This window comes from Lolium rigidum, chromosome 7, assembly GCF_022539505.1.
Source record: "Lolium rigidum isolate FL_2022 chromosome 7, APGP_CSIRO_Lrig_0.1, whole genome shotgun sequence".
NCBI classification, from domain to species: domain Eukaryota; kingdom Viridiplantae; phylum Streptophyta; class Magnoliopsida; order Poales; family Poaceae; genus Lolium; species Lolium rigidum.
The window spans coordinates 66,961,920-67,019,049 of record NC_061514.1 but is presented as its reverse complement, the minus strand read 5'-3'; the positions used below and the strand labels follow the sequence as shown (position 1 = coordinate 67,019,049).

General features: G+C 44.1%; 2 protein-coding genes and 1 long non-coding RNA gene across 4 annotated transcripts; 2 read left to right on the top strand and 1 right to left on the bottom strand.

Moving 5' to 3' along the window:
- Window positions 1–3,425: 3,425 nt before the first annotated feature.
- On the top strand, window positions 3,426–5,048 carry LOC124671486 (cytochrome P450 86A4-like). Its single transcript, XM_047207854.1, has one exon. It carries the CDS (start codon window positions 3,426–3,428, stop codon window positions 5,046–5,048), a length of 1,623 nt encoding a protein of 540 aa, XP_047063810.1.
- Window positions 5,049–27,208: 22,160 nt separating this feature from the next.
- LOC124678244 lies at window positions 27,209–30,903 on the top strand. 2 transcript variants are annotated; one of them, XR_006994393.1, is made up of 7 exons: window positions 27,209–27,244; window positions 27,356–27,466; window positions 28,276–28,511; window positions 28,619–28,710; window positions 28,944–29,530; window positions 29,639–29,858; window positions 30,424–30,903. It is a non-coding gene; the product is annotated as an uncharacterized LOC124678244 (long non-coding RNA). The 2 variants fall into 2 exon arrangements; XR_006994392.1 differs by having other exon boundaries at window positions 28,944–29,858.
- An 878-nt stretch (window positions 30,904–31,781) lies between these two features.
- LOC124669734 (probable aquaporin PIP1-2) lies at window positions 31,782–33,660 on the bottom strand. The gene is made up of 4 exons (XM_047206293.1): window positions 33,230–33,660; window positions 32,832–33,127; window positions 32,586–32,726; window positions 31,782–32,082 (listed from the first exon to the last, which is right to left on the bottom strand). The coding sequence occupies exons 1-4, from the start codon at window positions 33,561–33,563 to the stop codon at window positions 31,987–31,989; spliced, it is 867 nt and encodes a 288-aa protein (XP_047062249.1). The 5' UTR covers window positions 33,564–33,660; the 3' UTR covers window positions 31,782–31,986.
- Between the last annotated feature and the right edge of the window lie 23,470 nt (window positions 33,661–57,130).

Genomic DNA, 57,130 nt, shown 5'->3' with positions numbered 1-57,130 from the left:
CTACAAAGAAAGTAAACAATGAAATAGCATGATTAGAAGTCATATGAAAGTTGTAACATGAAGAAACAAAAACAATTCAGAAAATAAGAAATTAACTTACTGCAACTTTGCCAATGTAGTCCTTAGTTAGGTTGGGTTCCTTTTTGTAGTCCTTGAAGTGGGAAAGAACTGGTGTGTGGGTTCTTGCATTGTACCCACACTTCGAAGCAAACATTGCCGCCTGCAAAAGCTTCTCAAGCCCGTTCATCCCTTCAGCAATTTCAATGGTCACCTTGTTACCCATTGACTTTGTCCTCCTTTCCAGCCCTTTGCCTTTTCTTATACGCTTGACAGCCACAATCCCATCATACTAGATTTTTTACTTAAGTATCTTTGGAAAATAAAAATCCCCCTAAAGATAATATTTTTGATCTGGTTCATAAATAACGAAGTGTTGTTTCTCTGACTCACATGAGACGGTGCAACATTTGTTTTCTCTCGTGTCATTTTGCTCATATCATTTGGTGCATGGTTTACTTCACATATAGTATTCTACCTCCAACTAATATTACTAATTATATGTTTGGTAAATGGTTAAATAGGGTGAATAAGAAAGACAAAGCTAGGATAGCTCGTATTGGTGTTTCATCTTTTTGTTGGTCCATTTGAACGTGTAGAAATAATATTATTTTTGACAAACAAAAGGGTACTATTTTTTCACAGTTGTTGAGCCATTGGATACAACCATGGGTCCGCCTACTTCCGGATAATCCGTGGAAACCTATGGTTACTGGTTGCAACCGGCTGCTGACAGTCTAGGAGAAGTTTTTGTTTTCAAGCTACCGGATGGCAGCATATTAGTGTAATTCAAAATGGATCTGATCGATTTATGTTCCAATTTTAGTTGATCCTTGAATGTAAAACGTTGGATACTTTAAACTTTACAATAAATTAAACAGTTGTGTGCATCAATCAATGCAGTGGCGGGGCTATGCTCCATTTCGAAGAAAAAAAAAGCTAGGCAGTAACGTTTTAATATATGTATAGCATAACACTCTAACAGGTAGTTGATTTGTGCTAAAGCTAGCTCCAAAGAGGATCATTTTATTTCTTGGAGGCAAACTCAAGTTTGCTGATAGACGAAAATATATGCTTCGGGTCCCTATATAACTGAAAGAAACTAAAAATGCAAGACAGGAGTTCATTACATTTGACTGTGTTTCACACTTATTGTACATCAAAACCAAGTATGTGAAGTTGTTTTCTTCACCTGTACTGCTGCCAGACTTTCTATTGCTACTCCCTCCATCCCAAAGTAGATGACATGGTTAACTTTTTTCCACGGTTCAATGGGAAACTTATTTTGAATATAATTTTAACTTATAATATCTATAAAATTAGTATAAATATATCACAAAACTTATATATTACACCATTATATACTTCTATAACGTCCAATCCATTACTTTGGTATATATAGTGGTTAAACTTGGGCGAAAGATTGTGAAAAGTCAAATGGGCCTTATATTTTCGGAGGGATGATTAAATTGTATGGATGTATGATGAAGCACGTGTCAAAAAATAAGATCGAAAATGGTGGGTTTTTCACATTGTTTCACATACAATGAACTCCCTCCGATCCATAAAAAGTGTCAGAATTTTATTAAGGGAAGAGTACAAATTTGAATTAAGACTCTGACACTTGATGCTATCTTCCAGCAATCTTTTATTCCTTAACCTTTTGACAAGTTCAAATAAAGGGGTTCTTCTCATCCGAAACATTTGAAAAAGCATCTACATCGTTAGAGTTGTAAGTGTAGTTCAGATTTGTAATCCTCTCCCGACCTTCGATGCTGGAGTACAAGGAATTGGCTGGTGGATCAGATTTGTGTCCCCATCACCGCCGGTGTTGAAAGAGGAAATGGGGATTTTTGGTTCGCGTAAATGTAGGAGGTGGCACTGAGCTTTGTTGCAAAAACCATCCAGGATTTTGCAGTCCCACGCCATCTCGTGCCTAGCTCAAATGCGCATGAGGTCTCCGCTTTTCGCATCGTTGGGGCATGGCCATGAAAAAAAATTGCTCATTCGGCAGTTTCCAGTGGGCCTTGCCCAAAGTGCTTTAATCAGCGTGCGATCCAGAACGCATGCCTCGGCCATCTAACTTGGATTTTATTTACAAATACCCTCTTCAAATTCACATCCTCAAAAATAGCCTCTTCCGATATCTATAGCCAAAAACAGCCTGACGAAAGGCACCTCCTGCCAATTGGGTTGGCGAAGTGTTCTTCCCGCTAACCTAGACTGTTGCACATGACTTTCTACCGAATCAACTAGCGAAAAGTCACAGGTGTCAGTCCTACGTTAGTATGCTAAATAGGCACAAAGTCACCTTCTACGGTTCGGTTGAATGTCACGTACTTTCCGCCAACTAGATTGGAGGAAAGCTATCGGAAAGACACATGTCGCTTTTTGCATCTCTCGCCGGGCTATTTTTGACAAGATTTTAGAAATGGTCATTTTTTATGAGGGGAATTTGCAGAGGGTCAAATTTGTAAAAAAAATAAGGAAAAAATATAACCTGCACCGCGTGAGCATGACGTACTTTCGTTTTTGGCATGTGCACACTGCACGTACGTACGGATGTACGTGCACGCCGAATCAAGAGCTGCGTCCTTTGCATGCACGCACTCATGTTTCAGCTAACTCGTGTAAAACTAATCAGGCAAGGTTTACTAAGCCATATGTGAGCAGACTCTACTTGTACACGCTCTCAGCAACAACTCAAATCTGGGGCCGTCGGTGTGCCTGCTCGCGCGCGGGTATTGAATGTGCGCCTCCCGGGCACGCATTGAATAGCTCCTCCCCACGGTTAGCTGAGCGGAGGGCGGCACGCGGCGCGCTCTCACCGCCTAGCGCTGCTTCCATCGATCACCACCGCGCCGCTGGTTCGGTTCGCGGTGGCCCAACGGCAACTGACGGCGATTAATGGTCTGACCCGGACGTTCCCCCGGGCCCTGCGCCTGCGCTGGAGAAGCACCAACCTGCACGCCAGACCTTCATCCGGCCCGCCGGCTATCCCGCGCACACGCAGGTAGAATGGGGTCGACAACCAACCGTACCGTAGCAGCGGCCATGGCTACTTCTGCATCCTCCTTCCTACCAATATTGGCAGCATACCACTTACCGCTGGTGGCATCCCAAGTCGTCGCGAGCGACGGTGGCAAATCAATTCATTCATTTGATTGCCATCCATCGTCTTGTTTGCTCGCCCCGCCACCTTCCTTCCTCCTATATAGCCGAGATCGCACTGCATTTTTGCAGCAGCACTCTCTCATAGTGTCGCATCCTCAGTTCCTCACTGCATGTGAGCTCACTCACTTGTCGCACTCCAGATCGATCGCCTGCTGCAGCTGCCGCCGCTTCGTTCCAGTTTGCTGTGGGGATCGATGGAGTCAGGGACGTGGGCGGTGGTGGTGGCGGCCGTGGCCGCGTACCTAGCCTGGTTCTGGCGGATGTCGCGCGGGCTGAGCGGCCCGCGGGTGTGGCCGGTGGTGGGCAGCCTGCCGGGGCTCCTGCGGCACGCCGAGGACATGCACGAGTGGATCGTCGCCAACCTGCGCCGCACGGGGGGCACCTACCAGACCTGCATTTTCGCCGTGCCCGGCCTGGCGCGCCGCGGCGGGCTGGTCACCGTCACGTGCGACCCCAAGAACCTGGAGCACGTCCTCAAGTCCCGCTTCGACAACTACCCCAAGGGCCCCTTCTGGCACGGCGTCTTCCGCGACCTCCTCGGCGACGGCATCTTCAACTCCGACGGCGACACCTGGGTCGCCCAGCGCAAGACGGCCGCGCTCGAGTTCACCACGCGCACGCTCCGGACGGCCATGTCCCGATGGGTCTCCCGCTCCATCCACCACAGGCTCCTGCCCATCCTCGCCGACGCGGCCGCCGCCAACGTGCACGTCGACCTGCAGGACCTCCTCCTCCGCCTCACCTTCGACAACATCTGCGGCCTCGCATTCGGCAACGACCCCGAGACGCTCGCCCGCGGCCTCCCCGACAACGCCTTCGCCTCCTCCTTCGACCGCGCCACCGAGGCCACGCTCAACCGCTTCATCCTCCCCGAGTGCGTCTGGCGCTGCAAGCGCTGGCTCGGCCTCGGCATGGAGACCACGCTCGCCAGCAGCATGGCGCACGTCGACCGCTACCTCGCCGCCGTCATCAAGGCCCGCAAGCTCGAGCTCGCTGACAACCACAACGACACGACGTCCGCCACGCCGCACGACGACCTCCTCTCGCGCTTCATGCGCAAGGGCACATACTCCGACGACTCCCTGCAGCACGTCGCGCTCAACTTCATCCTCGCCGGCCGCGACACCTCCTCCGTCGCCCTCTCCTGGTTCTTCTGGCTCGTCTCCACCCACCCCGCCGCGGAACGCAGCATCGTGCGCGAGCTCTGCGCCGTCCTGGCGGCGTCCCGCGGCGCCGACGACCCGGCATCGTGGCTCGCGTCCCCGCTCGCCTTCGAGGAGCTCGACCGCCTCGTGTACCTCAAAGCCGCTCTCTCAGAGACCCTCCGCCTATACCCGTCCGTGCCGGAGGACTCCAAGCACGTCGTCGCCGACGACGTCCTCCCCGATGGCACCTTCGTGCCGGCGGGCTCCTCCATCACCTACTCCATCTACTCGGCGGGGCGCATGAAGTCCGTGTGGGGCGAGGACTGCCTCGAGTTCCGCCCGGAGCGCTGGCTGTCGGCCGACGGCGCCAGGTTCGAGCCGCACGACTCCTACAGGTTCGTGGCCTTCAACGCCGGGCCGCGCATATGCCTCGGCAAGGACCTCGCCTACCTGCAGATGAGGAACATCGCCGGGAGCGTGCTCCTCCGCCACCGCCTCGCCGTCGCGCCGGGCCACCGCGTCGAGCAGAAGATGTCGCTCACGCTCTTCATGAAGCACGGGCTCCGGATGGAGGTGCGCCCGCGCGACCTCGCCCCGATCCTCGACGACCTCCACGTTGTCGCCGCCGCCGCCGTTGCCGCGTCGACGCCGGCCATCGCGGCCTGCGCGTAGAAGATCATACTATACTACTGTACTATACCTGGGGCGACATGCCGTGCATGCTGCGCGTACGCTTCGTGCTATATGGGGAAGGGGACAAGCTCGAAATGGCAAGAAAGATGTGTAGATAGATGAGCCCAACACAGCAAGTAATTAGTCGAGGGACTGGCCGCTGAGTTCATTTAAATCATCTAATAATAGCTCGATCGGGAGGGATAAAAGGATCCGTCTAGAAATATCCAAATCAGGTGTTCATTCCGAATAGGTGCAACAGTGGTGCTCCTCTCCGGTACTATAGTTGAAACTGTATGCTCCAAATTCTTCTGGGCGGTTTGTGTTAATGCGCCGCCGATTGTTTGTTATAGAGCTTGTGTGTGCAAAGCTGAAACACATGTACGCGTCAACGGATTGATTGCTTGTTTTCTGGATGAACAGTCCAACATGTGTTATGTCTTGATCGGTGATATATATAGCTACTTGAGTCTCGATATCGATCTGTGATTTAATGCACATCGTTGTTTTCCATCTTGAGATCGTTTAAGGCTCCTGCGAGACCATGGAGAGCAACCTGATGTTAATGTTATGGTGGTTGCACCGTTTTATTTGTTAGGGAGTTGCCCGCGGCTGCAAGTAGTGCTTGGGAAAAGCTGTAAGTGAACACAGGTACACCCACATTTTTTTGAGTTTTTCTTTTTGGTACCTCTCAAAATATATAACATATAAGGATTTGAAAGTTTGCAGGTCACCGAAACATTGCACTCCCTCCGTCCATAAAAAATGTATTAGATTTATTTAAATTTAGATGTATTCATATACTAATTAGTGTCTACAATTTAAACAAATCTAAGATATAATTTTATGGACAGCGGTAGTAACATAATATGGGAACAATAATTCATATTTTTTGTGGTATATAATTTTTTTTCAAATATTTAAAATCCAAAATAAATTGTCGAAATATATATGTTTAGTGTCATAAAATCCTGGACTACTTTTTCCACATTTTATATCAAATGTTTCAATGAACAGCAAAGTTTGAGATTCAAACTTTGTATATGTGAGACATAAAACAAGAAGTACTCCCTCGATCTTAAAATGTAAGGCGTATATGATTAGTCAAAAGTCAAACCCTACTAAGTTTGACTAGAAAAGTATAAATATCAACAATACTGAACATACATAATAATAGAATATACTTTACCGTGAGTCCATTGATATTGATTTAGAATTCTAGATGTTCATTTTTTATAAACTTAGTCAAACTTTAAAAATATTGACTTGTAACTAATCTTACACGCCTTACATTTTTGGGCAGAGGGAGTAGTTGCTTAAGAAAAAAATGTTAACATGGATCTTGGTGCACCTATGAACTGACTACATAGGGGTGTGCAGCTGAGTGTCTGTTCGGAAAATCATCTCTCCGGTATGAAAAGGTGATGCACAAAGATGTTGCTGATTTTTCGTCGGTCCTATGCTCCAAACCTCCAACCTTGTGTTTTTTTGCTGAGTTGCTGCACTTAGCTTTACATGATCAAACTTACATCCATGAATACTCCACACGGTGTTGGTAAGAAGAGCATGATTTGAGAATGATCGGAGAATACAGAATTGAAGTAAAGAAAAAGAACATTCAAGTACTTAAACTCGTTGACTTCTTTATAACCTAGGTAGGACATGACTAGCATATCATGATACCCAATTCACATGCTATGACTATTCAAATGTTTTTCAATTTGGTGGTCCCAAGAGGCCATTAGTATTCAATATATTATTTTAAATACATCATGTACTTTCGTATCGGCCTACAAGATTTCATCACAAAACTATTAGATTGCAAAAAAGGCACATTGTTTTTTCTCATGAAACTCTATAGACAAATCCTAACCTATACATCCCTTTTAATAGCTTGGACAATTTTTAAGACCTCTAGATTCTTTATGTTTCACGAATTAGACTCGTAGACCCAACAAACCTGAAAATACACCTACCAACATCAATGTTGAACGTGACGTTCAAAGGACTCCCAAAAGATGTTAGCACACCAAGAAAATGCCCCCATGTTTCAAGAGGTCATCACCATGCCGAAACATCTCTTTTGTTTTCCCTATAAACATGCTTTGTTTATCAATTTCCAAATCACCCAACATATGGATTCAATGCTAGTAATTTAAATGTTATTGATGAGGGATGACATGCACAAATTAAGGAATCCACCAGACAAAACATGAAAAGTTCCCAAGACCGTTAGGATCCTCAATAGCTTTGGCCACCACACTCCACACATATTTTGTTGTTGAACATTTTAAGAAAGGATGCATGATAGTCTCCTCTTTGTCACAAAACTAACACATTATTTTCCGTAACCAGTTTCTTCTGGTCATATTAACTTTCGTGGCAAGCAATAGCATCATGCTAAATAAGCTAGAGCCACACCTTAATTTTCAACATAATGTTTTCCTTCCACATGTGAAGAGAAGATCTATCGATGTCTTCACTAAAAATATTATCGTACAATGACTGAACAAAAATTGCACATGTTTTGGTCTATTTTCACACTGGTTTGTCATTCTCTGTTCAGGGCCACGAGAAACAACAAATTTTGCAATTCTCTCATACATTATTTTAGCCCCTAGTGATAACATATCCTAAACTTCAGAAGCCATCTTAGATTCGTTGATGTGGCCACCGTCATATTATGTTCATTGCATATCTCAAAAAGTTATGGGGATTTCTATTTTATATGTTAATTCCACACCAAGAATCACCCCCGCAAAAGTTAATTACCTTCTTTCATCTTCCTCCCACAAAGATAAATTTCCTTGATATGCAGACGATCAAAACAAAATGCATAATTATTTTCTTGTTTAACATTATAAATCCTGCATCTCACAAATATTTTCTTGTCACAAAATCGACCTTCTTCACGTTCTAATTTCCATCAAAATTCACACATCAGATTTAGATTAAATTTAGTTAGGTTTTTAATCCCTAGTCCACCTTACTTCTTCATTTCCATATGAACTTCCATTTCATCAATTGATATCTTCTCTTACCAAAACCCACAAGAAATATTTATGGGTTCTCCGTTTTTTGAATATTGGTCTGATGTAAAATGCCCATTGATCTTCTGATAGACAATCACATTTGATAGACATGTATCTATTTTTGCAACTCTTCCTACAAATTGACATAACACTTTGAATCCATCCCCCATTTGTCTTTTCACTTTTTCCTCCAATAGACCCATCTCTCCAATTGTAGTACTTCTAGAATTAACTAGGGTCTCTATATACTTTATTGCCTTTCCCCTTTTGACAGTTGAACAAAGCAGTATACTCATGTTATTTCTCATCATATTCCATAACCCTTCTCAAAATTTACCTTTAAAACATATAGACTAAAAATATATATAACAATTGTTATAGGTTTCTGGCACTCTCCATGTCATCTTTGATAAACAAAGTAGTGTCATCAGCCTAGTGTAACACACCAATACCCATATCTACCATATGATCACCCAACAATCGAATAAGCCATTGTGATGTGTAATTTGGATCATTTTTTGCAAAAAAAAAATAGCATCCACATTAAACAAAGAAAGGAAAATTTTGCAGACATGAAATAGGCCGTGGTCCGTTTGCGGGTGGCAGCGGCCCCAACGGCGCTGATGACCCACAAGTATAGGGGGTGTATCGTAGTATCTTCGATAAGTAAGAATGTCGATCCCAACGAGGAGCAGAAGGTGTTGACAAGCAGTTTCGATGAAGGTTTCACTGTAAATGCTCACGGACAAGTATTCAGGAGGTTTTGATGTAACAGATGAAATAAATACGAGTAAGTAAAATGCGAGAGAAATAATTGCAGCGAGTGGCCCAATCCTTTTTAGCACAAAGGACAAGCCGGTTTGTTTACTTATAATGCCCAAACGTTCTCGAGGACACACGGGATTTTAGTCTAGTGCTTTTGCTACATACGGCTAAATAATCTTCATTGTTATGATAAGTGTTGTGTGGGTGAACCTATGCTAATGTACCGCCCTTCCTAGGACTAAATACATACTTGTGATTATACCCCTTGCAAGCATCCGCAACTACAAGAAAGTAATTAAGAATAAATCTAACCACAGCCTTAAACTCCGAGATCCCGCAATCCCTCCCGCATCGATATACCAACGGGGGTTTAGGTTTCGTCACTCCGGCAACCCCGCAATTAGCAAACGAATACAAGATGCATTCCCCTAGGCCCATAAATGGTGAAGTGTCATGTAGTCGACGTTCACATGACACCACTAGAAGAATAACACCACAACTTAAATATCACACCATTGAATATTACTCAACCATAGTTCACTACTAACATTTAGACTTCACCCATGTCCTCAAGAACTAAACGAACTACTCACGAGACATCATATGGAACATGATCAGAGGTGATATGATGATGAATAACAATCTGAACATGAACTTGGTTCAATGGTTTCACTCAATAGCATCAACAACAAGTATGAATAGATACCGGGAGAGTTTCCCCTATCAAACAATCAAGATCAAACCCAAATTGCTACGGCGGTGACGAGGTGCTGCGGAGGAGATGGCGATGATGATGGTGGAGATGATGATGACGGTGATGGTGATGATGTCCAGCTCGATGACGGTGACGATGGCGTCGATTTCCCCCTCCCGGAGGGAATTTCCCCGGCGGATTCCCGCCCGCCGGAGAGCTCTTTTCTCTCGGTGTTCTCCGCCCCGCGAGGCGGCTGTGACTCTTCGCGAGGTACCCCTTCCGGCTTAGGTTTTCGGGACGAAGGTTTTCGCGAAGAAAAGGAGGCGAAAGGGGTCGTGGGCCCCCTGCACCATAGGCCGGCGCGGCCAGGGCATGGGCCGCGCCGCCCTAGGGTGTGGGCCCACCCAGGCTCCTCCTGGCCCCTCCTTCTGGCTTCCTTCGTCATCTTGAAAAATAGGATTTTTAGTATAATTTCCTTCCAGAGTTGATCTTCCGAAATATTGCGTTCTGACGGTGCTTTTTCCAGCAGAATCCTGGCTCCGGTGTTCAATCCTCCAATAATGATGAATCATGCAAAATAGATGAAATAACATAAGTATTGTGCCCCAATATGAAATATATCAATGAATAACAACAAATTATGATATAAAATAGTGATGCAAATTGGACGTATCACCTCCCCCAAGCTTAGACTTCGCTTGTCCCCAAGCGAAACCGAACTCGATAGACATGACCACATGTTTATGGAGTGAAGAGTCGATAAACAAAATACGGACAAGAAGCATCATATTCATTCTCACAAGACATTATAGTAAACAACTTCTTCATATAACTCAATCTTGAAACAAGTATAAGGTAATCACAAGTAAAGGTGCATAAGGAATCATAATTGGTGATGGCAAACTTTGTTCTTGGTCAGAGAACATTTAACAACTTATATCCATCTATTGAGCAGGTGCTCTCATATTAACAAATGATGGTAATCTTGCATACTCAATCATAATGGTCTCTTCATAATCATTGATAACTTGCAAAGCTATATTCATTCAGATAAAACTTGTACTAAACAAGGAAGAATAAAAGGCATGATGTAGCAAATCACAATATAATGGTTTGATCACAACTACTCAAATGCTTGCTTGAGATGGAGAGAAATAGGTTTACTGACTCAACATAAAGTAAAAGACAGGCCCTTCGCGAGAGGGAAGCGAGGATTAAATCATGTGCTAGAGCTTTTTCAGTTTTGAAATCATATAAAGATAATAAAAGTAACATTTTGAGAGGTGTTTGTTGTTGTCAACGACCGGTAGCGGGTACTCTAACCCCCTTGCCAAACAAACCTCCAAAGAGCGGCTCCCATGAAGGACGTTATCTCTACCAAGCAAGGTAGATCATCCCTCTTCTCTTTTGTTTACACATGTATTTTAGTTTATTTAAGGGTTGACACTCCTCCCAACCTTTGCTTACACAAGCCATGGCTAACCGAATCCTCGGGTGCCTTCCAACAATCTCATACCATGGAGGAGTGTCTATTGCAAAATTAAGTTGCTTACCGATGAATCGGGGCAAAATATGTGAAGAGAATTATTAATGAAAGTTAATTAATTGGGGCTGGGAACCCCGTTGCCGGCTCTTATTGCAAAATTATAGGATAAGTGGATGAAGCCACCAGTCCATTAGTGGAGGCTGCCTAACAAGACTCGAAAGATAAAACACCACATACTTCCTCATGAGCTATAAAACATTGACACAAATAAGAAGTAATAAGTTTTGAATTGTTTAAAGGTAGCACATGAAGTATTTACTTGGAATGGCGAGAAAATACCATGTAATAGGTAGGTATGGTGGACACAAATGACATAGGTTTGGGTTAAGGTTTGGATGCACGAGAAGTATTCCCTCTCAGTGCAGGTCTTTGGCTAGCAAGGTTAATTAGCAAGCATAAGAGTCGAGGGAAACAAACAAATATACATATGATAGAAACAATCATGCATCTTCCTTGTAAGCACAAACAATTTTAACTTCAGAATAATGAGCTATGAGCTAACAAGAAAGACAATGAAACATCTACATGTATTTCTCTTTTCTATTTAAACCTCAAAGCGTTGTTGCTATTGACCAATGCTAAGTTTGCCAAAACCAAATAGATTTATTCAATGCTCCCAAAGTGATACCTATACTAACAACAAGACGAATCATATGGCAGAAAGTGCAAACTAAAATAAGATGTGCAATATGTAAATGATAAGACTTCTCATTGATATTCCATATCGATAACTCGCACCAAGGGATACATAGACAACTAAAGGAGAGATACTTCCAAACGCAACCCATCTCATATGATAACTTCCCTACTCATGATATGACACTACTTGACATTAAAAGTAAAAGATAGTGATAATGTGATACCGCGGCACTCCCCAAGCTTGGAACAAACCAAGGGGATGCCAATACCGATGATGGATTACTCCTTTGGTGATGGTGGTGATGAATCCCTCATGCGCTTCTTACGGATCTCCTTCAGCTTCAGACTTCTCAGCTTGGCAAATCTGCACTAAGTCTCGAAGAGATTCATTGTTATCCGAAGTCGGCGATGGCGAACCTGTGACGGGCATCAAGTAGTATCCCAACATTCTACGGAGTCGGTGATTCTCCTCCTTGAGTATCTCCACTTCTCTTCTTAGAGTCCGGTATTGACCACAAAACTCATCGGTAGTCCGTAGAACTTCTTCCATCTTGGGGAAGGAGTCGAGGCTAAGAGCTGGTGGTAAAGGTCCCTGCAGGTTATGAGAGAAAGAACGTCGGGTATCACTAGATCCCACCAAGATTTGCTTGCTCCCTCCTTCTTGCTGCTCTTGTCTTGATGGCACCTCCTTCACTTCTTCCTCCGAAAGCCTCTTGCCCTTGTTGTTGGGGGCCATGGTGCTTCTAGACTAAAAACAGATCCTGGCAGAAACAGCTCGAAGCAAAACACGTCGAAAACACGATATACGGACCTCCAGGGGTCCGGGGGATTATATAGCAAAAATTTTCTCGGCAAAAGGAAAGTACCAGATCGAACCAGAGTCGGAAAGGGGCGACGGGGCGGCCAAACCATAGGGCGGCGCGGGCCCAGGTCAGGCCGCGCCGGCCTATGGTTCCACGCCCTCGTGCGTCCTTTCCACTCCGTTTCGAACTCGTAATTTCTCATATTTTCCAGAAACAGCAAAAATATAGTTCGGAAAGTAAATTGCGTACTTTTCATTACCAGTACTGTTACCTATTCAAAGTCGAGTTCTGGCGGACCGTCAATTTGCCCTTTGATGAAAGCTTCCGGTGTTTCCACTCGAATAATATCAACATCAACATTATAAGAATCACCCGAGATATAATGCTTGAGTCTTTGTCCATTCACCACTTGCGTAGCATTGCCTTGGAGAGAGCTAATCTTGATTGCTCCTGAGCGATACACCTCCTCGACAACATATGGTCCTTCCCATTTCGAAAGTAATTTCCCTGCAAAGAATCCGAGACGAGACCGATACAATAGGACTTTATCCCCAATATTAAACTCTCTTTTGATGATCCTCCTATCATGCCATTTTTTAACTTTTTCTTTAAAGAGTTTAGCATTTTCATAAGCTTCGCTTCTCCATTCATCTAGAGAACTTAATTGTAACAACCTCTTATCACCAGGCAAGTTTAGGATCTTTATTTAATTCTCTAACAGACCCTATAAGCTTTGTGTTCTAACTCTAAAGGTAAATGACAAGCTTTTCCGTAAACCATTTTATAAGGTGACATTCCCATGGGGTTTTTATAAGCAGTTCTATAAGCCCATAGTGCATCCTTCAATTTACTAGCCCAATTCTTTCTAGATTTATTAACGGTTTTTTGCAAGATAGATTTAATCTCTCTATTTGATAACTCTACTTGACCACTAGTTTGAGGATGATAAGCGGAAGCAATTCTATGATTAATACCATACTTAGCAAGAGTTTTTCTAAAACCTCCATGAATAAAATGAGAACCTCCATCAGTCATAATATATCTAGGTACTCCAAATCTAGGAAAAATAATATCTAAAAGCATCTTTAAAGAGGTCTCACCATCAAGCACTTTTTGTAGGTATGGCTTCCACCCATTTAGTAACATAATCAACAAGCAACAAGTATATGAGTGTTACCTTTTGAAGAGGGAAAAGGTCCCATGAAGTCAAATCCCCAACAATCAAATGGTTCAATAACAAGAGTATAATTCATTGGCATTTCATTACGTCTGGAGATATTACCAACCCTTTGGCATTCATCGCAAGATAAAATAAACTTTCTCGCATCCTTGAAGAGAGTTGGCCAATAAAAACCTGATTGCAAAACCTTTTGCGCGGTTCTTTCTCCGGCGTGATGTCCTCCATAAGCACTACCATGACATTTACTCAATATCTCTTGTTGTTCATATTCGGGGACACATCTTCGCATAATACCATCCACTCCTTCTTTATATAAGTGTGGGTCATCCCGAAATAATGCCTCAAATCATAAAAGAATTTCCTCCTTTGCTGAGCTGAAAAGGTTGGAGGCAAGTACTTGGAAACAATAAAGTTAGCATAATCAGCATACCATGGACTGTCTCGCGAGCTCACCTTTATTACAGCCAATTGTTCATTTGGAAAACTATCATTAACAGGGACAGGATCATAAGCAATATTTTCCAATCTAGACAAATTATCAGCAACAGGATTATCAGCACCTTTCCTATCTACAATATGTAAATCAAATTCTTGCAACAGAAGTACCCATCTAATAAGCCTCGGCTTAGCATCTTTCTTTGTCATAAGGTATCTAATTGCAACATGATCAGTATGAATAGTAACTTTTGAATCAACAATATAAGATCTGAATTTATCACAAGCAAAGACTACATGCCAACAATTCCTTTTCAGTTGTAGCATAATTTCTTTGAGCAAGCATCAAGGGTTTTACTAGCATAATGAATAACATTCAGCTTTTTATCTACTCGCTGTCCAAGAACAAGCACCTACAGACAAAATCACTAGCATCACACATAATTTCAAATGGTAAATTCCGAGTCAGGGGTTCAACTATAGGAGCAGCTTGTTAAGGCTTTCTTAAGAGTTTCAAAAGCTTCCTTACAATCATCATCAAAAACAAATGGTACATCTTTTTGAAGGAGATTAGTAAGAGGCTTTGAAATCTTGGAGAAATCTTTAATAAATCTCCTATAAAACCCAAGCATGACCAAGAACACTACGAATACCTTTAACATCCCTCGGATAGGGCATCTTCTCAATTGCTTCAACTTTAGCTCTATCAACTTCAATACCTCTTTCAGAAATTTTATGTCCCAATACAATTCCTTCATTAACCATAAAATGGCATTTCTCCCAATTAAGAACAAGATTAGTTTCTTCACATCTCCGCAAAACTTTATCAAGATTTCGCAAACAACTATCAAATGAATTCCCATAGACAGAAAAATCATCCATGAATACCTCTACAATACTCTCACAAAAACCATGAAAAATAGCAGACATGCATCTTTGAAAAGTAGCAGGAGCATTACATAAACCAAAAGGCATACGCCTATAAGCATAAGTTCCATAGGGACAAGTAAAAGTGGTTTTCTCTTGATCTTTAGCTTTAACGACAATTTGTGAAAACCTGAATAACCATCAAGAAAACAAAAATGAGTATTTTTAGATAACCTTTCTAGCATTTGATCAATAAATGGTAAAGGGTAATGATCTTTCTTAGTAACTTTATTAACTTTTCGAAAATCAATGCACATTCTATACCCTACAACTACTCTTTGAGGAATGAGCTCATCATTATCATTAGGCACAACAGTCATACCTCCTTTCTTGGGAACGCAATGCACAGGACTAACCCATCTACTATCAGCAATAGGATATATAATACCGAGCTTCAAGAAGTCGTAATACCTCATTCCTTACCACTTCCTTCATCTTCGGAATTAGACGACGTTGAGGTTCAACAACAGGCTTTGCATCATCTTCCATATTAATAGCATGTTGGCAAATAGATGGAGAAATCCCCTTTAAATCATCAAGAGTGTAGCCAATAGCTCCTCGGTGTTTCTTCAATATTCCCAATAACCTTTCTTCTTCAAACTCTGAAAGCTTAGAACTAATGATAACAGGATATATTTTCTTATCATCAATATGAGCATATTTAAGATTATCAGGTAAAGGCTTTAAATCAAAAACAGGATCTTCCTTTGGCGGCGGTGTTGTACCCAAATCTTCCACCGGTAAATCATGCTTGAGAATAGGTTGGCGAAGAAAAATCTCCTCAAGCTCCTCTCTTTCTTTCCTAAAAATTTCACTCTCGCTATCCTCCAGCATGTTGCTCGCAAAGGATTATTAGGAACAAGAACAATAGATGCACACTTGCTCCATTTTAAAATCATTACTAGGCAAATCAGCTTTATAAGGAGTTTTAGTAAATTTAGAGAAGTTAAACTCATAAGATTCACCAGCAAATTTAGTCAAAATTTTCTCTTTCTTGCAATCTATAATAGCTCCACAAGTATTTAGAAAAGGTCTACCAAAAATAATAGGACAATAATCACTAGCATCGGACCCTAGTACCAAAAAGTCAGCAGGATATTTAATCTTACCGCATAAGACTTCCACATCTCGAACAATACCAATTGGTGAAATAGTTTCTCTATTAGCCAGCTGAATAACCACATCAATATCTTCAAGTTCACAAGAATCAATTTCGTGCATAATCTCCGTGTAAAGCTCATACGGAATAGCACTAACACTTGCACCAATATCACATAATCCATAATAGCAATGATCACCAATTTTAACGTGACATCATAGGAACACTAGCTTGTTTGGGTTTATTAGGATGTGAAACAATATTAGAAGCATCTTCACGTGAAAATAATATGACCATCCTCTACATTTTCAGTCACAAGATCTTTAACTATTGCAACAAGCAGGTTCAACTTTTATTTGTTCTTCGAGTTCTACGAGTTTCTTTTCACTTTTATGAACTGCACTATTTATAACAGAGTACTCTTTCATTTTAGCAGGAAAAGGAGTTTTTTCAATATAAGCTTCAGGAATAACGCGATCAGCGAGTTTCAATTACAACACACTTATTAATAGATGAATCAATTTTATCTTTATACGGTTCATGATACTTATCAAAATTCTTCTTTGGCAATTCATAATGAGAGGCAAAAGCTTTATAAAGATTTACAGCGACTTGAGAATCAAGACCATATGTAGCACTCATATTACGAAATTTATCAAGTATCCATAAAAGCTTCAATGCATTTATAATCATAAATTATACCCGATTCTCTACCTTTGTCGTTCTCCCAACCTTCGGTATTTTCTTGGATCCGATCAAGAAGGTCCCTTTTAAACTCTTCTTTGTTGCGTGTAAATGATCCAGAACAAGAAGTATCCAGCAAGGTCTTGTCTTGAAAAGAAAGTCTTGCATAGAAATTATCAATAATAATATTACCAGGAAGCTCATGAATGGGGCATTTGAGCATCAAAGACTTCAATCTCCCCCACGCTTGGGCAATACTCTCTCCATCATGAGGCCAAAAATTATATATGCGATTCCGATCTTTGTGAATTTCACTTGGAGGATAGAACTTAGAATAAAACCGGGCACAATATCATTCCATTCAAGAGAATCCCCATTATCCAAGTAATTTATACCAATGCGCCGCCTACCGGACAGCGATAAGGAGAATAATTTCTTCCTCACTTCATCCACAAGCAATACCCGCACATTTGAATAACCCGCATAATTCATGCAAAAACAAGTAAATGATCACCGGGATGGACAGTTCCATCCCCTTCATAGCGGTTATCCATAACATGTTCAATAATTTTCGTAGGTATTTTATATGGTATTACTTCCTCACCTGGCGCCTCATCCACTACCGTTGCAGTAGTAGTAGATTTCCCAAATAGAAAATGAAGAGAAGATCTCTCCATAATGACTTATAGTAGCAGGCAGAAATAAAATCAGCACAACAGTAAAGGTTTTCCTTACCAATTCCACTTACCAATAGCGCTTCACTCCCCGGCAACGGCGCCGTAAAAATAGTCTTGATGACCCACAAGTATAGGGGGTGTATCGTAGTATCTTCGATAAGTAAGAATGTCGATCCCAACGAGGAGCAGAAGGTGTTGACAAGCAGTTTCGATGAAGGTTTCACTCGTAAATGCTCACGGACAAGTATTCGGGAGGTTTTGATGTAACGGATGAAATAAATACGAGTAAGTAAAATGCGAGAGAAATAATTGCAGCGAGTGGCCCAATCCTTTTTAGCACAAAGGACAAGCCGGTTTGTTTACTTATAATGCCCAAACGTTCTCGAGGACACACGGGATTTTAGTCTAGTGCTTTTGCTACATACGGCTAAATAATCTTCATTGTTATGATAAGTGTTGTGTGGGTGAACCTATGCTAATGTACCGCCCTTCCTAGGACTAAATACATACTTGTGATTATACCCCTTGCAAGCATCCGCAACTACAAGAAAGTAATTAAGAATAAATCTAACCACAGCCTTAAACTCGAGATCCCGCAATCCCTCCTCGCATCGATATACCAACGGGGTTTAGGTTTCTGTCACTCCGGCAACCCCGCAATTAGCAAACGAATACAAGATGCATTCCCCTAGGCCCATAAATGGTGAAGTGTCATGTAGTCGACGTTCACATGACACCACTAGAAGAATAACACCACAACTTAAATATCACACCATTGAATATTACTCAACCATAGTTCACTACTAACATTTAGACTTCACCCATGTCCTCAAGAACTAAACGAACTACTCACGAGACATCATATGGAACATGATCAGAGGTGATATGATGATGAATAACAATCTGAACATGAACTTGGTTCAATGGTTTCACTCAATAGCATCAACAACAAGTATGAATAGATACCGGGAGAGTTTCCCTATCAAACAATCAAGATCAAACCCAAATTGCTACGGCGGTGACGAGGTGCTGCGGAGGAGATGGCGATGATGATGGTGGAGATGATGATGACGGTGATGGTGATGATGTCCAGCTCGATGACGGTGACGATGGCGTCGATTTCCCCTCCCGGAGGGAATTTCCCCGGCGGATTCCCGCCCGCCGGAGAGCTCTTTCTCTCTCGGTGTTCTCCGCCCCGCGAGGCGGCCGTGACTCTTCGCGAGGTACCCCTTCCGGCTTAGGTTTTCGGGACGAAGGTTTTCGCGAAGAAAAGGAGGCGAAAGGGGTCGTGGGCCCCCCAGACCATAGGCCGGCGCGGCCAGGGCATGGGCCGCGCCGCCCTAGGGTGTGGGCCCACCCTGGCTCCTCCTGGCCCCTCCTTCTGGCTTCCTTCGTCATCTTGAAAAATAGGATTTTTAGTATAATTTCCTTCCACAGTTGATCTTCCGAAATATTGCGTTCGACGGTGCTTTTTCCAAGCAGAATCCCGGCTCCGGTGTTCAATCCTCCAATAATGATGAAACATGCAAAATAGATGAAATAACATAAGTATTGTGCCCCAATATGAAATATATCAATGAATAACAGCAAATTATGATATAAAATAGTGATGCAAATTGGACGTATCAGGCGCCCCTAAATGTCTGTGTCATCACACATTTTAGTGTTATTGTTATCTCATTTTACACATTTAGAATGTAAAAAAAGTGAAACACGGAAAGCTAAAATTACATATACAGTTTATTACACAATCATAGCATCCAAATTTATAAAATAAATACAAAGTATCATTTTTACACAAATGACAATAATTGTAATGAAAATTAAAAAAAACACTATATAGAACTAGTTGTTTCCAAGATGATTCCACATATCTCGTTGGACCAAATCTTTCTGTAGGTGGATTCGAGTTGCCTTGTCACGCATCTCATGTTGCATGGCTTGGAAATCTACCAAGCCAGCTAGTGGTCCAGGCTAGGGCGCAACATTTTCACCTTGGGATTCCCGGCCTTGGTCAAACAAGCTTCCATCATGCTCATCTTCAATGATCATGTTATGCATGAACACACAAGCAGTCATAACTTTTCACATGGTCTCATGGCTCCAAGTCCTAGCAGGGTGCCGAACTATAACCCAATGTGACCGTAGCATGCCAAATGCCTGCTTCACATCCTTCCGGCATGCCTCTTGCTCTTTATTAGCAAACTTGTCTCGGCCTCGTTTGCATGCAGACGGATTGTCTTCACAAGTGTGAACCATGCAGGATATATACCATCAGCTAGATAATATCCATTGACATAGAGGTGGCAATTGACCTGAAACTGGACCGATGGAGCATGACCTTCACCAAAATGAGTTAAATACCAGCGATCGCTGAAGTACACCAATGTCATTGTTAGAGCCCTATCATGCCAAAGAATTAGTGCCAAATCCTAAGATCTTGAGACGCAACCACCTCAAGTAAGCCTGTGCACCCTTCTGTATGGCCATGGTACCATTGGCGCAGCCAACACCGGATCGAGCCTGGGCAACCGACCTGGCTCGTTTTTTGCGGAAAATAATCACGATCGTTTTTCCCTGCCCCGCACAAACGGAAGCCCAACGCCCCGACCTAAATCCCCAACTCCATCGCCCTCGCTCGCTCCCGCACGCGCCACCACGCCTCGATCCCGGCCGCCGCCCTCAGCCCGTCGGCCAGTGCGCCCGTTCCCGACCGCCGCCCACGGCCGCCCGTCCCTGACCGCCGCCACGCACGGCCGCCCATCCTCTGCTCGCCCCCCCCCCCCGCCCCTCTCCACGGTGTTGCAGCACTGGGCACTGCGCTCTCCCTCATCTCTGCTTGACCTGGCCGCCGCCTTCGATGGACTCCAGCGACGAGGCTGACCTGTCTGCCTGGATTGAAGAAGAGGAGGCCGCTGAGGCAGCAGAAGAAGAAGCACGCAAGAGGGCACGCATAGAGGTTGAATTTCCCCCATTTTTCTTGAGTTTTGATACGCATATGTCTAGTTTGTTTCTCATAGTTTGTTTTATTTTCATTGTTGTAGGCAAATGTTCCGGAAATCTTTGATCTAGCAAATGTGGTTCCTGATCCCAGAATTCGGAGACCAATTGATTCATATGGTACCCCTAAAATTAGAGATAAAATACGATGGGCATATTTATCGAGAGGTCGTAATCGTTTAGTTAGTCATAGTTTTCCCAAAGATCCGGATAGGCGATCATTTCTAGATGCATGGTATAGCAAGTACGATTGGTTAGAGTATAGTGTGGAGAAGGATGATGCATTTTGTTTCCATTGTTTTCTTTTCAAATCTTCAAACAATGGTAACCACTTTGGATCGGATGTTTTCACAAAGTCGGGGTTTAAAAATTGGAAGAAAGCATCAGAAAATTTCAGGGGCCATGTAGGTGGACCAATGAGCTTTCACAAAAATGCAATAAATAGTTGTGAAGATTTCAGAAATAAAAAGCAAAGTGTTGCATATGCTCTTGTTTGTCATGAAAAAAAATCTCATATTGAATATGAGATTCCTTTGAGGGCTGTTGTGGGTGTTGTCAGATTTCTACTTGACCAAGGTCTAGCTTTTTATGGGCATGATGAGTCTAGCACTTCTTGAACAAGGGCAAATTCCGTGAGATGTTGGATTGGTATGGTGCAAGATGCAAGGATGTAGCTGATGTGATCAATGAGAATGTTCCTGGCAATTGTCAATTAACATCTCCTAATATCCAAAAAGATATAGTGCAATCATGTGCAGAAGAGATTACACATGTCATTATGAGTGAGCTCGGAAATACTTGTTTCTCTCTACTTGTTGACGAGTCTCGTGATGTATCAGTTAAAGAGCAAATGGCTGCGATTTGATGATTTTCTATGTTGAGAAAGAGATATTTGCACAAATTGATGACAAGAAGATTATGCTTCATTTTCATGCCTACATGCCTAACTGTAGAGGTCATCTTCCTCGTGGATTTCGACTTCTCAGCATGGAATCAACTTAATGGTATGATAATATCTCCTCAAAATGTAGCACTTTTGTATGTAGTACTTGTTTTTTAGTCAGTTTGTACTTCTACTCGGTGAAATGTGACAAATGCATCTGTTTGGACCATTTTTTGTTGATTACATGTGATTTTTTGCCCCAAAAAAATTTAGAGCTTATTTGTTCGACCCGGCTCAATTCAAATCTTAGCTCCGCCACTGCATGGTACTAACCTTGCCCCCAAATGGATAGTTTTTTTCCATACCCGGTGAATGCAATCTATACTTTCAAGCATACCAGGAAACCTCTTGCTGCATTGATTGGCAATAGTCTCGTAGTGTCAACAACATTTGGTTGTCTCAAGTACACTTCTGCAAAAATCGCAACCCTGCAGAACCTATACATTGCCTCAAGGCAACCTGACTTGCTTATGCGGATGTACTCGTCCATTAGGTCACCGGATACTCCATACGCTAACATCCTAACGGATGCAGCCCATTCTGGTAAGAAGTGAAGCTAAGTTTACATGTGGTATCCGCCTTCAAATTGAAGTAGTCATCGTAGCACCTCACGCCGTGCATGATCTTCAAAAACAGGTCCCTTGACATCCGAAAATATCAACAAAATCACTGCGCGTTGTAAATGGGGTTGGTCGGATGAAAGTAGTCCCTCCATAGTTGCGCATGTCCCTCCTCTCGGCCGCGCTCAGCTACCGGGAGCCAACCCTTAACCGAGTCCATGTACTTCGGCAAGAGTTGCTCCTGATCATGGATGAGAAGGGCTATGGACATGAGGATCTCGGAGTCATCGTCAGACTCATCGGAGGACGTGTCGATGATATTGTTGTAGAAATACTCGTCCTAAGCTGCCGGCCATGATCTAAAAATGGTACGCCAAACTATGAGGACAAGCGATGATCCATAGTTACTGAAAAAGTGGACGACGAGGCCTACATGTTACCCTGACGACCGACAATGGGTTCGGTCGAATAGGTTGCGGGCAGCGGGGACCACATGGGAGCTAGGCGTAGTGCTCTATGGCGCCGGCTAGGTCACCCGCCAAGTCCAGTGAGGGTGACTGACGAGGGCCACCCTCCATGCGACCGAAACTAGTGGCCGAATCGGCCAGTAAAGGCAGAGGTGGCGAGGTGGAGGGTCATGTCAGGGGGGTGGGAGCTTGGGAAGAGAGCGTGGTGAATGTTTGGCTAGCTAGAGGTCCCAGGGCGAATAAGTAGCCGCGCGCCACGGACTCATGTCCTGTCCACGCTGCCGCAAACACGGTCCAAATTTGGCCAGGTTTGCTCCAGAATGGACGCGCCCGCAGGATACAGTCCGTATGTGGTTGGTCGTTGCGCCTCGTTTTGAGCCACGACGGACCGCGGCAAATAGCTATCTCCCAGATGCGATTGACCGTTGAAGATAGCCTAAGAGCACCAGTAGAGAAAAGAGGTGACCACAGCGGTTATCTGAATGCTACCAAACATTAAATGCTGCACCATCAAGACTATTTGGGCTTGGCTACACATAACCAATCACTGGGAGTTTTTTTTTGTCTTGGTGATGTAATCCAACCTACCAAATAAATCGCTGAAAGTGGCCCAAAACTCGTTCAAGAAAAGCTAACGCCCACGGAGCCTGGGGCCTGGGCTCAGGGAGACCAAAATCGGCCCACGGCGTCAAGCGCGCCCATAGTGTAAATCTGCGGTACCTTCTTTCACTCCAACCAAAAGTTTCTCAAATCCGGTGCACAGACAGAGAGGGGTGCTGTATGCCGACCTGGTCGGCGCGGATCAGGTGCCGCACACCCCCTAGGCGGGTTGTTGGGCCGGCCCAACATTTCCAGTTATTTTTTTGCTATTTCATTTTTTCTGTTTGATTTATCTTTTTACGTTTTTAAAATCTGATTCTTTATAAAACCAATTTTTAAAATCTGGAATTTTTAAATTTAGTTTTTTCTGAAATTTAAATATTTTCAAAATTTGAACATTTTTCGAATTTGAAATATTTTTTAATATTTTTTTTCGAAATTTGAACAATTTTTGAATTTTAACATTTTTTATTTTTTGTTCAAAATTCGAAATTTTCGAATATGAACATTTTTTAAAAATTTGAACATTTTTCACGTTTGAACGGTTTTCAAATTGAACAATTTCAGATTTGAACGGTTTTTAGATTTGAACGGTTTTCAGATTTGAACGGTTTTCAAATTTGAATATTTTTCAGATTTGAACGGTTTTAAAATTTAAATAGTTTTCAGATTTGACATTTTCTCAATTTGAACAGTTTTTAAAAATTAAATTTTTTAATCTGAAAAAATATAAACAAAACCAAAAACAGAAAAAAGAAAAGAAAACAGAATAAGAAACCAGAAAAAAAAGGAAAAACAAACTGCTACAGACTAAACAGACGTAAATGGGCCTGGCCCATACCCGACCAGGGGGTGTGCGGTGGCCGGTAGCCACCGACCTGGTCGATGTATAGGTTTTGCCGACAGAGAGGGGGAGCGCCTATCCACCGCATTTAGCGGGAGCGAAGGTTTGCTTCGCTTAAGGTTCTTTCTCTTGGGCCGTTCCAAGCGTGGCCCAATAAACGTACTGCTTTTTTCTTTCTTTTCGTCCATTCAGTTTAGATTTCAAATCCGAACAAAATTCTTAATGGAACAAAATTCAAAATGGAACAAATTCAAAACTGAACAATCTGTGAACAAAGAATTTTAAAATCAAACAAATTCCAGATTTAAACAAATTTCAGATTTGAACAAATTTTGAATTTGAACAAATTTCGAATTTGAACAAATTTCGAATTTTAACAAATTTCAGATTTGAACAAATTTCGGATTTGAACAAATTTCGAATATGAATTTTTTTTAAATCAGAACAAAAAAATCTGAAAAAATTTCGAAATCAGCAAAACCAGCAAAAACCGGAAAAAACAAACAAGAAACAGCAGATTTGAACAAATTTCAAATTTGAACAAATTTCGAATTTAAACATTTTTTAAATCAGAACAAAAAAAAATCTGAACAAATTTGGAAATCAGCAAAACCAGCAAAAACCGAAAAAAAAAACAAACAAGAAAACAGAAAAACCTGAGAAAACCCAAAACAAAAGAAAACCAAAGGGAAAACTCGTACAGGCTACGCGCTAATGGGCTGGCCCACCCTGTCCGTCGCTTCAGGCGGGAGCGAATCGCTCCCGCTATGAGCGGGAAATAGGGATTGCCGACAGAGAGACAGTCCCGAAGTCCCTCGCAGCCGGAAAATTCCTCCCCTCCCCCACCCCCCCACCACCGAAGCTCGCCGGCCATTTCGGAGCAGCTGGCCTCGGTTCTCCCCCTCCGGTTCCCCCTACCGCTACTGGAGTGGCTCGGACCGGACGCGATTCCTTTTGCTGGTAAGGGAAGCCCTAGCTTTGCTCGTATTTCTCCTGTCTCTGCCCTTTCCGTGAAAAATCTAGAACTGCTCTTAGCTGCCCCCATCCCGTAGATAGGACGGACTATCAAGGCGCGGGTGCATCCGACCATGTGTTTCGGTGCCGATTTTCCGGGAAATGAATATGCTACTTCTGAGATCCCGAATCAATACTGCTAGGAGCAGTTTATTTTCCGAGTCGTTTGCCGGGCTCAACCAAGCCCCGTCCTCCTTGTTCAGTTCCACCCCCTGTAAAAAACAAAATGCTAGACAGAACCTGACTTGGTGATTTATTGTGGTACAGTTTACATGTGATTTTCTCCCAAACAAATCACCCGTTACAGGTTGCTAGATTGTTACTAATCGGTGATATTTTTTATTACACTGTGAAATGTGACCTTGGCAACCTCTTATCTGAATGAAGTTTGAAAACATGATGTGTTCCTCTTCCTGTCATTCAATTAAAGCACACCAGTTTCGCTTCACTGATATTGTCTAGCCTGCCCTACAGCTGCTAACGTGGCGTGTGTTACTGCCAGCTACCGCCGACTCCTCAATCCTGCCCCACGCCCTCTCCCCGCTTAACATTTTCTAGTTGTGCTGCTGGTTTAATAATCACACAAAAGCTACACGGGAATACCCGAATGCAATAAAGCATATTTTATCTTGACACTTTTTTCCATCATGTACCTTTCCTAAGAACTGCTATCGGAGTATCGGGTCATGGTTTACACTGATTTCAACTGAATTCGAGTAGTGCTTTTTATAGTACCGCTAAAAGTTTTGCAGACTTTGAGGCGATCAAAGTGCTAGCTGGAATATTAATTCATCTTGGACTCTTTGGTTTTGCAGTGACTGGACTGTTGTTGTATTCTTGTCAGTCCATCGTGGGAGTCAAGGGTGTTGTATGTCATCACAAGAAAAGCCATGCTTAGAGCATCTCCACCGGCGCTCCCAATAGAGCTCCCAATAGCTCTATTGGGATTCTAGTGAGAGAAAGCGCCCGCACCGGCGCTCCCCAAAGAGCGCCGGCATGTTTTGGAGCCCCATAAAACAGCCGGCACTCCCGAAAGGATCCCTATGTTAAGGGCTTCGATTGGGAGCGTCGGCACCAAATTTCTTCACAAAAGATGCTAGCTGGCCGCCGTATGGGGGGCGCCAGTGTGGGAACAGCATCCCCAAATAGAGGATGTTGTGCCGGCGCCCCCCATACGGTAGTGCCGGTGCCCCTGCCGGCGCATATTTGGGGGACACTGGTGGAGATGCTCTTATGCCCTCATCTTATTGGCAGAATATGGTAATTAATCAGCTTGATAACATTGTGGTGAGTACATAGTCGGTTCGGTACATATACCATATGTCCATTACGCAGATCAAGGTACATTGACTTTACCGAAAAACTACCAGACTCTTTTAAACCCCATTTGAAAACACCATCTTCCTCGGTTATCTGAACCGAGATTAGGCGAGATATAAGGTGCACCCATATGATACATGTATTTGTACTCAAAGTCCTTCTAAAACCTATGTTCAGAAAAGTATGATTTATTACATTGTCCACCATAACATTTTTGTGATAAACTATGCTGTACAACGATGGATATTCCTCAGCTAGCTGCTTATCACCTAACCATGTGTCCTCCAAAACCGTGTAACCATGCCATTACCGACCACAAAGCAGGTTGATGACAAACAATATATATATTTGCAGTATGTATCTGGGGACAGCTTGGTGAACCAGCAATACTTTCTGGGTGGTGGGAGTGTATGTGGAGTGTGTAGATATTTCTAAAAAGAGTGTCTACATGGATATGTTTGTGCGCGTGAATTTTTAAGTCAATCATGCTTATAAAAGTTAAGAAAATACTAGTAGTTGTTTGGAAATTGTGCTAGTTACAAGAGGTTAATAAATTGTGGTAGTTGCAGGCTTACAGCCACACATATGCCAATTTGAATTATAGTGATCAATATGTTATTTATTACACATAAATCAGCAAAAACACATGTTCTCATAACTTTGAGGGTTTTTCAGACATTCACACCCATACAGCCTTCCAAAGAGTTAAACTCAGAACAGCAGCTTTCCGTGCACAGCAGCACAGCCAGCCACAGGCAGCCCAAACAAAAAGGCCCTTAGTCTTTTGGATATCCCGGAACTGATAGGTCACGCATGACCTTCTCTTAGAAGACGATAAATGTATTTTACTCATTACCGTGCTGTATTAATTGCATCTTTTATTCAATTTTTCGGTTCCTTTTCGCAGATCAATGGGCATCAATGCCCTTTCTCATTTAAGGGCAGTCCATATTGGATGGCTCCAGAGGTAATGTTGAAATCTTATGCTCCTACTTTACTTTATATATTTTTCATTTGAGTTTCATGTGTATCTTGTTGTTTTCCTTTAATCATGAATTTACACATAACATACGTGCAGGTTATAAAAAGTTCAAATGGTGGATGCAATCTTGCGGTTGACATTTGAAGTTTAGGATGCACTGTCCTGGGGATGGCTACCTCAAAATCCCCATGGAACAAATATGAAGGGGTCAGTATTCTTACCACAAAGATGCACTTTATATTTGTTTTGCAACACCAGATGGCCCATGTGACATGCTTTAAAACTTCAAGAATACTATTCAAGTCGATTAAGACCAATAGTGCTATCTGGCTTGAGATTGATTTGCTGTTTTTATTTTGGATGTTGACTATCTTGGGTTTCTTGAATTTGACAATGTCCTGGAGGCAAAAAAGAAAAAAATCAGTTTACCTTGATAGAGTGAGCATGCTGCTTGGAGTGATCAGGGACATGCACATTATTTACCAAACTAACCTGTCGCATATAAACTATGAATTACTTGTACTGTGAATAGGTGTAGTATGCTAAGACATTCTCCTGCACATATTTACTGTCTGGTTCTTGCCCACCTTCTGCAGATTTTTTTTTTTTGTGAAATCATATATTTAAAAGGGAAATTTGATGGCTGCAGGTTGCAGACTGCCTCCTTACGGAATATTACCGGTTATCAACAGAAATGGACCAGCTACCCACTTGTAAACACTGATACTGGGAGATAGACCAAGACTTCTATGCAACATAACTATTCCTGTGACCTGTGAGAATTTGACAAATTATGCTTTAAAAAACTAGGCTATTACACTTTTTCCATGCCAGATGAATGGATACAACACCTTTATGTTCTTGAGCCGTTTTATAACTTTACTGTCTCAGCATGGAAACTCAAACTTATTTACTTGCATGTAATTTTATGATGTATTGAGACAAGTCTTGCTCTTTGGGCTGGTAATCAGAAGTGAAGTAATCATCAAATACTTACCCACTTTTCTCTCCTACAGATTGCTGCAATGTTCAAGATTGGAAATAGCAAGGAGCTTGCACCAATACCAGATCACCTCTCAGAGCAGAGCGAGGACTTCATCAGAAAGTGTCTGCAACGTGATCCGTGTCAATGCCCCTCGGTAATTGAGCGTTTGCAACACCCGTTCATACAAATTAGAGTCCCACTTGAGAAATCTATTATTTCTGATTCCTTGGAAATCTAGCTGTTATATCTTGTAGACCGAATTCCAAGGTACTGCCTGAATACTTCTGTTGTAACTTCATTCCATGGATGATCGAGTGCCTTTTTTGTCATTCTCGTGGTGTGCTCACTCTACTAAGCTTCCACTGATGTTTTAGGTGGTTGGGCATACAAGAAATATCTCGTCATTGGGATTGGAGGGTCAGACGATTTAACAGAGAAGGGGCGCAAAATTTTCTTCGAAACATAGGTACAGCATTTCCCTGCTTATTTACTTTAGAAACACACACCGTCAATGTGTCTCAACATATTGGAGCAAGTTAGTAACCGAGAAGTAGAGCATTAGCTATGCAAACTAAAGGTATCTTGGTTAGAACGTTTTGCACCACTGATCACACGGTCCACCAGACCCCCTACTGTTTTCTACTGCCATTGTCTTCAAATGGCTAGGTGGCGGCTAACACCTAGTTGTGAACTATTCAGGCTAAACGGGTGCCTGGCAGGTAACTGGGAGGTTTGCCGCTGCTTTGGCCATTCAGTAGCTGAAACTGTTATGGGAACTATATCTGTTGGCAAGGAGCCAAGGAGCTTGCAAAGTATTTTTGAAATACTGTGCATCAAACTAATCGGACGAAACTCATTGGCCCTTCTGGCACCAGACTTCTTAGGCAGCAGGACTATATGAGCAGAATTCAGTAGCCCCCAGAGGTTAGCATTCAGACTATGGGCCTTGTTGAGAGCAGCCAGTAGATCACCATTCACCGTCTCCCAGCAGGCCTTGAAGAAGCACATCATGTAACCATCCGGACCTGGAGATTTCTCACCGGCATGTCCATAACAGCGTCTTTCAGTTTTGCCTCTGAGAAGGGTTCATCGAGGTGTCCAAGGTCTACCCTAGGCAAATTAATGAAGTCCCAATTCAAGGCTGCCGTTCTGCCAGTGTTGCTGCCCAGACCTGACACAAAGTGATCCAGCAGAATTTTCTCTTTGGCCTGGTGAACCCGCACTGAACCATCAGGACCCCAAAGCTCTGAATTGTGGTTCTTCTGTCTTCGACTGTTGGCTCTAAGGTGAAAAAGCTTGGTGTCTGCGCTGCCTTCTTTAATCCAAGACAGGCAAGAGCGCTGTCTCCACTTGCTCCTGTCCACTGCATTGAGGCCCATCAGTTTTGATTTCAGGGACATCCTAAGAGCCCGTTCTTCGGTCGTCAAGTTTCTGTCTGCTTACGCTAAATGTGGATTGAAGATCACCATACTGGCAAAAGATCTGGGAGGCTTTGGCCATTCAGTAGTTGGAACTGTATCATAGCATGACCGTATGGGAAATATCATTGATTCATTTTGAAGCTAACAGCTGTCACAAGGATGGAATCTTTGCTGTCATCAGAAATAGACAAAGGTATGTGTACCTTGTGATAAACTCACAGTTTTAGTTGATTATCTGCGTTCAATTACATGAAGTCAGGATCATTTGCAGCTTCAATGTTTTTTACACAATCCTGCTAAATTCACAACTGTTTTTATATCACGCTAGCTGCCAAGTGGGCATGGCTCAGAATGATCTTCTGAGCTTGGTGGTGGACTTGCACAAATATAGAATTAGATTATATTATTATTGTGTGAAGGCATAAAACCCCAATTTCATACTATTTAACTTTTTTCTGAGGTGGCAGTTTTACTTATAGTGGCATTTTTACGACCCCTCATTGCTACTATTATGGGGCTTGTTCTAAATTGCTACTCCCTCTGTTGCATAATTCTTGTCGTGGTTTTAGTTGAAAACAAGAATTATGTAACGGAGAGGATTACATAGTAAGAATTGAAATTCAGAACTTTCCACCTGTTAGTAGTGCATACAATAGAATCTATATATGGTGCAGCCGTCACTTTGTGAGCTTGAAATCCACATTTAAACCATTGCTTTCCCAACATGGCACTTGCTATTTTTTCTCTATACATTGCAGACCGTCCATCTCTGTCGGGCAGAACAAATTTGGCGTTGCATATTACAACTGGCGTGCTAACATGTCTCAAAATGATAGAACTGTATACCAAGTTCCTGTACAGACTGATGGACCAAGAGTAGTAGTTCGACGCATGCATGCTCCACTTGCTGTTACATGTAATCTATTCTTTCCTGGTGTACTGATGCCATTGTACAGAAGTAATCTCAAGTGAAAACCAATCTTTTGCACAGAAGAAACATCCGAGCCATTCGGCAGCCCATCTCCTAACAGTACACATCTCATCCCAGGGTTGAAGCTACCAAAGTGCTCTGCAGCAGCAGCTCGGGCCGATGTGCCAACCCATTTACTGTACCAGAGACTCGTAAAATGAATATGGCGCCTGGTTAAACTAGCTCGGTCCGTATTGTGAAACTTCTGGGATGAGGTTGTGAGTGCTGCTCATATTGAATCCCTATATGCTTATCCGCGCTGCTACGGGCAATTGTGTTCCTGCAAATTGCTACGTCCATGCATTATGCGCATGTTTTGGGGCAAGATGGCGGTGCAGAAGCGCCCCTGGTATGAAGCCAAGTAAAGTCTGGCGAGTGGCAAAAGATGGCGGCCTCGGTGTAATGGTTAGCTGTTTGCAGTGTCGTGTGTGCTCGCTATAGCCAGGATTTGGTGAATGCCTAGTCAGCTCAATTTGGCGGCATGCATGCGTCTTCCATCCATTCAGTTGCCGACGCCCTGCTTTCCAAGGTACAGTAACAAACAAGTTGTGGGGATCTACGGTTGTTAGAGATCCCAGATCGCCCCGACAGCGTGAGCCCCTTTCGAGCTGGCGCGGTGGCCACCTGCTGTTTTCACCTATCTGGTCATTTCCCAGCATTCACCGGTTGCCACTTCCATCTTGCATCAACCCATCAACCCTTTGCGGCTACACGGAGCTTCCAGCTAGCCAGCCTAGTACTACACAGCAAACAAACAAGCCAGCACGGGGCGTGCCACGGTGTAGAGCCAGCAGTATCAAGGACCAGAGTGGGCGCCGTCGGACGGACCACGCCCACGCCGCTAGTTGCCAACCGGGGGTGGCTCCAGTCCGTTCCGCTCATCATTGTCCTCTCGGCACCATCTTCTCCTAGCCTGTGACGAAGGAATGGCTATAGCTTCGACCACACCCCTGAGTCCCTGACAGGTCTAGGCTGTATGCATGCCTAGCACACACAGTCTGAACAACGGCTACTTTCAGATTAAAACAAGAGCGCCAAGTTTCTACCGCCGGTACGTGTTCGAACGTAGACATCTCGTTATCTTACGCGGATTGCAGAGAGACAGCAGCTTAGAGCTGAGCTCTGATAAGGCCAGGAGGCACATGGATAAACAACTTAAGTCGATTTGCACAATAACACTTGCAGCAGCATACACAACTGAGTACTGAGATATTACAAGTCTGGGAGTTCAGGTGAAAATGGAGCAGCAGTACATCAAACTTGGAAGAGAAACGGGAATTCCACAGGATAAACAATAGCATTCATGGAAACAGCCGCCGCATCGGAGAGCAGCTTGCTCTTTCGTCGCAGCTTAGGACTTGCTCTTGAATGGGATGGCCCTGATGACCACCTGGTGGTAGACGGCGGCCAGGGCGGCGCCGATGAAGGGGCCTACCCAGAAGATCCACTGCAAAGGAGAAATTTGGAAGGATTTGGTTAGCACTTGCTAGCAGCGCGATGCGAAATTATTTGCTCTATGATGAGAAGGTTTAGCATGCAGCCTAATCAATGGTGTACACTGCTGTCACTATCCTACATTTATATTTTCTGAAGGTCAGTAGTTGCGTGCAACACTGAGGCAGGCAAGTCTTTCGCCATTTCCCTTCGGGCGAGGGTAGACTTTCTATCTTATAAATAACTAACAAATGATAAGCATCACCTACAGCTTCAGCTGCTCAATTATTGTTGTCGCCTGGCTACTGTTATTACATGGACCAGACTTCACAATTTTACGTCAGTTCATCAGATTAAACCTCACTAACAATTTCACATGTACGTGTTGATTAGATGAGTTGCTGAATACTCCAGTATGTACTACTACATGGCTGCAACTAGTACCAGTACTAAAGACAGTTAAATTTTGCAAGTTCAGAGGAACATGGGGGTAGGTTTCAGTTTCAGCTCACTCACGTGGTCTGACCAGGTGTGCTCCCTGTTGTAGATGATGGCAGCGCCGAGGCTCCTGGCCGGGTTGATGCCGGTGCCGGTGATGGGGATAGTGGCGAGGTGGACCAGGAACACTGCGAACCCGATTGGCAGCGGGGCAAGGATCTGTTGTTCCAAAGATTATCAGTATTAACCATAAATAAGGACGGTAAAAAAAAGCATAAAACATGTTGAATCTTTTAACTGCTGTGAACAAGGAGGGGTACTCACCGGAACGTGGGAGTCTCTGGCGTTCCTCTTGGCGTCGGTGGCGGAGAAGACGGTGTAGACGAGGACGAAGGTGCCGACGATCTCAGCGCCGAGGCCGTCGCCCTTGGTGTAGCCGGCGTTCACGGCGTTGGCGCCTCCGCCGGTGCTCATGTACAGCCCCTGCTGGAACCCCTTGACCACGCCGGCGCCGCAGATGGCGCCGAGGCACTGCATCACGATGTAGAACACCGCCCTGGTCAGCGACAGCTTCCTGGCCAGGAACAGCCCGAAGGTCACCGCCGGGTTGATGTGCCCGCCTGCCAACAGGAAACAAAGCATCCATCCGTTAGCTTAGCACACAAAATCCAACCAAGAAGAAAAAAAAAACGAACAGAGGAGGAGGAAGGCAAGAACTGTACCGGAGATGCCGGCGGTGCAGTAGACAAGCGCGAAGATCATGCCGCCGAAAGACCAGGCGATGCCCTGGATGCCGACGGAGGCGCACTTGGACGGGGAGTTGTTGACGCCCATGACGGTGAGGATGGTCACGTAGAGGAAGAGGAAGGTGGCCATGAACTCGGCGATGCCGGCGCGGTAAAAGGACCACGACTTGAGCTCGCCGGGCTCGAACAGCGGCGCCGGCGGGGGCTCCTTGTAATCCTTGTCCTCGGAGCCCTGCGCCGCCGTGCCGATGGGCTGCCTCTCGGAGAACTTGTTCGCCCCCAGGCGGACATCCTCCTCCTTGCCCTCCATTGCTACACGAGCTGCAGGTGTGTGGCTACTGGCTAGCTCCTCGCGCGCCTGAGCTGAAACAGATGGCTTTTGTGTGCTTGTGTGGAGCTCGTGGTGGGAGTGAAGAGTCTTATAGGGGCAAGCGGTGGCGTGAGGATTGGAGGGGCGCAGGCGGTTCTGGAAGGGGTGGAGGACGACGGGTGAGGCGAGGTGACGACGACGGACGACAGCGAGGAGGAGCGGGTTGGTTTGCTGCTGATTTGTCCTGCCGCGCGCGGCAGCGCTGGTGTTTATCCGCTTGTGTTTAACGTTTGGACCAAGCAGTAACACTACACTTACGTTGAGGAAATTTATTAGCGTAACCGCTGCATTAGCATGATCAATCAACAAGTTGCAATTAGTATGCATTTATGAACTGTCTGAGAACATATATGTGGCACCTGGTAAACAAAGTGCTTCTCTTGATCTTCTCGTTTATCACGGTTCAAGCTAAGGATCCCTTTGTTTCCGGTGATGTTTGGCGTCGCTTAAGAATTTTCGTGCAAGGGGAGGACCGTCTATGACAGTGGATTGGATGGGTGATACAATTCCAGAAACTTTGATATAACACTGTATTTTGAAGTGCACAAATCGTTGATGTAACACTTATAAAAGTATCATTCCATAAATACTACATATCTCAGAATAGTACAATAGAAACATGTAATGTCCCAGGTTTAGAGACGATCGAGGGATAGATTTTAGAAAGGGATGTGCATTGCATTGTAATTTACGGGGAAATTTCGCGGTTTTAAAACAAAACTGCATCGAAGGGGGACAGGTTTCTCTCTCGACACCTTACAGGGTTAGGGTTTCGTACTTGTCTAAATTAGGGTTTTGAGAAGAGAGAAGTGATAATTGCATTGAAATCTTAAGTTGCATGATTGAATTACAAGTTAAGTGTTTGAATGAATTCAAACCAAATTTGAATTTGAATTTCAAATTCAAACATCAAATAATCATCACATAATTCAAATTTGAGATAATTTCACAAACAATTACCATTAAGCAATAATATAAGTAATACAACTATTACACTAAGCTCAATAAGGAAAACTTGGGCTTTATTGATCATCACACACATAATACATTGTCTTTACAATATTCAGATTTGAATTATGGAATTACAACAAATTACAAGAATTGAATATTTAGAAAAATAAAAGAAAAGGAAATTACAATTCAATGATCTATCCTAAATACTACAAGATCATCTTCATTTGATCTTGGACTTGATGACCTCCATAGTCATCTTGATCAATTCTTGATCCCTGCACATAAAACAACAAAGAGCACATTATGCCAAGTGGCATTGCCACTTGGCAGGTTAGCAATTAATGGAAATGAAGAGGATATGATCAAGTCTCTGCAGAGCGGATCCATGCCACGAGACGAAACAAGTCCAAGTGCACGGCACTAGCACACACACACAGCCGAGCTGCTCACACGGCAGTGTGCATGCAGCACACCACACACACACGGTGGTGAGTCACAACGAGTGCCGGGCCTTGTTGTCGACCAGAGATGGAGGTGGAGATCATATAAAGTCTCCACAGTAAACCCTAACCATTGACATCGACAGAATTGCACTGGTAAGCCACCAAGAACAGTCAAGAACACAAGAACAGCTTGAACAACAGATCTTCACCACCACAACAAATAACCAGGAAGCATCAAGCCACAGGGAGGAGCAGGGCAAGCCAAACTAACCACCAGAAGCAAAACCTCTACACCAACATCCAATTCTAGGAGCTGGAGTGAGGTATACAAATCATCATGAACAAACCAGATGGTTTTGTTCATAAATAAGCATATGCACCATTCACCCATAAGCAAAAGGGTAGATACCCTATGATTGTGTCATCCTATAGCTAACTAGTCATTTGGTTCAAGCAAACATAGAGAACAACCAGTAGAGATCATCCAGGGAACATTGGTTGTGTCCACACATGGACACAACCAGAGAAATCCAACATGGATTCAAAACCACGGCCGATTACCGAGCTCACTTGACAACCGAGCTAGCTAAGCCATCGGACATGTTAGACTATCATGTGTCTATCTAGGTTATCAACATCAAAAGCATCTGGCAACTAAAAATAGTAAGGCCGAGTAAGCAACAATCCACCACGACCAATTCCGAGAGGGGAGCTACCATGACGAGCACCAAGTGGGCATCAAGGCTACCTCAAACCACAGCCAACATTTCCAGCACTTATATCATTACCCAGAGGGGTTCAAATGAAGCTAGGGTTCCCAATAAATAATTGGCATCCCTCTAGCCTTACCAAATCCACTCATTTGATCATCACTGCAGAGCAGTTCACATCATTTATCTACTTAATGAATCAAAGCTACACAGATAAATGAAACAGAGAAGTGAGCTATGCACCAGGCCATGTAGAGGATCCAATGGATCATTGCAGACGATAGCGAGGGCTTAAGCAAATACCAAGGAATCCAAACACAAGCCGGTGTGTTACACCGACATCGGGAGAGCCTCGGCTAGACACAAGAATGAAACGACGACCATTCACCAAGCAAGCGATGATCATAAGATCATCGGGGCTTGACAAAGCATGCTAGAACCAAGCCTAGCATCAACACCTTAACCATATAAATTAAATGGCCACGAAGCAGGAACAATGGCATAGCAGACAATCAAATATATGACATATAATTGTATGCAGTAACACATCATCAAGAGAGGGTGTCGTCTAGACCACAGGCATGCTCAAGGGAGCAGGTCCATGAATTATAGCACACTGAAGAGCAACCAGGTGCACTGGTTCTTGCAAATTAGCAAGAATTGCACACTGCAATCAAGCCAGAGCAGTATATATGAACACATTTGATGTCAGGCAAGCATAGAAATAAGAACGGAGGCACAGGGAAGAAATCTAGCAAGTAAAGCAAGCTTTCACAGACACATAGCTTAGCAATCTTGCACAGCAGCACAAGCAGCACATCAGCATGAGCAGCACAGCAGTACACGTAACACGAGCGGCGAGCGCGGCGAGCGGTAAGCACGGCCACAGAGCAGCATGGGCACGGCTATCCTCTCCACGAGGAGGAGGAGCTGTGACCAGCACTAAGGGAGGAGGAAGAAGAACAAGCACACGAGAGAGAGAGAGAGAGAGGGAGAGATGGCGAACTTACTCGGGGTCGAGCAGGCAGATTACCATGGCGGCCACGGCGGCACACGCCAGGGCGCGGCGGCGCCAGGCCAATCCAGGCCATGGCGGCGCCACAGCACCACCCCATCGTGGCGGCCACAACACAATCACACCCGGAGCTTGGGGAGTCACGGGATCAAGCGGATCCCGAACCCTAGGCATGGCGGTGAGGGTCGATGACGACCGAGGGACGGCGGCAGCTCCAAATCGACACGGAGGGAACGAATCGCCGTCGTCTGGCGGTTCGATTGCGCCCCATGGCGTAGGCCATGGCGGCCGGAGACCGCCGGAATCGGCCGGCGGCGGGGGGTGAGGGAGTGAGCAAGCGACCGCTCGGGTCGGTTGGACCCGAGCTGGTTTAGCCCAATCCACTGGGCCACCCTGACAGGTGGGCCCAGGGGCAAAAATGACTTTTCACAATTCAATAAAAACATGAAATTTTGAAATTCAATAGAAAATTGATAAAAGCTCCTAAAAATAAATTAAAAATATGAAAAAGGATCACTATAAAATTCTCTATTTAAATAAAATATCAAACAGAATTTTTGAAGACATTTAAGAAGAAGTCTTATTGTGATGACTTAAATAAGAATTTAAACCACATATATTATTTTCTAAAATGAAAATAAGTCCATTAATGTCATTGGACTTTAAAATCACCTTGAAATTATTTCAAGGTTGTATTTATCCTAAACAGAGTATCTCCAAATCTATCTTAGTATTAACCTCTCATAAATAAACAACGACATCAGAAGGGGGGAAATAAAACCTAAAACTGGAATCATGCATAATTGCTTCTTTAACCATTGCCCTTATCGGACAATGATGCTATTTTTCAGAGACAGGGGACAAGGGTCAGTCCACACCATCCAACTTTAAAACTTTGCAGTGTTCAGGCAAGTTCATCACTTGCTCATGTCATTTGAGTATTTCTATCAAATTACTTGCAAAGTATTATGGTTATCACTATTGCATAAAAAGCAAAACCACTACTTTCATAAATATGAATATGACTGTGTGGTGGGCAATGGAACCATGGATTGAGTTGATATGGTGGAGGTTCCATTGCACGGGTTTATATCCATCTAGGATTAAACAACAAATGTCGCCAGTGATTCTTGTGCCGTAATACCCGTGTTAACCATAAGATCCGGAGTGGGACGGAGTAGTCAAAAGTGTTTCCACCTCTCGTTCATCAACGGATGCGCTTACCGTAGCAGTTGTGTACGGCGGAACAACCGGAGGGTGGGGATCCCATTCTAATTCCCCACGGTAAAGCATTGCTTGCCGTAGCGGTTGTGTCTTGCGGAACAACCGGAGGGTGGGGATCCCATTCTAATTCCCCACGGTAATGCGGTCTATGATGGGTTGCAGCTACCGGCGTAGGAGTGTATGGTAGAGCCCAGCATTGTTGTCGTGGTCGGGGTCCACCCTGAAATTACGGTAATAATGGGACCGGCGTGGACCCAGGGTCGGGGCATGCAACAACGGGTGGGTGTTCGAGGTAGCGGAGGAACATGATTGGCTAGACCTTATACCGGGCCTCACACCAAAGGAAGTGTGGACGGGAAAGCTGCCCGGTTGGCACCAAGGTTAAGATCTCTTATGGGTAAAGCAACACACCTCTGCGAGTGTAAGAAGCTGTGACTGTCACTCCCTGTTCGGGATAAGGAAGCTGCGAACGCGGCCGGAAAGGAGCTCCATGAAGTTCTAGTAAACCGGTGAAGGTCGACGGACATAGCTCTTTGGAATAAAAGCAATCTCTTGAAGAAATGTTTACCAAAACTTGCATTGGTATTAGACTTTCCGGTCTAATATCGTAGCTAGTGCATTAAACACCTCTTATCTATAATGAACTTGTTGAGTACGCTTGTACTCATACCACTCTTAAATCCCATGCTTAGATTGCACCGAATCGTCTGGAGGAGGACTACGACAACAATGAAGGAGCCGAGATCATCGGCTATGAAGAACCAGACCTCTCTGGAGGTATAGAAGGCGTAGACTACCTCATCGTCTACGGATCCGGAGAGGCTTCCGGAGGAGATCAAGCCTAGAGACATCCAGTAGTAGTAGTAACCGAGCAGCCCGAACTCTTAGTATTTAGCTGCTCGAGGCAATAAATGTATAGTTTAATGAGACTCTTATATTGTAAGCTAAGTTGGGTTCACCTCGAACCCAGGAGTATCCCTCTTAGGACCCAAGAGGAGCTCCAAGACAATATATGTTTGATGCTTGTAATAGTAAGTGAATGAGTTATGGACCCTGCTATGTTCTGTTGTACTACTCTGAGGGATGTAATATTTGCGAATGGTACTTCGTGAATGTTATATCAACGACTGGCATACTACAACATGCAGTGGTATGCAGGGTCACCGCAGTTGGTATCAGAGCAAAAGCTTTGACCTTATGTTGGAACCTAGTAAATGGGACCGAACGTGAGGAGTCAAATAGGATTAGTAAAGAATTCTCTAAAAAATATGGTGTATATTCACTTGAGAATACAACAATCATATCTTTTAGTGCGATAATTCTTTATAATCTCTATTATGATGCATTATTACTAATCTCATAATCTTTCTATTTCTACAGCCAACATGGAAAGTTCACGTCCCGGACGAAACGTGAAGGTGATGGATTCCATACTGAGTGAATACGAAGGAGGACTTGCAGATATTCTACGAGCCATGTTACTTGAGTTTGGGTGTGATCCCCAGATTCAAGTAAAGAAATACATGTACTATGATGGTACTGTATTGGCCAAGTGTAGGGTAGGGCTACGACTTCCCGAATCTTTGGGAATGAGCGTAGTAATGCCAGCAGGGGAAGCCAGAACTATGAACACAGCCTACCATATAGCCGTTATGAGAGCCATAACCGATATTCGGGAGCATAAGACAAAAGAGCTTATGGGTTCCGAATTCACCCACATTCCTCATATGGAGGAGGACGATGATCCCATGCTCAACCATTTCAAATATGCCAAAAGCAAACCAGCAGAAGCGACAAAATATATGCACAATGACCGCAACTTACTGTCATTGTTGTATCGACTGAACCAGTCATTTGACGGGAGCAATTGATACAATGCTAGAAGAGTTTACTGAACCCAAGGAGGAGACAAATGGGAAAGAACCTATGGAGAATGAGGTGCACACACCAGTCTACTCAGCTGGTGATTACATTAGTATTGATCCTCTTGAGCGTGAAACTACACCTGTTACACCTGGGAACTATCTGGGAAGTTCCTATGGGGGATATGAGGGTGGAGAGGAATCCGGAAACAATCAGCGTTCCGTGACTCCTATAGAAAATTCCACGGGTTGGCGTTGGGGGTCTGATACTGGAACTCATAGTACCACAGCGTATTATGATGGGGAGATGAATGAAGATGCCACGACCCAGCACCAGAGTTATCCATGGAATGAGGAGGAAGTTGGAGGGTATCCGAGCACGAGGTTGAGTCGGATACGAATGTAGGAAATACCTATGGTGTAGGCACCGGGGAGTACACCTGATGGGTGGATTATGATGCACTTGAATGATCGGTTCATGAACAACGATTTCTCCCTAGGATCATCATCGGATTCCGACTATCGACCAACGGGGAGACCTTATGTTCCGGGTTTTGTCGGGAGAACGACACGTTCGACCGGATGGAAGCACTGGAATGTATCGGGAGTGAAGATCGACTAGAGACTACCAAGGGAAGCAAAGCTACAATACACAAGTACCACGTGTATTGTAGAGTGTAATATTTTGTAGAAATTTGTACATATACTTTAATAAGTGAGTTTGCATACTCACATCGACTTGAGTATTGTAATAAGACCACTTATGTATGTATATACAGGGTATATGTTTTGAATGATTTGGATTTGCTTCTTGATTTCCATTGCGTGACTAGTTACTGTGCACAATGTTGAGCTCGGAAAACTTGCGCATGGAGTAATTATGAGTATCATCTTGTGTTGCGGAACTAGGGGTTATGTTGGGAGCGTTAGGAGAGGAGACCGAAGCGCGGCGCATGGAGCGCGAAGCCAAACAAAGGAAGAGGCTGAGGGGGCAGCCGAGAGATCGAGTTACCACCACCACCACCACCCATGACGCAACGGAATTTCGTCCGGTACATGCGGATGGTGGAAGAAAGACAACGTATTACGTTGGAGCAACGAGAATAAATTCTTTCGGGAATTACTGCAGCGGAACGGAGTTGAGAGACACGAGAATCGGGGAGTCACCTTAGCAGACTTCCAGAATACCAAGCCTATATCTTTTGCATACGCGCCGGAGCCAATGGACGCGGAAGATTGGCTTATGGATACTGAGCGAAAGCTCAATACCGTTGGATGTAACGACCAATAGAAGGTTCGTTATGCTACACATCTGTTGTGTGGACCCGCCGCATCATGGTGGGATAACATCGTAGCCGTATATCCGGCTGGAAAGGTATTTACCTGGGAGGAATTTACAAGGAAGTTCAGGGAATCCAATGTCCCTAAAAGTATTGTGGAACTGAAACGTCAAGAATTTGAAAGTCTCGAGCAGAAGGACAAGGCCATCCTGACCTATGTCAGGGAATTCTCCAAGCTATCTCGATATGTAGTTGAAGAAGTCAATACCGAGGACAAGAAGAAGAGGTTTTTAAGGGGGTTAAGTCCCCAGTTCAAGGTACAGCTCCGTATGATGAGAGCGACGGAATTTCAAGAGTTGGTGGATGCTGCCATCACTCTGGAGGATGATTTCAAACAACTACAGGAGGAGAAAAGGAAAAAGTCCAAGATCGAGCCTAAGAGGTTTGTTAGTAACAAGCCTAATACCAGCTTGAGTTTCAAGCCCAGATTCAACAACAACAACAACAACAACAACAACTACGGTAGTAGAAAGAACCAAGCATTCCAGTCTGCAAATCAAATAGTTTGCAGAAGCTGTGGATTCACAGGGTATGTTGCCAAGGATTGTAAGAAGCCAAAGATTATATGCTTTGGTTGTCGCCAGGAGGGTCACATGCTGAAGGACTGCCCCAAGAGAAACACTGGAGGAGGTCAATCTGGAGGAGGAGGAAGTCGAGGAGGAAACACCGGAGGAAACTGGAAGAATAAGAAGCCCTTCGGCAAGGCTGAACCGCACCGGTCCGGAGGAGGTGGTCAACTCCGATCAGGGCGGTGATAGGTACGCTCCAGATACTCACTTATCCTGGCAAAGTACTTTTTGATACTGGTGCAACTACATCATTCATTTCTCAACAATTCATCATCAAACATGGGATTAGTTGCACTAAGTTAGACACACCTATAACCATACTTTCCGCGGGGGGGGACGATAGTAGTAACCCATACCAAACAAAAACAAGTCATCATGATCAATAAGTGCGCGTTTGACGCGGACCTGTTCATTTTACCGATGAAGGACATTGATGTCATTCTTGGTATGAACTGGTTGGAAGCTAATAGAGCATTGATCGACTGTGTGAGCAAGACGGTGTCTTTGAAAAGCCCCGATGGAAGTAGAATGATCTACCAAGGCGACAAACATACACAGATTGAAGTGGAGCTACAGCTGAATAGCATGAAAGAAGTGAAATTGGAAGATATACCTGTAGTAAATGAATTCCAGGATGTGTTTCCTGCGGAATTACCTGGTATGCCACCAGATAGGGAGATAGAATTCACTATCGACCTAATTCCGGAACAGACTCCGATTGCTAAGGCACCATATAAGATGGGGCCCAAGGAGTTGAAAGAACTTAAGGAGCAAGCTGGATGATTTGGAACAGAAAGGATTCATACAAGAAAGTGTTTCACCATGGGGATCACTCGTGATCTTCGTGGATAAAAGAGATGGAGGAAGAAGGATGTGCGGAGACTACAAGAATCTGAACAACGTCACAATCAAGAATAAGTATCCACTTCCAAGAATACAAGATCTATTTGATCAAGTTAGAGGCGCGGGAGTCTTTTTGAAGATTGATCTAAGATCTGGTTATCACCAGATAAAAATCAAGAAGGAAGACGTTCCGAAAACTGCCTTTGTTTCAAGATATGGACATCATGAATATCTTGTAGTGCCTTTTGGATTAACCAATGCCCCAGCAATTTTCATGAATCTCATGAATAAGATTTTCATGCCATGTCTAGACAAGTTCGTCATCTTATTTATCGATGATATCTTGATTTATTCCAAGGATAAAGCGGAACATGCTGAACATCTGAAGATAGTGTTGCAAACACTAAGAGAACATCAACTCTATGCCAAGTTTAGCAAGTGTGAATTTTGGCTAGATCAAGTGGAATTTCTTGGTCATGTTATTATTAAAGATGGAATAGTCTGTTAACCTGAGTAAGGTAGCGAGCGAGTTTTAGAATGGGAAGCACCCAAAGCTGTCAAGGAAATCCGAGGATTCCTAGGAATGGCGAGGATACTATCGGAGGTTCATTGAAGGATTCTCCAAAATAGCAGGACCAATGACGAAGTCTGTTAAGGAAGAATACACCATTCGTGTGGTCAGAAGAGTGTGAGAAGAGTTTTCAAACTCTAAAAGAGAAACTCACCACGAGCACCGGTGTTAGCGGTTCTCGAAGTTGGCAAGGATTACACCGTGTATTGTGACGCATCCAAGCATGGATTGGGTTGCGTACTCATGCAAGATCGGAAAGTGATATCTTATGGATCGAGGCAACTCAGACCTCATGAAGTGAACTATCCAACACATGACTTAGAGTTAGCAGCAGTTGTATTTGCACTCAAAACATGGAGACATTTTCTCTATGGAGCAAAGTGTGAGCTCTATACAGATCATAAGAGTCTCAAATATTTATTCACTCAGAAAGAACTCAACATGAGGCAGAAAAGATGGCTCGAATTAATCAAGGATTATGAATTGACCATCAATTACACTCCCGGAAAGGCCAATGTTGTAGCAGATGCCTTGAGTAGGAAGAGCACCGGCGGAGTGGAACAAGAAATATCACCGGAGTTGAGGAAGGAAATAAGTCAAGCCCAAATACAACTTTGGGAGAAGGAAGCTCATGAGGGACTATCGGCTTTGCAAATAGCCGATGAGTTGAATGTTAACCTGAAGAATGAGATAATGATGGGTCAGCTGGATGATCCATTCATTGTGGAGGAGATGAGAAGAATAGATGAAGGAAGACCATCAGAATTTCACCGTGGAGAATCTGGATCATTATGGTTCCAGAAGAGAATTTGTGTTCCGGATATTGTTGAAATCAAGGAAGTAATACTCCGGGAAGCCCATCAAACACCATACTCCATTCATCCGGGGAGTACAAAGATGTACATGGATCTAAAGGAGTTATTCTGGTGGAATAATATGAAGAGAGAGATAGCACAATTTCTGGCGGAATGTCATACCTGCCAAAGGGTGAAGGCTGAGCATCAGAGTCCGGCAGGGAATTTACAACCTTTACCTATTCCAGAATGGAAATGGGAAGAGATAGGAATGGATTTCATTACCGGACTACCCATGACAAATAAAAAGAAGTACATGATATGGGTAATCGTGGACCGGTTGACGAAAAGTGCACATTTTTTAGCAGTAAACCGACAAGATAAAGGAGAGAAACTCATTGATCTTTACATCAAAGAGATCGTGAGTAAGCATGGAGTGCCCAAGAAGATCGTGTCGGATCGAGGATCCGTGTTCACATCAGCATTCTGGAAACAACTACACGAAGCTTTAGGATCCAAGTTGGAATATAGTACCGCTTACCATCCCCAGGCAGGTGGACAAACCGAGAGAACCAACCAGATCTTAGAAGATATGCTTAGGGCTTGTGCCCTAGACTTCGGAGGATCATGGGAAGAACATTTACCATTAGCAGAGTTTTCATACAACAACAGCTATGAAAGTAGTATCAAGATGGCACCGTTCGAAGCTCTGTATGGAAGAAAGTGTAGATCACCGATATGTTGGTATGAAGCCGGAGCAAGCAAAGAGTTCAATCCTGATTATGTCAAGGAAAAGCAGCACATCATTGACATTATAAGAGATAGACTGAAGATAGCCCAAAGTCGACAAAAGAGCTATGCAGACCAAAAGAGAAGAACATGGGAGCCAAGAGTTGGAGACATGGTATATCTTAAGGTGAGCCCGATGAAAGGACTCCAGAGGTTTGGAGTAAAAGGAAAACTCAACCCTAGATACATCGGACCTTTCAAGATACTGAGTCGAACCAGAGGTTTAGCCTTTGAATTGGATCTACCGGGAAGGCTAGCACAAGTTCACAATGTATTCCATGTGTCGCAACTCGGAAAATGCTTAAAGACCCCGAGATGAGCCAATATCACATGCTGAGCTCGAGTTACAACCAGATTTGACTTACATCGAGAAGCCGACCAAGATTCTCGAGGAAAGTCTGGAAACAACTTAGAAATAAAGCTATCAAGTACTGCAAGATACAATGGAAGCATCATCCCGAGAGGGAAGCCACCCGGGAAAAGGAGGAAGACTCGAGGAAAACATACCCCGAACTGTTCAGGTATTACAACCACAACTTCGGGACGAAGTTTTCTTTAAGGGGGAAAGGCTGCAATGTCCCAGGTTTAGAGACGATCGAGGGATAGATTTTAGAAAGGGATGTGCATTGCATTGTAATTTACGGGGAAATTTCGCGGTTTTAAAACAAAACTGCATCGAAGGGGGACAGGTTTCTCTCTCGACACCTTACAGGGTTAGGGTTTCGAGAGTGCGATGAACTTGTTCCTACTTGTCTAAATTAGGGTTTTGAGAAGAGAGAAGTGATAATTGCATTGAAATCTTAAGTTGCATGATTGAATTACAAGTTAAGTGTTTGAATGAATTCAAACCAAATTTGAATTTGAATTTCAAATTCAAACATCAAATAATCATCACATAATTCAAATTTGAGATAATTTCACAAACCAATTACCATTAAGCAATAATATAAGTAATACAACTATTACACTAAGCTCAATAAGGAAAACTTGGGCTTTATTGATCATCACACACATAATACATTGTCTTTACAATATTCAGATTTGAATTATGGAATTACAACCAATTACAAGAATTGAATATTTAGAAAAATAAAAGAAAAGGAAATTACAATTCAATGATCTATCCTAAATACTACAAGATCATCTTCATTTGATCTTGTACTTGATGACCTCCATAGTCATCTTGATCAATTCTTGATCCCTGCACATAAAACAATAAAGAGCACATTATGCCAAGTGGCATTGCCACTTGGCAGGTTAGCAATTAATGGAAATGAAGAGGATATGATCAAGTCTCTGCCGAGCAGATCCATGCCACAGACAGAAACAAGTCCAAGTGCACAACACTAGCACACACACACAGCCAGGCTGCTCACACAGCAGTGTGCATGCAGCACACCACACACACACACAGCTGGTGAGTCACAACAGGCTGTCAGGCCTTGTTGTCGACCAGAGATGGAGGTGGAGATCATATAAAGTCTCCACAGTAAACCCTAACCATTGACATCGACGGAATTGCACTAGTAAGCCACCAAGAACAGTCAAGAACACAAGAACAGCTTGAACAGCTACTGCTGTTCAACAGATCTTCACCACCACAGCAAATAACCAGGAAGCATCAAGCCACAGGGAGGAGCAGGGCAAGCCAAACTAACCACCAGAAGCAAAACCTCTACACGAACATCCAATTCTAGGAGCTGGAGTGAGGTATACAAATCATCATGAACAAACCAGATGGTTTTGTTCATAAATAAGCATATGCACCATTCACCCATAAGCAAAAGGGTAGATACCCTATGATTGTGTCATCCTATGGCTAACTAGTCATTTGGTTCAAGCAAACATAGAGAACAGCCAGTAGAGATCATCCAGGGAACATTGGTTGTGTCCACACATGGACACAACCAGAGAAATCCAACATGGATTCAAAACCCTGGCCAGTTACCAGGCTCACTTGACAACCAGAGCTAGCTAAGCCATCAGACATGATAGACTATCATGTGTCTATCTAGGTTATCAACATCAAAAGCATCTGGCAACTAAAAATAGTAAGGCCAGTAAGCAACAATCCACCACAGCCAATTCCTGAGAGGGGGGAGCTACCATGACAGCACCAAGTGGCTGTCAAGGCTACCTCAAACCACAGCCAACATTTCCAGCACTTATATCATTACCCAGAGGGGTTCAAATGAAGCTAGGGTTCCCAATAAATAATTGGCATCCCTCTAGCCTTACCAAATCCACTCATTTGATCATCACTGCAGAGCAGTTCACATCATTTATCTACTTAATGAATCAAAGCTACACAGATAAATGAAACAGAGAAGTGAGCTATGCACCAGGCCATGCAGAGGATCCAATGGATCATTGCAGACAGTAGCAGGGGCTTGAGCAAATACCAAGGAATCCAAACACAAGCCAGTGTGTTACACTGACATCAGGAGAGCCTCAGCTAGACACAAGAATGAAACAGCAGCCATTCACCAAGAAACTGATGATCATAAGATCATCAGGGCTTGACAAAGCATGCTAGAACCAAGCCTAGCATCAACACCTTAACCATATAAATTAAATGGCCACAGAACAGGAACAATGGCATAGCAGACAATCAAATATATGACATATAATTGTATGCAGTAACACATCATCAAGAGAGGGTGTGGTCTAGACCACAGGCATGCTCAAGGGAGCAGGTCCATGAATTATAGCACACTGAAGAGCAACCAGGTGCACTGGTTCTTGCAAATTAGCAAGAATTGCACACTGCAATCAAGCCAGAGCAAACACATTTGATGTCAGGCAAGCATAGAAATAAGAACAGAGGCACAGGGAAGAAATCTAGCAAGTAAAGCAAGCTTTCACAGACACATAGCTTAGCAATCTTGCACAGCAGCACAAGCAACACATCAGCATGAGCAGCATAGTAGTACACGTAACACAGCAGCAGCGCAGCAGCAGTAAGCACGACCACAGAGCAGCATGGGCACGGCTATCCTCTCCACGAGGAGGAGGAGCTGTGACCAACACTAAGGGAGGAGGAAGAAGAACAAGCACACGAGAGAGAGAGGGAGAGATGGCGAACTTACTCGGGGTCGAGCAGGCAGACAACCATGGCGGCCACAGCGGCACACGCCAGGGCGCGGCGGTGCCAGGCCAAGCCAGGCCATGGCGGCGCCACAGCACCACCCCATCGTGGCGGCCACAGCACAATCACGCCCGGAGCTTGGGGAGTCACGGGATCAAGCGGATCCCGAACCCTAGGCATGGCGGTGAGGGTCGATGACGAGCGAGGGACGGCGGCAGCTCCAAATCGACGCGGAGGGAACGAATCGCCGTCGTCTGGCGGTTCGATTGCGCCCCATGGCGTAGGCCATGGCGGCCGGAGACCGCCGGAATCGGCCGACGGCGGTGCGGGCGACGCAGGTCGCCAGTGAGAGCGGAGGGGATTAGGGTTAGGTCGAGTGGCGCGGGGTGAGGGAGTGAGCAAGCGACCGCTCGGGTCGGTTGGACCCGAGCTGGTTTAGCCCAATCCACTGGGCCACCCTGACAGGTGGGCCCAGGGGCAAAAATGACTTTTCACAATTCAATAAAAACATGAAATTTTGAAATTCAATAGAAAATTGATAAAAGCTCCTAAAAATAAATTAAAATATGAAAAAGGATCAGCATAAAATTCTCTATTTAAATAAAATATCAAACAAAATTTTTGAAGACATTTAAGAAGAAGTCTTATTGTGATGACTTAAATAAGAATTTAAACCACATATATTGTTTTCTAAAATGAAAATAAGTCCATTAATGTCATTGGACTTTAAAAACACCTTGACAATATTTCAAGGTTGTATTTATCCTAAACAGAGTATCTCCAAATCTATCTTAGTATTAACCTCTCATAAATAAACAACGACATCGGAAGGGGGGAAATAAAACCTAAAACTGGAATCATGCATAATTGCTTCTTTAACCATTGCCCTTATCGGACAATGATGTTATTTTTCAGAGACAGGGGACAAGGGTCAGTCCACACCATCCAACTGCAAAACTTTGCAGTGTTCAGGCAAGTTCATCACTTGCTGATGTCATTTGAGTATTTCTATCAAATTACTTGCAAAGTATTATGGTTATCACTATTGCATAAAAAGCAAAACCACTAATTTCATAAATATGAATATGACTATGTGGTGGGCAATGGAACCATGGATTGAGTTGATATGGTGGAGGTTCCATTGCACGGGTTTATATCCATCTAGGATTAAACAACAAATGTCGCCGATGATTCTTGTGCCGTAATACCCGTGTTAACCATAAGATCCGGAGTGGGACGGAGTAGTCAAAAGTGTTTCCACCTCTCGTTCATCAACGGATGCGCTTACCGTAGCGGTTGTGTCCGGTGGAACAACCGGAGGAGTGGGGATCCCATTCTAATTCCCCACGGTAAAGCATTGCTTGCCGTAGCGCTTGTGTCTTGCGGAACAACCGGAGGGTGGGGATCCCATTCTAATTCCCCACGGTAATGCGGTCTATGATGGGTTGCAGCTAGCGGCGTAGGAGTGTATGGTAGAGCCCAGCACTGTTGTCGTGGTCGGGGTCCACCCTGAAATTACGGGAATAATGGGACCGGCGTGGACCCAGGGTCGGGGCATGCAACAACGGGTGGGTGTTCGAGGTAGCGGAGGAACATGATTGGCTAGACCTTATACCGGGCCTCACACCAAAGGAAGTGTGGACGGAAAGCTGCCCGGTTGGCACCAAGGTTAAGATCTCTTATGGGTAAAGCAACACACCTCTGCAGAGTGTAAAGAACTGTGACTCGTCACTCCCTGTTCGGGATAAGGAACTGCGAACGCGGCCGGAAAGGAGCTCCATGAAGTTCTAGTAAACCGGTGAAGGCTGACGGACATAGCTCTTTGGAATAAAAGCAATCTCTTGAAGAAATGTTTACCAAAACTTGCATTGGTATTAGACTTTCTGGTCTAATATCGTAGCTAGTGCATTAAACACCTCTTATCTATAATGAACTTGTTGAGTACGCTCGTACTCATACCACTCTTAAATCCCATGCTTAGATTGCCCGAATCGTCCGGAGGAGGACTACGACAACAATGAAGGAGCCGAGATCATCGGCTATGAAGAACCAGACCTCTCTGGAGGTATAGAAGGCGTAGACTACCTCATCGTCTACGGATCCGGAGAGGCTTCCGGAGGAGATCAAGCCTAGAGACATCCAGTAGTAGTAGTAACCGAGCAGCCCGAACTCTTAGTATTTAGCTGCTCGAGGCAATAAATGTATAGTTTAATGAGACTCTTATATTGTAAGCTAAGTTGGGTTCACCTCGAACCCAGGAGTATCCCTCTTAGGACCCAAGAGGAGCTCCAAGACAATATATGTTTGATGCTTGTAATAATAAGTGAATGAGTTATGGACCCTGCTATGTTCTGTTGTACTACTCTGAGGGTGTAATATTTGCGGAATGGTACTTCGTGAATGTTATATCAACGACTGGCATACTACAACATGCAGTGGTATGCAGGGTCACCGCAAAACATTACGGGTTCAATATTACACACTTAATATTACAAGCCAAAAGTGTACAAAAATTTCATGATCCTCCTTGGTTCAATGAGGATTTTCATCTGACTCGAACTCTAATTTAAGTAACATTAGAACTAATAGTGTGACTAAACTAAGTAGCATGATAGCTTAGCAGTCGATCATATAGTGTTTGGTGCCGCTCGGCTAATTATTCCTATTTAGGTCTTCACTACTCATCTTCTCCTTCCACGAGTCTACCCCTTCGATGCCTCCAAAAAGATCTCGTTATTCATAGTATACCTTCCCTTTTCTAGATGGTTCTCCAGTAGCCCCCTCTTCAGTGTTATCCAAATCTAGCAAGGATTTAAGATGTGTAGTATTTATGGCTTGACCTTGGATCTCGTGTTCGAAAAAGCAATAGAACTATCTAATAACACGATTTTTAAAGAAGAAAATTATGCTACTAAACATAATTATGATACGCTTTAGAGTTTAAATTGTTATTTCCCTCTTCTTTGTCTGTTTTACCGTCATTATATATATTAATTCTATTTTAGGGCATTTCTTAATTCCTGCAAAAGGTTTTGAAATGTTTTGAATTTGGCATTTCATGATTTCACTATTTTAAATCTTGTTTGAAAAGATTTTACTAGTCTTGTGAAAGTATAGAGATGGTAAACCTAGAGGGGGGGTGAATAGCTTTCTACGGATTTTAATTCTTTCTTTGCAATATTAGGCTTTGCGGAATATAAAGGTGAGCCTAATGCAAACTAGGTGAAGCAACCTATATGAGGATACAACTAACTCGAGCACGAAGGCTCTCACAGTGCGCTTAAATCACAAGTAAGGAGTTCGGTTAGAGATAACCGATAGCACGCGGAGACGAGGATGTATTCCCGTGTTCCCTTCCTTTGCAAGAAGGTACGTCACATTTGGAGGGGTGGAGATCCCACGAAGGATTCCCCACGCCACGAAGGCTCACCCTATTCTCCGGAGCCTATCCCACGAAGTAATAGCTCACTCACTTGTGGTAGACTTTGAGGTAGCCTCCAAACCTTCACAATCTTGCCCGGAGCAAATCCACAGACCGGATGCTTCCGGACTCCTCTTGCCCACCTAGGGTTTCCAAGGAACCCTAGGAAGCAAGCTTCTCGATGAATACAAGGGGGAATGAGATTTGGCTTGGTAGAACAGTAGATCGGGTCCTCCTCTAACGATTCCCGGAGGGATTTGAGTTTGGGTGGAGGAGGAGGGAGATCTGAGGCTTTTGGTGTTTCTAGCAATGGAGTATGAGAGAGAGAGCTCAAGAACAGCTTGTAGTGTAATGCCTACCCCTTCCAAGGTAGGAGAAGGGGTATATATAGTGTTCTTCGAAATCTGGCCGTTGCACACTTGCCACATCATCAGTTTCCTCGAGGAACCCGGTCGACCGTATTTGGCACCGGACCGGTCGGCGCACAGGCCGGTCAGACCGGGCCTGAGGCCGGACCGGCCGGTTTCAACCGGAGCTGGGACCGGGTCTTGACCGGACATGCTTCTGACATTACTAGAAGACGCCCGGATGGCACAGGTGCTGGACCCGGTTGGCGACCGGGTCGCTCGGTCTGGAGCGCGGTCCGACCGGGCCATAGACCGGTGCAGCCGGTCCAAACCGGGCTGGCGACCGGACACTGACCGGAGTGCTCGCCCTCCTTTACTGGACTCTGCCTGGATGGCACAGGTGCTGGGCCCGGTTGGCGACCGGGTGGTCCGGTGCCAGGGCCGGTCTGACCGGGTCTGGGACCGGCCAGGCACAGGAAAACCTTGTTGATTTTTCATCGAAGTGGGGGGATCTCCCGTTGCCTTCTCGTTCCATTGATACACCATTATACCTCTTTGGCTAATATCTGGGAATCATCTTTTAGACATGTATTAGTCCAAATACACTTGCACGGTGTCATAGTTACCAAAATAATGGATAAGGGTAAAATACCCTTACAATCTCCCCCTTTTTGGTAGATGATGACAAACCGAGCTAGAGTCATATATAGATATTATGATAAGCTTTAAACCTTGATTCCATATAAGATATTGAGACGGCTCCCCCATAAAGTGTGCACTTGGAGAATTTGCGTTTGAATGCAAAGTGCAACTTTTGTGGAACATGAGAAGCTCCCCCAATATCTTTAGGAAACAAGCATGGTATGGAGATGTGCATATCAAGATATATAAGCATAGCACACATAATGATCCTAACATAGAGTAGCACACATAATAGAGTGTAAGCATATAGGTACATGTCCATACACGCATTACTTGAAATAGCAAATGGTTCTTGGAACGATAAAAGCAAATAAGCACAAGCCATATAAGAATCAAATAAAGCAACACCCATGGCTTGTGACATCCAAATCCAAAGCAACACCCGTGAATCCTAGACTCTACTCTCTTCTCCCCCTTTGGCATCGGAACACCAAAAAGGCGAAGAAAAAAGGAGAGATGCTAGCGCGCCCATCAGTAGAACTCATGCCCAGTGTTATAGGAGCTCCCGCCATCATCACGTGCATCTGTATCACCTTCATCCTCGTCATCATCATCATCAGTAGGGACACGAGCAGGCCTAGGAGGAGGACCACCAAAGGTGTACAAGGAGGGATCAAAGTTCTGGAACATCTGATCAGAAATGGGAGGCATCTCCCAGTTAGGTGCATGTAGAGGCTCCAACTCAGGGCCAGGAGGAGGAACAGGGGCATTCCTAGCAGCCATGAACTCATTTTGGCGGTTCCTTGTCTCCTGGTTCAAAGCAAGACTTTGATGTGCAACATCATTGGTATTTTTGCACATCTGCCATAAGCTAGAGAAGAACCGTGCGGCACCATGCTGTGGGCGCTTAGAGTAGCTGGAGCTAGCATGGTCATGGCGTTCCTTGCACTGGCGCTCAGAAGGCATCATTTCAGGGACGTCCGGTCTGTCACCTTGGACATGTACCCTAAAGGCTTCCATCCTGACCCGTTCACCTTGCGTGTTGAGAGGTGCTGGCACAACCCTGTTGATGAGCAGCTGAACATACTGAGCATAGTTAGGAGTCATCCGTTCGCGAACACATCGCCGCAGCTCATAGTAGAGGAAATCACAGCCATCAATGAGTTTCCGATACTCGGGGTGGCAGTAGTACATCAAGTTCAGATGATAGCCACGACATTCACTTGTATCGCCAGACTTGCTGATGAGTGTCTCACGGAAAAGCTTGGCAAGTAGTGGAACGATTCTCACCGCTCCAATCTCCCCAAGACATCGTCCTCTTTGCCCAAGTGAGCAGGAAGAACACGTGAAGAGGGCTTGAGGACCAAATCCCCAAGATCTCCCAAAATATCTTGAGAGGGACCAAATCCTTTGGTGAAGAGGCTTGAGAGATCCCGATCTATGGTTGGGTGAAGTTTGGGGAGAAACTAGTGGTGGGAAGGGCCTAGGACGTGGTGGAGATGGTGGAGGCGGCGGCCATGGAGGTTTTGGAGGTGGAGGATAATGAGGAAGAAGACCCCCAAGGGGTATCCTCCTCCAACACATAAGCAGCCGCACGGCCGGTCGGCCACCCGATTGACCGGACCAGGCGCCGGATGGCCCGGCGCAAAGGCCGGTCCGACCGGGCCAGTGACCGACCAAAGTTTGTTTGCCCAGTTTTGTCTCATTTTGCCTCGTTTTGCCCCTATTCTTTGTGTAAATGTGTATGAATGCTCAGATGATGACATGTACATATAGATAGATAGATGATGATGAGATCAGCATAGACATGGGGTTGGAAACACAAAGTTCTCTAGGCATACCCATTGGAGTGAAATCTAAACAAGAAATAAATAGCAACAATGGGCATGATTCGAAGTATATCAAGAACCATAAATTTTTTTGGAATAGTTTTTGCAATAAGATCATTTAGCCTTATATAATCAAATCAAGTTGTAATTGAGGCTCAATGAGGGGCGGGGATTACTCCCCTATGTGAAAGCGCAAATGTCATGAGACCTCGAAGAGACATGCTTGGGTCCATATAATGACATTGGGTCTATTTATGTTGCACACATAGGTATGCATCATACCAACACATGGTAGGATGACTATCCCCATATGTGCTATGCCTCTAAACTAGATAGCAAGATAAATACAAGAATATAGTGCAAGAAGTTAATCAATCCAAGTTTTTAGGATCAAGAATACCAAGTTCTCCTCTCAAGTTAACAAAACGGGCTTCATCCAAAGGCTTAGTGAAAATATCCGCCAATTGGTAGGTTGTTCCCACATGAGTGAGATCAATATCCTTATTGGCAACATGATCACGTAGGAAGTGATGGCGAATGTCAATATGTTTGGTGCGACAATGTTGAACCGGGTTGTTGGCGATCTTTATTGCACTTTCATTGTCACAAAGAAGAGGCACCGTACCAAGAGACACACCATAGTCTTTCAAGGTTTGCTTCATCCATAACAATTGAGTGCAACAAGATGCCGCGGATATTTATTCGGCTTCAGCGGTGGATAGAGCGGTGGAGTTTTGTTTCTTGGATGACCAACTCACCAATGACCGGCCAATAAATTGGAAAGCCCCGGAGGTAGACTTCCGATCAACCTTATCACCGGCCCAATCGGAATCCGAATAGCCAATGAGTTCAAAGGTTGACCCCTTTGGATACCATAGCCCGAGAGTAGGAGTGAGAACAAGGTATCTTAGAATCCGTTTGACCGCCATTAAATGGCTCTCCTTAGGAGCGGATTGAAAACGAGCACACATCCCTACACTTAGCATGATATCCGGCCTAGAGGCACAAAGGTAGAGCAAGGATCCTATCATGGAGCGGTATACATTTATGTCCACATCCTTCTCACCGTCACATGAGCCAAGGTGTCCCTTTACGCGCATGGGTGTCTTCATTGGGCTTGCATTGGTCATGTTGAATTTCTTGAGCATGTCCTTCACATACTTTTCTTGAGATATGAAGGTGCCTTCTGCAAGTTGCCTCACTTGGAAGCCTAGGAAGAACTTCAACTCTCCCATCATGGACATCTCAAATTTCCTAGTCATCAATAGCTCAAAAGCTTTGTTATGATTGGGGTTAGTTCCACCAAAGATAATATCATCAACATATATTTGACATATAAATAAGCCACCCCCTTTAACCCGCTTGGTGAAAAGAGTGGAATCGACCGTACCCATGCAAAACCCATCATGTAGTAAGAAATCCCTAAGGAACTCATACCAAGCACGTGGAGCTTGCATGAGACCGTAGAGTGCCTTATGGAGTAAATACACGTGGTTGGGTCGACATGGGTCTTCGAAACCGGGGGTTGAGCCACATATGCGGTTTCTTTTAGGGGACCATTCAAAAATGCACTTTTCACATCCATTTGATATACTTTGAAATTGTGGAAAGATGCAAATGCAAGCAAAAGACGAATAGCTTCAAGACGGGCTACCGGCGCAAAGGTATCCTCAAAATCCATACCTTCTATTTGGGCAAACCCTTGCGCCACTAACCTTGCTTTGTTTCGTATGACAATGCCATTCTCATCTTGCTTGTTCTTGAATACCCATTTGGTCCCAATAACATTGATGCGATGATCCTTGGGTCTCTCAACTAGAGACCATACTTCATTACGAGTGAAACACTCCAATTCTTCTTGCATGGCAATTACCCAATCCGGATCAACCAAGGCTTCATTTACCTTGAGTGGTTCAAAACTAGACACAAAAGCATGATGTCGACAATAAGTGATAAGTAATGCATGGTGTCTACGAGTTACCACTCCTCTTGAGATGCTACCAAGGACTTGATCCACTTTCATGTCACTTGCCCTTGTAGCGGCCTTGATCTTCCGAATGGTTCCTTCATGATCAATGAATTCATCTCTTGCTAGTGCTTGATCATGAGGGATCACTTGATCTTGATCATGAGTTGAGGATGTTTCTTGATCATCATCATGGTCTTGCTCCGTGGAATGAGGGTTTTCTTCTTGTTCTTCGGAACGTGAGTCATCTTGAGTAGAGGATGGTTCTTGAGTTGCACTTGATGGTTCGGCTTGAGTTGAGCTAGGCTCCACTTGAGCCGTGCTTGATACATCTACTCCATCATCTTGATCATCATTATGAACTTCCATGGGCCGGATGTGTCCAATGCCCATATGCTTGATGGCACTAGATGGATCATCATTATTACCTGCAACACATGGAACAACTTGCTCCACTTGGGAGCTATTATCCTCCAAGAACACCACGTCACAAGATACTTAAATAGTCCCAGTGGACCGGTTGTAGTATCTATAGGCGTGAGAGTTCTCCGCATATCCAACAAATATACCCTCTATGGTTCTAGTTTCAAATTTACCGAGCTTTCCTTTGTTGTTCTTAACAAGACATTTGCATCCAAAGACACGAATGTACATGACATTAGGCTTGTTACCGGTAAGAAGCTCGTATGGAGTTTTGTTGTGGAGGGGACGGAGGAAGAGCCGGTTGGAGTAGTGGACGGCCGTAGAGATGGCTTCTCCCCAAAAGTTGTGGGGTGAGTTGAATTCACTCAACATGGTTCTTGCCATCTCAATGATAGTCCGGTTCTTCCTTTCAACAACACCATTTTGTTGAGGGGTGTATGGTGCAGAAAACTCATGCTTGATGCCCTCATCATCAACAAACTCTTGCATAGTGTAGTTCTTGAATTCGATGCCATTGTCGGTCCTAATTGCCTTGATCTCGGATTCGTACATACGTTGAGCTTTCTTGGCGAAGGTGATGAACTCTCTATGGGTCTCGTCCTTAGACTTAAGGAGAAAGACCCAAGAGTATCTTGAGTAATTATCAACAATGACAAGTCCATACTTGCTCCCACCAA

What these genes read in the sequence shown, in the direction of transcription:
- LOC124671486 (XM_047207854.1), top strand. Translation starts at nt 3,426, where the DNA reads ATGGAGTCAGGGACGTGGGCGGTGGTGGTGGCGGCCGTGGCCGCGTAC.
- LOC124669734 (XM_047206293.1), bottom strand. Translation starts at nt 33,563, where the DNA reads ATGGAGGGCAAGGAGGAGGATGTCCGCCTGGGGGCGAACAAGTTCTCC. An exon ending in CTGCACCGCCGGCATCTCCG is followed by an intron (nt 33,128 to 33,229) that starts GTACAGTTCTTG and finishes TCCTGTTGGCAG; the next exon opens with GCGGGCACATCAACCCGGCG. An exon ending in CCAGAGACTCCCACGTTCCG is followed by an intron (nt 32,727 to 32,831) that starts GTGAGTACCCCT and finishes TTGGAACAACAG; the next exon opens with ATCCTTGCCCCGCTGCCAAT.